Source organism: Quercus lobata, unplaced genomic scaffold (assembly GCF_001633185.2).
Source record: "Quercus lobata isolate SW786 unplaced genomic scaffold, ValleyOak3.0 Primary Assembly Scq3eQI_205, whole genome shotgun sequence".
NCBI classification, from domain to species: Eukaryota; Viridiplantae; Streptophyta; class Magnoliopsida; order Fagales; family Fagaceae; genus Quercus; species Quercus lobata.
This window is the reverse complement of record NW_022154710.1, coordinates 97,288-169,376: the sequence shown is the minus strand read 5'-3', so window position 1 is coordinate 169,376 and position 72,089 is coordinate 97,288. Positions and strand designations below refer to the sequence as shown.

At 34.4% G+C, this 72,089-nt stretch overlaps 6 protein-coding genes across 9 annotated transcripts; 2 read left to right on the top strand and 4 right to left on the bottom strand.

The window, feature by feature from the left end:
• Positions 1–1,892: 1,892 nt before the first annotated feature.
• LOC115973030 (peroxidase 31-like) lies at positions 1,893–3,226 on the top strand. The gene has a single exon (XM_031093272.1). The coding sequence runs from the start codon at positions 2,003–2,005 to the stop codon at positions 2,975–2,977; it is 975 nt and encodes a 324-aa protein (XP_030949132.1). The 5' UTR covers positions 1,893–2,002; the 3' UTR covers positions 2,978–3,226.
• Positions 3,227–9,267: 6,041 nt separating this feature from the next.
• On the bottom strand, positions 9,268–11,475 carry LOC115973025 (U-box domain-containing protein 40-like). The gene has a single exon (XM_031093264.1). The coding sequence runs from the start codon at positions 11,145–11,147 to the stop codon at positions 9,492–9,494; it is 1,656 nt and encodes a 551-aa protein (XP_030949124.1). The 5' UTR covers positions 11,148–11,475; the 3' UTR covers positions 9,268–9,491.
• Positions 11,476–16,975: 5,500 nt separating this feature from the next.
• Positions 16,976–17,958, top strand: LOC115973031 (zinc finger AN1 domain-containing stress-associated protein 12-like). Its single transcript, XM_031093273.1, has 2 exons — positions 16,976–17,261; positions 17,395–17,958. The coding sequence occupies exons 1-2, from the start codon at positions 17,157–17,159 to the stop codon at positions 17,863–17,865; spliced, it is 576 nt and encodes a 191-aa protein (XP_030949133.1). The 5' UTR covers positions 16,976–17,156; the 3' UTR covers positions 17,866–17,958.
• Positions 17,959–18,397: 439 nt separating this feature from the next.
• LOC115973032 lies at positions 18,398–22,007 on the bottom strand. The gene is made up of 7 exons (XM_031093274.1): positions 21,718–22,007; positions 20,913–21,037; positions 20,332–20,381; positions 19,790–20,238; positions 19,555–19,635; positions 19,236–19,298; positions 18,398–18,711 (listed from the first exon to the last, which is right to left on the bottom strand). Exons 1-7 carry the CDS (start codon positions 21,763–21,765, stop codon positions 18,652–18,654), a joined length of 876 nt encoding a protein of 291 aa, XP_030949134.1. The 5' UTR covers positions 21,766–22,007; the 3' UTR covers positions 18,398–18,651.
• A 2,006-nt stretch (positions 22,008–24,013) lies between these two features.
• On the bottom strand, positions 24,014–31,345 carry LOC115973023 (ferredoxin-thioredoxin reductase catalytic chain, chloroplastic-like). The gene is made up of 6 exons (XM_031093262.1): positions 31,129–31,345; positions 30,448–30,560; positions 27,052–27,101; positions 26,832–26,903; positions 24,606–24,666; positions 24,014–24,206 (listed from the first exon to the last, which is right to left on the bottom strand). Exons 1-6 carry the CDS (start codon positions 31,262–31,264, stop codon positions 24,162–24,164), a joined length of 477 nt encoding a protein of 158 aa, XP_030949122.1. The 5' UTR covers positions 31,265–31,345; the 3' UTR covers positions 24,014–24,161.
• A 14,040-nt stretch (positions 31,346–45,385) lies between these two features.
• LOC115973026 (CRM-domain containing factor CFM2, chloroplastic-like) lies at positions 45,386–56,069 on the bottom strand. Of its 4 annotated transcripts, none has more exons than XM_031093265.1 (14): positions 55,336–56,069; positions 53,666–54,194; positions 53,461–53,591; positions 51,585–51,899; positions 51,348–51,504; positions 50,894–51,186; positions 50,163–50,222; positions 49,983–50,039; positions 49,771–49,890; positions 47,316–47,573; positions 47,012–47,231; positions 46,359–46,489; positions 45,968–46,263; positions 45,386–45,856 (listed from the first exon to the last, which is right to left on the bottom strand). In XM_031093265.1, exons 1-13 carry the CDS (start codon positions 56,014–56,016, stop codon positions 46,045–46,047), a joined length of 3,171 nt encoding a protein of 1,056 aa, XP_030949125.1. In that variant the 5' UTR covers positions 56,017–56,069; the 3' UTR covers positions 45,386–45,856; positions 45,968–46,044. The 4 variants fall into 4 exon arrangements, with proteins under 4 accessions (XP_030949125.1, XP_030949126.1, XP_030949127.1 ...); XM_031093266.1 differs by having other exon boundaries at positions 45,386–45,829; positions 55,336–56,016; XM_031093267.1 differs by having other exon boundaries at positions 45,386–45,696; positions 55,336–56,016.
• Positions 56,070–72,089: the final 16,020 nt, after the last annotated feature.

Below are 72,089 nucleotides of genomic sequence, written 5' to 3'. Positions count from 1 at the left end.
GGTTAATAACTTCTTACATTTGTTTCAAATATATCAGTTTTGTTGTAGACGTAAAATGTTAATTCAATACACAAAAAGAAATTTTACGTCCACAACATTTTCAAAACACTTTCACAACAAATCATAAATAATAGATTATTATGGGAGCTGTTACTTGTGGATAATAAAGTAATTTAAGTAGTGAATTCAAATTAAAAACTTGTAACAACTTCCTAACTAAAATTTTTTGTGAAAATTTTATTAACCCAGCACTTCTCATAGACAAAATGGATGAAACTAAGATCACTTTGATGAAGTGAAACTTATAACATCGCATGAATTTCATTTATTAAGTGTCCATTTGGTTTGCTCACGTTTGCGTCTGCGTTTTCACTCTTCTACGTTTTTGGCATTTTTTTTTTTTTTTTAAGCCTAGCGTCTCTTACACTGTTCATGTCCCATGAATAGTACATTTAGGCATATTTACAATAACCTTTGTGTGAACAGTAATTCAAAAATTATTTTTTTTATTATTTTCAGTTTTCAATAAAATAAACAATATCCAACATTAAGTTAATATCTTTTTATCCATTGAATATTAAAATAAAACAGGGTAACGAGCCAAGAGGTTGAGTAACTTGAGTTTCCCTAGGCATAGTTTCCTAAATCGTAAATCCCCCTCCATCTAAAGCAGCCGCGTAATAAAGGGATAAAAATAATTAAAATGTAAAGCAAAACATGGGAACGAAAGTCATTGAGGTTGAGCTTCGAAAGCGCTTTTGTTTGTATAATTTGCGCGTCTCATAGGGACGAAATAGTGGCACAGCCAGCTATATATAATGAAGTAGTGGGCCCCCAATACTTTTCATTTTAATCCCCTATGGCTCCAAATTCATATACCCTCCAAGATCCACCAATACCACATCATCTCTCTCAGCATTATAGTAATTTCTTACCCTCACTAACACCATTTTAGTCTTTTGAAAGTAACCAAGCAAGAATCAACTTATGCGTGTCTTGCTCCGAGTCCCTGCATTTCCAACTCAAAATCCACCAAATCGCATCTCAAACAATTAAATCACCGTGGAGTCGTGGACCACCTCTACCCTTACAGCACGCATCCCGTGATTTGTGCTACGCAGACCAACGCGTGCACTCTTTTTATTTATTTACTTTTTTTTTTTTTATTATTATAAGAATCCAATTAAAGTATATTCTTAAGATCATTTATTTTTAAAAATATTTTATGAAAAATTGAAAAAAAGTTATAAAATATTTTATTTTTTCATAAATAAATTTTTAAAATGGTTTATTAATATATACCCTAAGAGCATATATTAGCAAAACCTATATAATAAAATTTAAACTTAGTAAATTTATTTTATTATGATTTCTTTTTATCAGCAAGTTAAGACATAAATATAAATGAACTCAGATCTCTTTATCAGTTGAGCTAACACACCACTTCTTACACATAAATTCACATAATATTTAATTTTAGCTTGTGATTAGACTTCAGCACATTCATATGAGTAAACGATCATGTTGTGTCAACTTATTTATCAATTAAGATTTAAGATTAGTTTAGATTTGGGTGTAAGAAGGGGTAGATGGGAGGGTTTTACTAATGAGTAATGACTAGGTGTCTAGATTTTTTCTTACAGAAATAACACACCACTTCTTACACATAAATTCACATAATATTTAAGTGTCAGCTAGTGATTAGACTTCAGCACATTCATATGAGTGAACGATCATGTTGTGTCAACTTATTTATCAATTAAGATTTAAGATTAGTTTAGATTTGGGTGTAAGAAGGGTTGTATTCCATAAACTTTTTTCTGTAAGAAAAAATCTAGACACCTAGTCATTACTCATTAGTAAAACCCTCCCATCTACCCCACTCCCCTAGTTCACTACTCCAGTCCACACACAGCTCACTTTCCACTCTAGCAATAGCTGATTTATTAGCTTCTTTTTTAGATAGAAAAACCGAAAGGGGTGTCAAAAACACAATCACAAAATGGCATTTCTTCAGATTCTCTTTCTAACATCTCTCTCACTCTTCTTCACACCCTCGCATTCCCAACTCTCTTTAGACTACTACAAGCAAAAATGCCCAGCATTCGAGCAAACCATCCGAGACACCATAACCAACAAGCAAATCACAAGCCCCAGCACCGCCGCCGCCACGCTCCGCCTCTTCTTCCACGACTGCTTAACAAACGGCTGCGATGCCTCCATTCTCATCTCCTCCACCCCCTTCAACTCCGCCGAGCGCGACGCCGATATCAACCTCTCTCTCCCCGGAGACGCCTTCGACGTGATCGTACGCGCCAAGACCGCGTTGGAGCTAGCCTGTCCGAACACCGTCTCTTGCGCCGACATCTTGGCTTTAGCCACTCGTGACCTCGTAACTATGGTCGGCGGTCCCTACTACAACGTTCTCTTGGGTCGAAGAGATGGGTTGGTCTCGAAATCTAACTATGTCGAAGGTAAACTCCCAAGACCCACGATGCCCATGTCTCAGATTATCAACGTTTTCAAATCTAATGGCTTTTCGATCCAAGAAATGGTGGCTTTGAGTGGCGCACACACAATTGGGTTCTCTCATTGTAAGGAATTCAGTTCTGGGATTTACAATTTTAGTAACCTTTCACAGTACGATAGGGAATATAATCCGAGATTCGCTCAAGGGTTGCAACAAGCGTGTAAGGATTTTACAAAGAATCCAACTTTGTCAGTGTTCAATGACATTATGACTCCAAACAAGTTCGATAACATGTACTTTCAGAATCTGCCAAAAGGGTTAGGATTGTTGAGGTCAGATCATGGGTTGTACAATGACCCAAATACCAAGCAGTTTGTTGAAATGTATGCGGCAGATCAGAACAAGTTCTTTCAGGCTTTTGCTAAGGCTATGGAGAAGCTGAGTGTGTATAAGGTCCAGACTGGGAGGCAAGGAGAGATTAGGCACAGGTGTGATGCGTTTAACTGAGGTGGAACATTTTGGAAAATTGAAACTTTTTTTTGGTGGGGGGTTTGGTTTTTTTTTTTTTTTTTTTTTTTTTTTTTTTTAATTATTGTTGTTGTTGTGACTGTGATCTGTGGTGAATTGATTGAGGATCATAAACAGGGTGATGAGGATTTCGCTGAGGATCTGGTAATATGTATACATGTTTTTGTATCAATGTCCTATTGTCATAATTTTAAGTTTAAATTAAATATAGATACTTATTTGTTAGTATTTTCTTTTCTCGGTTACAGCTTCTTTTGTCATTTTTTAGGCCTACAATACAAGTGGTGATCTGGGCAGAGGTTTTGTTTTTTTTACTATTTCCTAAACAAATTGTAATAAAATAATAATTTGAAATTTAAGAACATAGGATCTCTTTTCCTTGTCTGTCTCATGGATCTTATTTCGGTTTCTATATTTGTTACTTCTGATGCATTAGTTTTAGAAGTTTTAATATATTTTATTGTACTCATTAATTACAGACTTTTTTATTGATGAAATTGAAACTGGTAGTGAATATAGTCTATATTTTGTAAACACAGAAACCTAAGATAAATATGATAAAAAGGACTAATTAGTTAAATTGGTGGAGTTGGTAAGAACCTTTTGCCCTTGAAAACAAAAAATTAACAGTGTCATTATATTCAAATTCTCAAACATACCAAGGAATTCAAATGTGTTGAAGGGCCAAAAGATTGGAATTTTTTTTTTTTCCTTTTCTTTTTCTTTTGGTTTGAGTCAAAAGTCAGGATTAGGTCCGAGGCATAGAAGATGTGCTGTATATTGGTAAGTTGCACGTTGAGACTGCTTGCAATGATAAGGACCTTAGTAGTATCTCAGGTGAGAAGGAAAATGAGGGGGGTCAGGGATTTTAATACTCTGTCCCAAACTCATCAATTGGTCAAGCTTCATTTCAATAATTGATCCACATGACTGGTAGATAATTGATTATGAATATAGGCTTCTGAGTTCTGAGGGGTGGAGAAGCTGTAATACAGCATATTAACTAATGATTTGAAGTGTGCCATCTGCAGAAACGCCAAAATCTTGAGAAGACAGAGTCAAAGAGACAAAATTCAACTCAGTCAGTAATAATTTATCATTATCTTCCATTCAGAAAATCAAAAAGCATCTTCCCCTTTTACTATGCTTCATTATTATAATCCTGATTTCATTCAATCGATAAGTGTAAATGTGTAATTACCAAACTAGTTTAATCCGTCGCGTTTCCAAGCAGTCACCTTGACTCTTGAGAAGACACAAAGAAGAGACACAAAGCATCTCTTCCCTTTTACAGTGCTTATAATAGTATAATCAACTTTGTTGCTTGTATGAGTTCACTTGAGTTGAGTTTCAAACTCTAATAACTATGTTTTATTACTACACTAACTTTTTAGAATCAAAATATATTACTACACTAACTTTGTAGGCATTTTAAGTAGAGTTGAAAATATATTTTTACCAGATAGTCTTCAAATTTTTTCCCTGTTAAAACGTAAAGGTTTAGAGGTATTTTTAAACTACAAAAAAACCAGTATAAGAAAACCTCATTTTCTGTGCATACTAAGTAAAATATTGGCTGGAATCAGCCGATGCTAGGTATACTCATTAATTAGTCAAAATATTCACATCTTGCCAGAAGTGATAAGAGTGTGGTTGATGTAGTATCATTAGGTCCAAATCTATTAGCTTAAGTTTTTGGGATAAGAAAATGTTGCATCCCAACATGTATCACATAATGCTATTCCTTATCAGAGTGAAACAACTCCATTTTTCAAATTCTCTTCTTCGCAATTTTGTTGGCCTTCAAATATTTGTCACGGGCTCAAATCTCTAGAACTTTGGCGAATTTGTGAGATAATTCTACTTGACAATGTTATTCTAATTGAAATTATTATAGGGAAAGTGACTCTTTCTCCTACATTAGACTTCAACAAGAACCTTTTGTGGTTTTTTTAAAAATGAAATTACATCAAAAGCAGACAATCTAAATGTCTGTTTCTTTTTTACTTAAGTTTTCTGGAAGTCATCATGATGCAGGGAAAAATGATGTGTTGTAATATGATTTAGAATTAGATGGAAAGTGAGTTTCTTAGAACACATTGATAGGTGGTTAGACACATTTGCAAAGAACACAAAGTTCTCAAATAAAAGCTCCCAAGGCTTCTTTCAATCGCATATACAAACTGAATACAAATAAGAGCCTAATCAGCTATTTATAGAAGCTACACTACACTGGCAGCCACTGGATTGGCTCGATTAAAGACTTAATCTGACTGGTAATTGGCAATCTAATCAACTAATGTATTAACTGAGTACAAATGGATCTAAGTGACTGCTATTACAATAACAAGCTCTAACCTGCTGTTTGGACACAAGCAATAATTTCTACTAGTTCTCTTTTCAGCTACAAATGTAAAACAACTACTTAAATGCCCTGCATCACATTTTCTCCAATTTTTGAGATCCCTCGAAAGTAGGGACCTTTCCTTGCGGAGGATATTTGGCATTAGGGTTTCCGTGATCATAGGGTGTCTTTCCATATGAGAAAGATATGCAATGAAGCCTTGATACGTGATGCGCAAGACATTTCCATATATGAGCACCCGTGGAGACCATGCATTGCCATGCTGGGACCGTCAGCCTACCCAACCCGTCGGTCTTGCGGCCCGTCGTCACTTTATTTCCTCTCGTTTGTATGAGACAGTCGAGCCTCACCGTTGGTCACCTGGTAAGTGCCATCGGCTTATCAAGGGTCCCTTGTTACCTTAAAGCCGAAGACCTTAAAGAGCCCGTCTGCTTTATGTGTTGAAAACGTCCCCAGCATAAGATAACACACTGAAAACGTTTTTCTCCTCCCATTTTTATAGTGAAGTTGTTTTACTCTAATCTGCGTGTACTAAAAAGTGAAACACAAGACTGAAAATGAAGCCTTTTAAGTTTTAACTATTTCTTTTATCGGTTCTTTATAAAATAAGTCTAGAATGGAAACGCAATTTCTGGTTATATTGGACTTGGAACTCAGTTATTTCTCAAATGAAGATGAAACTCCTTTTTGATCAAATACAATAAGTTGACACAAGAACTAAAAGAAACGATAGACAATTTTTGATACCTAGAATTGATCATGACCGAGAATTTGATTTAAAGTTTTATAAACGTGTACATAAATCTTCCAGCATCTTGTCTTACCTTTGATTGCAATAAAAGCATCTAAACAAATATGCTATGGATTTCAAGGCTAATGGATTCATCAAATTAGGCCTCAAAAACCGCTAACTGCTAACATTAGAAAAGTCTATCACCATGCTTTATGGCCAACTATCTGAAGCAACAGGCAGGCATGCAAGTTTAAGCATTTATTATCAATAAATCTAGGAGACCAATAATTTTCTTCATATTTTTTTATTTTTATTTTTTATAGAACTGTTGATATGACTAATTATTAGTAGTACATAATAAAAATAATGTTAGTGATAAACCCAAGTGAAAGTGTTGTTACTTTCGTTCTTAGTTAAGTGCTAATGTGCTATGCACTACGTGAGGAATACTTAGGAGTTAGGACAGCCCGGATTCTAATTGAGGATAGGGTTGGAAGTATCTTCAAAAGATAACTCAGTAGCTATGATGCTACTGGTTTAGTAGGCTCGAAGCTGGTTCAGTAGCTCTAAAACTGTCTTTGGTTTTAACCATGCGAAATTGTAGATGATTTGTATCAAGGGAGTTTTGTTTGTTCTATTGGTTTGGGTGTATATGTTTCATCTTGTTCTGTTTAGAACTTGCGTTGTACTTTGTTTCATGCTTGTTGCCCTGATTTTGGGACTAGAAGATCCTTATTGTATCATTTGATTTGTGATGTAAATAATCATTTGAATTATCAAATATATATATATATAAATATATATATATATATATATATATATATTTTGATTCAATCACAGCAAACCATATCTACATTTGTGACAAAGGTTGCCTCCAACCTTGCTCTTTTTCTAAGTCCACAGAAAAAAGAATGATTTGAGGTTAGGCAAAGCTAGCACTTAAGTGGCCCAGATGCCAATCCCATCAATTTCTCTTCCTAAATGACCCCGGATCCAAGAGTCCATTGCATTCAACATCCAAACCTAATTGGCCAGGAACATTTCCTTTCGGCTTTTCAATCAAAGCTGAAGTGAAAAAAGGAAAGGTCTAGTCCAGTCATACAGTAATTAATGTTGAAGTAGATTAGATGGCTTTATCTCCAAATGAACCATTCAAAAAAGGTAGTGATTGGCATGAGTAACTTTAAGTTATTTCATTCTTTACATACGCGTTTTCATTTGGTATCGAGCATCTAACAAGAAGTTCTGTTAGATGTGGTGTGCCTTTATATTAGAATTCATTTTCCTCTCTCCTGTGTGTGTGTTTGTTTCTCAAAAAAAATAAATAAATAAATAACAAGTTGGTCTAGCCTAAGGGATATCCTAACCGCGTCAATCATGCGACACTTTTTAACCTATGTTCTCTTTTGGATGAACATTAGTTTGCTCAACTCTATGGTGGGTAGACCTTTTCTCCTTTATTAATGATATTGATTGAGTGAAGAGTTTTGTATTTTTAGTGATAATAGTCTGCTAAAATTTTAGTAGTCTTGCTTCCTTTTATTAGAATGTATTTTTAGTGCTAATAGTCAACTAAAATGTAGTCTTGCTTTCTTTTATTAGAAGAGTCAAAGTTTGAATCTTCATTCCGACAATTAAAACTATTGCATATTCTATTAAAAACTTATTGTGTTATTTTTTTAATAATTTTTTTACTTAATAAAATAGATTTCAATGTATTACCAAACAAGAAACAATTTGGAATCCTCCTTCTTTTTTTTCTTTTTTTTTTTTTAAGGGAAGATAGAGGAGGAGGGGGAGAAAAAACACACACACATTTGTGTTAAAAAAAAAAAACGATTAATATCTATCATGGAGTGAATATCATTTTAAAACACATGCAAAACATGAAAGTAGGGAAAGCTACCTGAAATTTCAAGCCCAAAGCATTCTTCAGTTGTCATGGGCTCTGCCACCTCTTGGGCCTTTCATCTTTCATCTATGCCCCCCCAAAGAAAATTTTGGAGATAAGAAAAGAAAATGAATAGTTAGATTTTATCCAAAATTATACTGGAATTGAATGTTTTTCTTTAAGCACGCTCAAGACGAAGACTTCAAATATCATTTAGATGTATAATATGAATGATTAACAGAATTTATTGTGTAGATTTAAAACAATAAACGATGAGTATCAAGGTATAAAGTGAATAATAGCACCAAAGCAAACTTTACACCAATGTCTGAAAACTTTTATTTACACCATCACCACCATCTATGATTCAGGTGAAAAAAAAAAAAAAATTGTTCACCAGAGAGCATGAGCATAAAAATAAATAAATAAATAACAAGTCGGTCTAGTTTAAGGGATATCCTAACCGCGTCAATCATGCGACACTTTTTAACCTATGTTCTGCTTTGGGTGAACATTAGTTTGCTCAACTCTATGGTGGGTAGACCTTTTCTCATTTATTAATGATATTGATTGAGTGAAGAGTTTTGTATTTTTAGTGATAATAGTCTGCTAAAATTTTAGTAGTCTTGCTTCCTTTTATTAGAATGTAGTTTTAGTGCTAATAGTCAACTAAAATGTAGTCTTGCTTTCTTTTATTAGAAGAGTCAAAGTTTGAATCTTCATTCCGACAATTAAAACTATTGCATATTCTATTAAAAACTTATTGTGTTATTTTTTTAATAATTTTTTTACTTAATAAAATAGATTTCAATGTATTACCAAACAAGAAACAATTTGGAATCCTCCTTCTTTTTTTTCTTTTTTTTTTTTTAAGGGAAGATAGAGGAGGAGGGGGAGAAAAAACACACACACATTTGTGTTAAAAAAAAAAAACGATTAATATCTATCATGGAGTGAATATCATTTTAAAACACATGCAAAACATGAAAGTAGGGAAAGCTACCTGAAATTTCAAGCCCAAAGCATTCTTCAGTTGTCATGGGCTCTGCCACCTCTTGGGCCTTTCATCTTTCATCTATGCCCCCACAAAGAAAATTTTGGAGATAAGAAAAGAAAATGAATAGTTAGATTTTATCCAAAATCATACTGGAATTGAATGTTTTTCTTTAAGCACGCTCAAGACGAAGACTTCAAATATCATTTAGATGTATAATATGAATGATTAACAGAATTTATTGTGCAGATTTAAAACTATAAACGATGAGTATCAAGGAATAAAGTGAATAATAGCACCAAAGCAAACTTTACACCAATGTCTGAAAACTTTTATTTACACCATCACCACCATCTATGATTCAGGTGAAAAAAAAAAAAAAAAAAAAATTGTTCACCAGAGAGCATGAGCATAAAAATAAATAAAAACATGTAACAAGGTCCAAATAATTACAACCCAACTAAAAAAAAAATTAATAAAATCAAAATACCAAAACACTGTACTCAAAACTCATTCAGATTGATACTGAGTGTGACTCAACTCAAGCAAATCTTCCCAATTCACCACCTCCTCCCCCATTTCCTCCTCCTCATATTCCTTACTTGTCATTTTCATCATCTCCAATATTGTCATTGCCTTCTCTCTCACACACTTGCTCCCTTCTTTCACCAACTTGCTCAACACCTCCTCCGTCTTAACTGCTTTTGCCAAAACCCTAAATCTCAATCCACCTTGACTCAATCCATACAATACACTCAAACAACTCTCTTTGGTTGACTCAGAGTTCAACTGGGTCCCACCCAAAAACTTGACCAAACATTCAACCGCACCCGCACCCAACATTGCAGCCCGCCCATCCGGGCACCAAGCCATGTTACCCAACACAAGCATTATTCGACCCGTCATATGACCCGGCTTAACCATACCCAATAGAACCGGGACCAACCCGAGTTTCACTAACCTGACCCTATTACTCTTAACGAGTGAGAGGTGATAAAGCGCAATCACCGAGTCATGCTGAGTCCGCTCATTCTCTGACCTCAGCAAGTGCATCAACGGCTCTAAAGCACCCAACACACCAATCGCAGTCTTGTTGTCATCATCAAGGGCCAAACTGAAGAGTGCACCAGAAGCATGTTCCTGCGCCTCAGGGAATCCCCCCTTCAAAACATCAATCAAGAGTGGGACCATTCCTGACCGTACGATCTTCACCTTGTTGATATCCTCCAAAGACAGATTCACCAACGCCGCGATTGTGTTCACTTGAATAGTTGAGTACCTGGACATGATCAAAGATCGGAGGGCTAAGAGTAACCGAGGGGTACATAAGCGGACCCTACTGCTCTCTGTGGACCGTGTGATCTGTCTCAACGAAATCACGGCACGTTCTATCTCAAACACCTGTGGGCTTTTGAGTTTCACCAACAACTGCTCCTCTTCTTCGTTGAAACCAGGGTTTAGGGTATCAGAGGAGGAGGACGAGGATGAGTTGTTGTTGTTGTAACTCGGGTGAATCACGAGTTGGAGAGATGGGGTCGACTCGGCGGTCTCAACTGAGTCGACTGAGCTCGAGCAGGAGTGAGTTAACTCGGGGTCGTTGAGATTCACTGTAGGGCTTTCTATAGCCCCTTGAACCAGGTTCTTCCCCGAGATTATGATCTGGGTATCTGGGCTTTTGACCTCGATCTCCATTAATGCACGGACGAGGTTTTTAGCGTTGATGGGGTCGATGGGTTTTGGTGGGTCTACACAGAGAGTCTTGCACCAGTTGAGAATGGCGGTTTTGAGAGCGAGGTTGGGAATTACAGAGGAGAAATCTGGTGTGGACGAGTCTTCTTCGAGAGTGGGAGTGAAGGATAGGGCTTTACAGGCTAAGACGCAAGCCTTTTCCAATGTGTGGCCTGAGGTGACGATAACTGGTTCGGCCATGAGAGACCCAGAGATGGGACAGAGAAACTCGTTTGGAGGCTCTTTTGATTTTGGGTTTCGAGGTGGTGAAGATGAGGACCTGTTGAAGAGATACATCAACTTCCATTTGCGCCTGGGAGTCATAGTAGGAGTAGGAGTCTCTTTGATTCTGCCTTTCTCTGTGTCTTTTTCGAATCCCCAGTTTACCTCTTTGGGCTTGTGAACCACATACCTCATCATGCCCTCTTGAAACTCCATTTTCTGTGTCTAATTTTTTTTACTATCCCACAAAGACCGAAAGGTTTCAGTTTTGTACGTGAATAAATGAAGAAGCAGCAGTACGGAATATCAAGAAATGTTGCAGATAATGAAAGTCCATTGGGTTTTTAGGAGAAGGGTGAGCTGGAAGAACAAATTAAGATTGTGGCAGTTTGCCCAAGTGTTGATCTCCTAAAGATGAGAGAAGGTACGCTGAAGAATATGGTTGTTTTGACTAGACTAGGTCTCTTTGAGAGTAAACAGAAACATAGAAAGAGAGAGAGATCAGAGAGTTTGTTAGGATATAGAGAGAGAGAGAGAGAGAGAATTAAAAGAGAATTTGATGGATTTTTTTTTTTTTTTTTTTGGAGAAACTATAGGGTTATTGTTGATTAATTCTTGCTTTTTTTAGTACTATAGTATTGTTTATCCACTTGGGTTTGTCTCTCAGGTATTTACGTTAAGTGAAAAAAGAGAATGCCACCTCAATGTGTGTCTGTTTGCTTTTTAGGCCAAAGTTATCAGGTTTCACTCAACTTGCAAAGCTATAATTCAGTCCCCAGCTTTAAACCTGCAATAATGCTAATTATACGGAAAGATAGATAGAAACGTTTAACGGCAAATATTGAATAGAGATACTATCACTTTGATTAATGTATATATTTGGATTTGGATTTGAGGTGATGTTGACTCATTATACATTTCTGTATTTCTGTTTTTATCGTTTAAACCCAATTACATAGTTTGATTTAACCATTTGTTTTGATCTGATATAAATCTTCTAGAATTCTTAGGTACTTTACCAATACATTTCTTTAAATTTTAACTATTCTTTTATGATTTAAAGATCTAAATTTTATCATGTCATAAAAGAATTGTTAAAATTTAAAGAAATCTATTTATAGAGTACATTAGAGACTAGAGAATCTAAATCATGTTGTAACTTAGTCTATTTGCCATATGGTCTAACTTTTAACTTATTCTGTTTATGTTTAGTCAAACCTCAAATTTTCAAATATAAGAATATTTTAGTCTATTTTCAACAAAAATACATTAAACAAAAAACGAAATAAACTACCGTCTAACCTCAATATATTCATTACCATATTGAGAGTAAATTTTTTGAACAGATACAGTACTATATTGAGAGTTTGGAATATCATAGTCTTTATAACTAAATGGAAAGCTATGAAAACAGTAGCAGGAAAATGATGATTGGATGGATGATAAACGATTTTGGTTCATGTGAATCTCAAGATTTCTCTTGGGGAACTTATCAGGGTCATTATTCATGTTCATATGGGGGGCTTATTTGCTAAAATAAATTAAACAAGGTTACTCTAATACTTTATTTCTCTTTCTAAATTAACAAGCATGTTTTCTCTAATCTAACCTACAAAATAGAAAGGTATATATAAAGAAGCAATATTATCAATATATATTAAGAGTGTGGGGCCCGGCCCAATATGATGGGCCATTCCAAATTCAGGCCCGTCCGAGGAGTGTCCTGTCCGAAGAGAAACCACGTATGAAGCATTACTCAATCCCAATAAACGCCAAGGAAACCTGTCCGAGGAGTAACTCTTCCTCGGACCTCACGAAGCCCATACGAGGAGCTCTCCCCAGCCACTTCAGTTCATCCTCCCAACATATAAAATGAATAAAATCCAAAATATCCCATGGAGAGCTACCACCACATTAATTGCGCCCCAACCACCCTCTTGGCCGCATTAATGAGGAAATGACCCCTGAACAGTACCGCCTTGGCCTCTGCAACTCACATGGGGAGAGATGAAGGCGTCTGATGGGACAGCCACTCAAGTAGGTGCTTAGATAGTCAACAAGTGTAGGGTTGAGATGAGAGAAGGGAACTATATAATGTAGTGGAGTCCCTTAGAGAAGGGGACGAAATTTTCTGTATAAGGAACTAAAGAAATAAACTTATACGCGAGAGATCCATTTTCATGTCTTTATTTTCTGCAACCATATTGCCCATGCATCAGACTGAATAGACACGCTGAGGCCAAGTTCTTTGACCTATCCTCTACAAATATTTATTGTGGGTTGCGCTTTGGGCCAGGACCTGATCAATCGAATTTGGGCCAGGAAAATCGTGCAACTACAAAGAGGATTCAGAAAGTTAGCTATTATTTTTTTCCCTGTGAAAAATACCCCTAAACATGGAGTTAAAATAGTAAATTGGCAAAAGAAAGTTAGTTATTGTTTTTTTTATTGTCAAAAATACCTCTAACTAAAACTTAAAAATGAGGTTAAAATAGTAAATTGACAAAAACAATAAATTCCTACTTCTATGTTGAAATGTCTTTATACTTCTAATAAACTCCTACTTTTACGTTAATTTAAATTCTTACTTCTACTCGCCAAAGGCCTTGTAACTGAATTGACACCTCCTCATGCACAAAGTGCTTGGGAGTTTAGGAGGAAAAGGGTTCGAGCTGCAGGGTTAGCAGCATGTTGTAATTATTTCTCAAACAAAAAAAATTTCCTACTTTTACTCACCAACTCCCTACAAAATAGGATCACTCTTTTGTTAGTTTTAAAACTCCTCAAATCTTCTATCTTTCCCTCAAAAAAAAAAAAAAAAAATCATCCAATCTACAAAACTCATCTTACATTTTTTTTTTTATATATGATTAGAAGAAGTAGAAATCCCAAATTATAATAAATGCAAATTATTAATTTTTATCTAAAAAATAGAAAAGCCTCTAAGCACGCGCGTGCTCAGAGGCTAGTATCTATTATATTTTTCACAATTGTTGAAAAACTTAATAACAATTGAGTTATTAAGTTGTTATTGGTTCTTATTTATGCCTATTTTGAGTTATCAAGTTATTATTAATTCTTCTCTTTTCCCTCTCTCTTGTGTGTATGTTTGTTTTTTTTTTAAAAGAAGTTATTATTAATTCTTATTTAGATTTATAATTGATATCACTTTATTATTTACCATTTACAACTTATTATTTCAACATTTATGAAATCAATAATGGTAAGTCTAGACTTATTGATTAAAATTTTCTAGATGCTTGCATGATAGGAGTTTACTCTGTGCTCAACAGTGGTTTGAGTGAATGCTGATGTGTCATTCTCTCGACCCTTCATTTGATACAAAGATCTTTGCAATGGGCCATCGTATGACAACCCTCTATGCTTTAGCTCACTATTAACCCGAAAGTTACAGAAAAGGAGCTCTTACTTCGCAGAACACACTTTTCTGTCCAATAAATTATGTTTTTGTGGGCTATTCCCATATTTGTTCTGACCACTTTGCATGGAGATATTCCAACTAATAAGTCACCAAGAATACCATACCACTACATTTTTTTAAATTAATTATCGAATCCTTAATAACTAAGTTTTTGAAGCTGATATGCATTGTACTAGTGTTCTAGGCTGGATTATGTCTCCTTTTCTTTTTCTTTTTGGTTTTCTAATTTTCTCTTGGTTCAGAATAATTCCCTTTCTTTACCAAAGTGATTGATTCCATTTTGTTTCTCCACAGATGGCCCACCCATTCAAATTAAATGACAAAATAGGTAGATTCTCTTATTATATTTGGGGAGAAGTCCAAATTGTGTTGTACAAAATTGTTCAATTTTGCTGTGAGCCTTTAGAACCATGAGAGAGTCCCATTCCATAAGCACTTTTGGCCCTCAAAACGACCTATCGTTTCTGCTAAAACCTTCATTTATTTTCTAAGAGCAATGATATAGTTTTTTTTTAATCCTATTTTTCACTGCTAAATTGTGTTTAGTGCAATATTTCTTTCATATGACATATTTTCACTACCACTTTTATTATATATCAATCACATCATAAAATTTATTGATTTTTCTAAAAGATAAAGTCACACTTAAAATGCAATTTATAGCCTTATATATATAACACAGTACCAGTGTACCACAGGTCCACAGTAACAGAGAGCTAAAAACAAAGCTCAGAAAATCTTCAAAATGGCAATTCCTCTTAAATAAATACTGAAAAAAATTATCAAATTCTCTCCAATTCTTGGGAAGAAATCCATAATATTTTAACACAAATTATTATTTTTCTGCTTTGGTTTGGCTTAGAAAAATAAAAATTATCTGAACATTTCACGTGCAGCTAGTGATAATATAAAAAAATCATAGCAAATACAGGGGCCAGTGTGATTTAGCACTTTCAGGCCGTAAAAGCAATAAAAAGGGACGTACCAATTTTTATATGCATGAGACTGAGATCTAGGATGTCGCTGGCAGTCTGGCGTGGAACCCAATAAAGGCCCACTTCACAACAAGTCATACACCAGGAATTATTCTTCTTCTTTTTCTTTTTAGGCTGAACCTTGAATTATGCTTTTTAATTCTTTAGTAAAAGTGTCCAAAAATAGCATCTGGAAAGATCCTGGAAGCAATCTATTTCTACAATATTAATTTAATATTTTTGGCTATATAAATATATATATATATATATATATTTTTTTTTTTGGAGATAGGCTATATATTGTTAAAGGTAATAGATATTGATGTCGGCCTTGTGGGCCATTTTGGACATGAGTCAGGTCAGGTGTCTCTCACCTATTTTCCTAGCAGTGTTGGTTACTTATTGGGCCACATTAAACTAAACAAATATGGACAGATTGGGCCTTGAAGTGTTCAAAGTGCCCTCCAAATTATCTCTGTTTTTTTTTCTTTTTTTTAATAATGGTCGATGTTTTGTGCTTGGGCCAGTTTGACCCGGCTCATAACTTATGATCCATGAAGCATCCACATGGGTTCTCTGAAAAGATTTTGGGTGAATGGTTTTGGCAAGATTGAAAGAGTTTTTACCATCAATATAAAAATATACACTCATGGCTGAAGAAGAAGAATCGGCTGGAGAAGAAAGGCCAAAGGGAAGGAGATATTTTCTCTCTCTGATGAGAATGTGAAAAATGAATGGTGGAGGAAGTAAAATTACGAAGTTCTAAATCGTGGTTTGGCCTTTAAATTAAGTTTTTATTTTATTAAAATTTAATGATAAGATTTTACTAAAGAAACTGACAAGTATGTTTTTAAGGAAAATTAATTATAATTTATGACTAATAATTTCTTAGATTAAGATTAGATTTTTTTTTTTAAAGAAAAAATAGAAAAGGATAATAATAAGTTAATGAATATTAATAATTAAAAATAAATAAAAACTAGACAACAATTAAGAATTTTTTAGGAAAAATTAATGAATAAATTCATTCCAAATTACATAGATGTGATCGATTTTAAATTACATATAATTTTTAAATGACTTGTACAAGACTAACATAGATTTAATAAAGACCAACAAATAAATAATGCAAATGTTAAAATTAAGATTAGAATTTAATATATAAAAAAAAAAGTTGAAAATTTTAAAAATATTACTGTTGGAAGATTTAAAAAATATAGTGGTTGGGAATGAATAAATGAAAATTGAAAATTAATAAAAGAGAATTTTTTGAGAAAAAAAGATAGAATAAAAGAAATTTAAAAAATGAATGAAGAAATAATATGTAAATTAGTAAGTAAAAGTTAAAAGTAACTATTTGTTAGAGATACTCTAAATTAGTTAATTAAAAAAATAAAGGGGTCTTTGTACAACCTCAAAGTTTAGAAGTCAAAATAAGCTTTTATTTTTTTAAACTATTATTTTTCTACTATTATATAAAGACAAAAATACAGATTAAATATATACCATACGAATTACGATATACATACACCACCCTGTGACGACACGGCATACCCTCGTATTTAAGGCTGCTGCTAATTCCGCGTAGACACGTTGGACCAACCGACCAAGGTTTTCAAATCCCGTAAACAACTGGAATCCCAAGTCAGGTTGGAGTTGTCTTTCTACCCAAGCCAACTCCATACCTATAAAAACAGCCCCGCTCTCCTTGTTTTGTTCAAACATCTTTAAAAGTTTAAACAAAGCAAAGGAGAATTCCACAGCCAGAAAGAAAAATTCAGAGGAGAAACAAATAATAACACAGGAAGCATGGGAGGAGGAACAGAAGCTTTTCCTGATTTGGGTCAACATTGCCAAAACCCAGATTGCAATCAACTCGATTTTCTACCTTTCAAATGCGACGGTTGTCAAAAGGTATACACTTTTTCATCCATAGCTCCCTCTATTTCATGATTTTTCGTTATAGAGTTGTGGCCTTTTTTGGGTTTGGTCTTAAATAATATATAGAATCATTGTTGTTGATGTGTATGTTTTTGTGAATATGTAGGTGTTTTGTGTGGAACATAGATCTTATAAGGCCCACGAGTGTCCAAAATCCGACCATAATAGCAGAAAGGTTGTTGTTTGTGAGACTTGTTCGATGTCTATTGAGACAACAGGACGAGATGGTGAGGACGAGAAGGCTATGTTGGAGAAGCATGAGAAGTCTGGTAATTGTGACCCCAAGAAGAAGAAGAAACCAACGTGTCCTGTTAGGCGGTGCAAGGAGATACTGACCTTTTCGAATACAAGTACGTGCAAGACTTGCCAATTGAAGGTGTGCTTGAAGCATCGATTCCCGGCTGACCATGTGTGCAAAAAGGCAGCGTCAGCGGCTACTGTGGTGGAGGGTAAGGGAAGATGGAATGATAGGTTTTTGGCTGCTATGGCTTCGAGGAATGGAAAAGATTGTGGAAGCAAGAGTGGACATGGTTCTGCGTCTACTCCCAGTACATCTTCATCTGTTAAAGCATATTGATAAAGATCGTATACATGTGTTTTAGATTTAGTTTTACAATTCATTGTAGGAAAATTATTTTAATAAAGATTATCTGACAGAATGTTGGCAATTGATTGTGTGCTTTCAATGATCTTAATCATCTCTCCAATCCAGCTAGTTAATTAAGCATCACATTCACCAATCAATATCACAATTGCATAGAACTCATGTTTTTTGCTATGTTTACAGCATAGTGGAGTTGTATTGGGTGAATTTATACTCCAAAAAGTCTCAACAAATTTTAACAAAATTTGCACCAGTGAACCTATGTTTCCAGTCAAGCATGCAGATATTATCATATTGACCTTCTCACCTATGCAATATCCTATAGATTGAATATGCTTTCGGGTTGGTTTGGATTAGCTCTTAGCTTTCAGCCTTTTAAACTATTTGTTTGTGTACAGTTTTTTTTTTTTTTTTTTTTAATCTCACTCATAAAGGTACAATTATACTTTTGCCAAGTTTCAATAAAAAGATAATCCAAACACAAACGAATCATTCCAAATCAATATGCAAAATGAGAATAAAAATTAACTTGATTAAACAAATAGTTAGATGTTTCACTAGCACAACCGTCCATATCCCATTACATATATAAACCGTTCCATTTTTTTCTCCAAGACAGATTTCGGTTCTTGAAAAGCAACACACTCATATCTCCACCTAAAAAATACTTACACTCCCCATGCTTGTCTATATTTACTCGAGCTATAAGTAATAGATGTAACAAATAAACTCCAAAGTGCAGCCAATAAAAGTTTGCAGCTATGGTTGTTCTCGTCTGGAATGAGGCCACAGAGCAAGAAGAATCTTCTTCCTCGGTCCCTGCATGTCAAACAGCTTTTGTGAGAACAGATTAATTGTTTTCCATTGGACATCTATACATGAAATGAAGATGATATACAAGTCAGTTCAAGGTGATTGGCCCGTAAAGGGGCCTTTCAGCTGCAGTCAGAAGTCCGTATTTACACTGAGCTGAACTTATTTCCATACAATTTATTGGGCTCACATTAGACTAAAAGAATTTTGATCAGCCCCTACATGATAATGTTTCTTTTAGCTGCAGTCAGTAATCAGTATTTACACCAAGCTGAACTTATTTCCATACGTATCATCGGGCTCAAAGTAGACTGCAAGAATTGTGAACATCCAACATGAACCGTGAAAAAAAAAACCCCTCAAGGTAGAATAAGAAAATCATGATAACATAAATAAGCAACACAGAGGGGGTTCAAGCCTGTAGCTTATTTGATGCTTTGATATTATTGAAAGGTACCAATAAAGAAACTTTTTCACAGCAAAACAAAATTAAACAGTTGTCAAATTTCAAGAGAGTGAAAGCACGGTACCATTGGTATCCCCATATCTTTGAGGTCCTTATCACCCATCTGCTTCAATGCAGTCATGTCCACCTATGATCAGATGAACCAAGTATTAAATGATTTTTGTTTATGCATATCCCAGTCACCACTCTGTACAGGCTACAGACTGATATTGCTATTGCTCGAAACATAAACCATCACAAAAAATCTATCTTGCTCTCTCAGAAATCACATCACTGGCTTATACTTTCCATTCAAAATATGGAAAGGTCAAACATTCACCACAGAAAAACTTATCCTCAGGAAATTTTTCTTTCAAAAGATTGGATAGATGCAGGTTACTTACCTCTTCAGCCCGGAAATGAATGCTATATTTCCCCAAACCAAGCGATTGCAACAGGCTAGGGACAGTGTGAGATTCCTCCACCTTTTAAAATTCCATTCAACAGAGCATGATTAATACATAACATTAGATGACCAAAAGCAATTATACACAACCATTAATCTAGATAACCTTGCAAACACAAACCAAATCCTCTTAAATTTAGCTAAAACAGTGCAGCAGGGGGAAAAAATCATACTGAATGAAAACTTTTCTGCCCAATGCCACCTATTGGTGTAAGCTGCATAACTAGCTCTGAAGTATCAGGACCTTTGACAGTTAGAGGTCCTGTTGGCCTAGAAGCACCATCATTGCTTAAAAACCATCTAGTTCTTGAATTATCAGCTGCCCTTAGCGATGGTACTTGGTGCAGCTCATTGAAATTTCTTTGTGGTGAGAGTCCCCTAGAAGGTTTCAGATTTCTATTTGGGGATCTAGGTCGTTCTGTGGCTGGCGTTCGCCACAAAAAAGCACGTCCTTTTAATTCAGACCTTTGCTGCTGCATGTTATGCCTTGCAGGCTGAATAGTTTTTGACAACCTTTGACTTTGGTCCATCTTTCTTCTCTCTTCAAAAACCCTTGGAATTCGCTTCATCTTTCTTTTGTTTATCAGTTTCAAACGCAGATCATTTGGATTCATCTGGGAATCTTCAAATGAATCAGGGCATCAGAGTTAGGGCAGTGAAACATATAAAGAACTAGAAATATAAAAAGCTTATGTAATAAAAGATAAGTAGTCACCATGCACTCCAATGTCACCGCGACCCCGATTGATACCATTACTTTGCTGCCTGTAAATGACATACACCCATCAATATTAAACTAAAAACATTTTTTGTAACAACTGAATCAGAAACATGGACAACTAATTCTCTGAATACCATAAACCAATCCATGAGACCCTGTTTTAAATGAAATTAGGTTTCCATGAACAATAAGACAGGAATCAAAATGTTCAAAGAATTTTCATCACTTTAAAACGCATTAGAATTTCAAAGAAAACACTGCCCTAGACCACCTTGACCCTGGTGATGCTTTTGGAAAAGAAGCTGGGAAGAATGCCACTAAACTCACCCCCTGCTATAACCAAGGTTTAAACTCCTGTCTCTTCTCTCTAATTTTGCAGCAACTGAATAAAGCATAAAGCTTCTCCTATTTTTCCTCAGTAATCATGAAAGGTATTTAATTGTCTCAACAGCCTATATGGTCCTAGCATAATGGTAACCTGAAATCCCTAAAACCATCAATCTAGACCATCATAAAATACTGACAAATTATACTCAAATCAGTTTAAATTCACAAAGCAACTAAACAACACGCACCGCTTGTTTGGGGACCAAAAACCATTGGCGTTACTCCTATATCTCTCTTCCCTGGACCATTTGCTTCCATTAGCTCTAGGATGTGCGTGGGCATAGCCTGATCTATTTCCTTCCCCCTTTACTACCTGCAAAAGAATTGAAGCACACAAACATTGAATCAACAAAACAACACACACAACGCAAATACAAATGAACTAAACTCAATCTAATCATCAAAACAAGTTACTTCTCTAAAACCCAAATCCAATAACTCGCCCACCAATTCACACAAGCAACAAAATTAATCTCAATTTAACCAACAAAATTAGTTACTTCCCCAAAAACTGTATCCGAAAACTCAAACCAATCAGTTCACATGGTCCGACAAGCTAAGCTCAACTTAACCAACAAAATTAGTTACTTATAAAACAAACCGAGTCCCAAATTCACCAAATCAATTCACATATTCAATGAGTTAAACTCAAATTAACCAAAAAAAAAAAAACCCAGTTCCTTCTCCAAAACCCAAATCCGAAAACTAGTCAATAAATACAAGCACAAGCAGGCACAAAAAAGGGTATGCAGAATTAGGATCACGCAACAAAACAAACAACTCAAACAAACCCAACAAGGTCCAAGTTAAATAATCACCAAAATAACCAACCCCACAGCTTTAGCTTATCAAATCACCCACTTATTATTCTTAAATTGCCAACCCCAAAAGCAAAAAAGTCAGCTTTCTTGTTTTCCCAGCAACCAAACAGACAGAAAATCATTAAACTAACTCAGAAAAAACCAAAAAACAAAAGAACATGTGTGTGTGTACCTGACCACCAGAGCGGCCGAGAGTGATGGTGACACGTGGCTTGGACATTGTAGGAGACTTGAGAAGTGAGCGAGGAAGATGGAAGCTTTGAAGATATTTAAGATAGAGGTAAGTAGGTGACTGACATTTTCAATGATTTTTTTTGGTTGGGGGAACCCTAATTGCCGTGATATTTCCAAGCAAAGAAGAAGAAGAAGATGCGAAAGAGAATGGTGGGAACGGAAGAAGTTTTCTTTGTGAAGAAGTTCTAAAAAGAATGTTAGTCGAGAGGGTGACGTGGGTCAATCAGACAAGTCAATGTAATGTGTCGCGACGCTCTCGCATCTCCAATGTATGTATTAATAAATCAACAAAATTGTTATAGTTAATTAGTTACATTTACATGTATCATATATATTGTTGTATTCAATTCTTTCCATTAGAAAATATAGGGTTAAGCAGTAGGTTTCAGTTAGTTCAAATAGTAAAGTCTCTGACAATTGAATAAGATATCTGATATTTAATTTCCGCCTACACCAAAAAACCAGTTAATAGTATTCAATTACTGTTTTGATTTTTTTTTTAAATGATTTTTAATATTTTTTTAATAAATACTTTCTAAAAAAAAAAAAAAAAATTGAACTATTTATATTTTTTTAAGGAAAATTATTTGTTTACATTGTACTTGTAATATAAGATTTACATTGTAAGCTAAACAAATGTGTACAATCTTATATTATAAACTTATTACCATTCTTTAAAATATAAATAGAATTAATTTAATTACAGCACTTTCCAAAATTATTATTGAAAATTTGTTGTTATAGAACCAAGTCAAATTGTGAAGAGTATATATATATATATATAAACCAGTTGATAGTATTCAATTACTGTTTTGATTTTTTTTTTAAATGATTTTTAATATTTTTTTAATAAATACTTTCTAAAAAAAAAAAAAAAAATTGAACTATTTATATTTTTTTAAGGAAAATTATTTGTTTACATTGTACTTGTAATATAAGATTTACATTGTAAGCTAAACAAATGTGTACAATCTTATATTATAAACTTATTACCATTCTTTAAAATATAAATAGAATTAATTTAATTACAGCACTTTCCAAAATTATTATTGAAAATTTGTTGTTATAGAACCAAGTCAAATTGTGAAGAGTATATATATATATATATAGCACTCAAAATAATCATTAAATGGTTCAAAATGTACAACTTTCTTATTCAAAATATGGCACTCAAATTAGTTACTAAATTTTGTTTCTTTCAAATATAAAATAAACCTAAACTAGCTCTTGATGTGGGTTAAACCATAGTTTGATTTCAGCCCCACTTAAGGATCTAATGGTTGCATACACCAAAACACGTGGATTTGAAATGTAAATTTTGAGGAGTCAAAGAGGATTTATGGCCACTGCCTAATTTGGATTAAACAATAACCTGATTTAAACTGCACCTAAGGATCTAGTGGTTGCACGCACTAGAATACAATAATCCTTGAATTGAATGAATTTATGTCATTGCTCTTGGTGAGTTCGAATTTGTGACATACCCTACAACCTACGCCATAGAAAAAAGATAAAGTTTAATAGACATTTGTAATGCCTCCAACCCCATGTGACAAGGGTGTTACATATGCTTATTGCACCACATACCCCCTCTGCACCAAGACTCTAATAATTAAGCCACAGACCATAATGTTATTTGTGTTCTAATTTGATCATGGCATTACTGTTTACCCATAATATAGTTCAAAGTCAATTGTTCATTTGTTGGATTAATTGCTCAATTTCTACTTTGTTAGCCAATTATGATATGTTGCCTTTTCCTTTTGAGAACCCTCCAATGAGAAGAGATCCAATTGATGTGCTATACCCATGCATATATTATGGCCAAAAATGATTGATACTATGTTCTTATTTAAGAAAAGTTCGTAAATACGTTTTGAGGATTGTCATTGCATTCACATAGAACAAAAGTCTTTAGTGGAGTATAACAGACAGGCACCAGGGCCCCCTAAATAATTCATTATTGCTGTGGTAATACCAATAAGATAAGAATATGATATGCCTAATGCAAGTCAAGGTCCTAGCTATAGTGAAGAAAGTGTCCCAAGGAGCAGAAAGAAATTAGTATTTATCTTTTGTTATGAACCCAACTATTCTTTTCTTGCGGAGGTCATGATAGAGAACCAGCGATTACCTTGTTGGTGGGGTTGACGTTAAATGTCTACACTTCGGGGCCCCCAGCATTCCATTTTAAGTTCTCTCTCACATTTGTGGCACTGAGAACTATAGAGAACTATGCAAATTAAAAGTACATAATAGGAAATAGGAAAAGCCAGATATGGATCCTGATTAGGATACAAATATACATACAATGATGATTATTTTTTGCCTAATACAGGTAATTCACTGCTTAAACAAGTAATTATGATACACTAAACCATGTTATATATTTGCTGTTGTTGCTCTGATCTCGTCCAAGGAGATAGCCTGCAATGGCAAAACAAAGTTGGATTTGTACCAAAGAAAAACAATTCTAATTAGAACATGTATAACTATAACCATGATAATTAGAAGAAATTTAGTAGTAGTACTAGTTGCAGTTATTGCAAGATGATGATGATGATGGCGGTGAAATAAGCAAAAAAAAAAAAAAAAATGTCTGTCTGTGAGTGCAGGTGCACCAGTGAATGCATGTCAAAAAATGAGGCTACTGTCTAATATTGGAGTCTTGTTTTTGAAAATTTTGATGGCAATCCAGCATCATAAACAAGCTTCAACATGTTAAGTCCAACCTTTGAAAAGAGCTTAGTATCCTCCACCTTTTGATATGATGAGTATCATATCAAAGTAAATCTAGTGAAACAAAAAAACCGTGTAAACAATTACCTGTTCCTTGCCAGCAAAATCATTGTCAGGAGTAAGAAAGAGCATGCAGTGGCATTCCTTCCTGCCAAGGGCAACTTAAGATTAATTTGAAAGGCCAAATTTACACATACAAAAATAACTAAATAAGTAATTGAAGAAAATGATGATCTGCAATTGCTTGCAAGTTCACATATTAGACTTCCTGCCAAGGGCAATCTTATGATTAATTTGAAAGACCAAATTTACAAATATGAAAATTAGTAAGTGAAGAAAATGATGATCTGCAATTGCTTGCAAGTTCACATTTTAAAGATTTAGATGGGTAGATAAGCTTACAATTCTCAAGCCATGTTCAAGAAAAAGTAACTTCTACCTCTAATAGCATAATATTTTAACAATACACACACACACACACATATATTTTGGGGGGAATAAGTTAAACAAATACCTATTCCTTAGATTACAGAATGCAAATTTTCAAGCAATCATCCGATTTCTTGAAGAATATATTATAGAGATCAATATAGAGTTCAAAATGTTTATAAACATCATATGAGCCATGGCTTAGACAAAATATATATTCTGACATTAACAAATCTTGATGCCATCAATATACTTTTATCATTTTGACAAAGAGAACCAAGATACAAATTATTGTATGACTTCCATAATGCAATACTGATATCTCACCCATGCATAACGTTAAAATGACATTAAAATTAGTCAGTATTAAATTTTACTTGAAGCAAATCTACATTTCAATAAGATTTAACAAAGTCCCAATACATGCTGCCACCCATATCCTGAATTGGAACAGCTAATTAATACTCTCAATGGATATCCTTGTGGCCTCTAAATAGAATTACAACAACAACAATTTTTTTTACTTGAAACTTTGTCCCTTTCTCTCACGTAACTCTTCCAACTAATTTACTGTGCCCAACCTTGCACTGGCTATGAGCTGTTACAGATACCAATAGAATTTAAACTGGTAGGACTTTTGCAAAGGATTCAACTGAAATTAACATCTGCTCCAAACTCATATTATCTATGTACTGTCTTGCTATTTAATCTAAGGGTCTGTAAGATAATTGGAGGACATTATCTTCCATTGTTAGCTCAATTGGCATCCATATTCTGTTTCTTAACAGTGCAAATGGTTTCTTTTTTTGGCACAAAAGGAAACAACCCTAGCCAACTTTTTGTTATATAGCATTACCTACCTACCTCTAACTCCATGCAATTGGATTTCTATAGAATCTAACCATTCTTGTAGCTAGAATAATCTAAACTCCACACCATAAGGCAGGGGAGACTTTGAGCCAAACTAAGGTGAATCATCTGAACTTATAAACAAAAAAAAAAGTTGAATCTTCTGTACTTGTAAATCTTATGCCCTCTCTAATGGTTTTATATCAAGTTAGTGTGTGCGTGTTTATATACACATACAATATCAATCTCTTTTCTTAAATTTTAAATCCTATAATATGCTTTATATTAGTTAAAAAAGAAAACACAAAAAAGATTTCTACTTCTCTTGGAACTATATCATCATTTACCAAAACTAAATGGTCCCTCTATCTCAAAATAATATTCCAACTTAAAAATATATAACTTTTAAGGAAAAGTAATAAAAAAACCCTCTTACCTACCCCAGTATTTTAATTTTCCAACATTATCCCTTACATTTATTTTGAAAGTGAAAAGGCTATCATTTTTTTTTTTGTTGGTAATAAATACAATTGAAAAAGGCAATTATTTATAGGGAGTGTAAAAAATTATTCTGCACCTTTTTGACAATGAACTATTACTTAGATACAGCCAAAAAACAGGAAGTATAGACTATTATTGAGAGACAAAGGGAGAAATTTTTCTGCCATCACTGACTAAAAGTTCAAGTTTGACTTATGACTGAACCAAGAAACTAATTCAATTTCATAATTCCAATGATGAAAAGACTAAAATATATCAACATAAATCCTACATAGCCATTAAGTGCTTATATTTCATAACAAGCACGGTCAAGACATTGCAAAGCATGATTTTGATTTCCTTGATAGAAGCTTAGCAACAACAAGCAATCATCCTTGAAAACACAGGACATTTACCTTTAAGTTCATCAACTTGAGTACCAACAATCTTAAGCTTATAAGGATTACAACTATGATAAAATCCAACTACAACATTCAAATGCATGCATCTGTCAATTTGTTGCATATCATCTTGAAATAATAAATATATATTTACCTTTCTCTCATAGGAACACATGGACAATTCCAAAACCCCTGACCAACCTCTGCAGGTTTGTCATCATAATGTCTGAAACAGAATAGGTGCATACTTGGATTATGAAATGAATGAATATAAATTAATATTGACCTTAAAAACCAGTTAGAGATCCACTGGAAGTATAGCACATACAGAAAAATATCTGGTTAAAAACAAGGTTCAAAGAGAAAATATTTACCGACAAGGGCATAGTGGTGCACCCAATGAATCTTTATGGTCAGCCAATCCCTGTTCAAATTTGAAGATAAGTTTCTTTTAAATATGTTACTACTAAATGGTTTTCAACAAATAAAGGAAGATGCAATGGAAAGACTGAAATAAAGAAAAGTAACCAACAACAAAATGAGTTCAACATTTAAAAATCAGATTGGAAATGACATTTTTCATATTTAATCATCTGCATTCTTATCAAGTGCATCCCTAAATTTAAGAAAGATCTGGTTTCACTATCCATGAGAACAGTTTGCAACAGTGCATCCATGTCTATTACTTGTATCTTTCTGATCTTTTGAGAGAAAGTCAATTTCTAGATTTTGCACAAAATTTACATTGAATGGTACAAACAGCTAAATTTGAAATAGAACATCATTTCAGTGATAGATATGATGTTGATAAGTAAATAATTTCATTGCAAAAACTTAGATAGTGCTACAAAACTCAGACTGTATACAAAATTAGGAAGCACAAAAAGAAACGAAAAATAAAAACAAATAAACAAAGTGAAAAACAAACAGCAGCAGCTAAGAGAAGCTCAAGGAGTCTGAAATTCTAGAAGCCCCTCAATAGAAAGGAAAAAAGGACATAGTCCCCTCATATAAGGATTTTAGAAGTAAGTATTTCAACTTCATCATGCTGACTTCCTGACCCTTAATCAAAGCACCAGGATCCCATTCTCTCTATAGACACCACATGAGACACAAAGGAACAACTGACCATATCCCCCCAATCCATCTCACCAATGATGTTATGCTTGTGTGTTTAAGAAGTCACCACGCCTACATTATCATTCAAAATTATTTGATAGAATTCACAAGTTGGAATGTGAAAGGCCTTCAGATTATAAGGGAAACCAATTTAAAACAGAAGGAAAACACACTAAACTCCCAAGAATGGGAGGATCACCCTTACCAACAAGCAAAAAATAATTCAGTGCTCTAACATGAATATGTTACACCAAATAATTAAAGAACATATTCAGGGATGGGCCATAAGAAGTTGCAACAAGTCATCCAAGCAAAATACTAGAACAAGCTATGTTTTAGAACCCTCTTACCAATGTGGTGCAGACACAAGATACAAGGTTACAATCACACATGCTTATGGACCACAATGCAAGAAGAAGACGGCCCCACTATTGACCTCATGGATGGAGCCTGCTAGCAGTTGGGCCTAAGACCTAATCATTTACTTTCTAGGATTGAAAGTAATTGGTTAACATTTTCTCTTTTTCTCCTTGGTTTAGGAATTTCATTCATTTTCTTACCTGGGTAGCAGAATGATAAATACATTTATTCCACAAAGGTTACTGAAGGCTGGATCTCTTGAATGCCATCAAGAAGCAGATTATTCAAGGTAAAATCCATATATAGAGTGCTATATGCTGGAGGTGTGCAGTCTTTTCCACAAAAAGGTATTTGGAGGGTTAAGTAGCTTGTTTCTTACATGGACAGCAGCCTTAGGGAAAATTCTAACGATAGACAACTATCAAAGAAGAAACATACTTGTTGTGGAATCATACTGTATGTGCAAGAAGATGGAGAATCATTTGAACATTGCTTCTAAATTGCGATATTGCAAGAGAATTACGGTCTCTAGTGCTATGTTTATTTGGGGTGCAGTGGATCATGCCTAGTGGGGTAATTGATTTGTTGGATTGTTGGAAGGGAGGCTTTCTAGAGTCTAGACATTGGAATGGTAATGTTTGGAATGTGATCCACTTGTGGCTTGTGCTTAATGTGGACCATTTGGATAGAAAGCAATAGCCATACATTTGAAGGAAAAGAACGAGCCACAATGGATCTTAATATGATCTTATTACATGCCTTCTATGATAGGATGGCCACTTTATGTGGTCATCCAATCTATAATTTACTAAAGTTTCTTGATTTTTGTAAGTTTAGTTGATTTGTGTTGCCTTCCAAGTACACAACCTATGTACTTGGATATGCTTTTTCTATACTTCTAATAAAATTTCTTACTTATATTAAGAGGTTAGTAGAATTAATATAATTGGTTACAATTGTTCCCTTGCTAGGATAAAAAGTTTGGAACAACAAAAAGACTTATTACCAATTGACGGGATATTGGAGGTAAGTTGGCCCAGGGAGGAGAAAATAGAATACAATGCCCTCATTTGCATAAGTCTAAAAGACAGAACACAAAATATAAAAGAATTCTTGGATAAAGGTTTGAAACCAAATGGGTATATGAGAGGCTATCCATTTTTGGACCTTGGTAGACATTTGGTACCTCACTTCTTAAAGATCAACTCAGCCTGATAACCAGTTCTTACTATAAAGAACCTTGGTTATGTGCATAAGTGCACTACGTTCATAAAAATAAATATGCACAGTAATAAAGCAACTTGACATGATAGACATCCAGGTGTAATCATCTTGCTTATTTTACATGAGAGGATATTATACCTTAGTCTTGGCTCTACCCTGAGATTTAATTAGGTAGGACAGAAAGACAGAACCTCTATTCTAAAGCTCAGAAGACAAAATTGAACATTAAAGAAAAACCAGATTTGACACTCAATGGCCAGTGGTAAGGTAACTAGAAAACAAATGTTAATGACCAACAGGATATCAGAATTCACAAAGCTAAGGAAAATCCTTCTCTCATAAATTTTTGATGCTATTCATCAGATGTAATATGCTTTAATCTAAAGTATAAAGTAAATCTTATTGCAGTTCGCACTATAATTCAAAATTGCAAAGCCCTTAAATCATATTCTGATTGGCTGAATTTGACACTCAACCCACACTGGCGCAAGATGATTCTATGCCCAAAACCATGTCATGTCATATAACACAGGGGTGCAGTTACAAAGCTGAAACAAGTATCATAGTGTTGTAGGATGCTGTCACAGTTTCATTTTAGAATATTTTTGCCCCAGCATGGAACATTTCTGGTGCTTAAAAAAATAAATATGAAGGAAGAATGTAGCTGCAATGGGGGTGAAACTCACAAACTGCATTGGGGAGAAACTCATAAGCACTAGAGCAGTATTTTATCAAGACCACACAACTGTGCTCATGGGGTGTCAAATTAGAAAATAAACAAATGTTTACTAACCAACAAAACACTATTATTACGACATGGGTACAATACCTTAAATGAAGTGTTTGTGCTTCTTGGTTAAAATACCTACCCAAGTTCCCCACTTAATATAGCTCATTAACCCAAGACACTCAAACAAATTATTATTATTGTTATTATATACTGATGAGGAATGTCAAATATTATATTTAAGCGAAGAATTCCAATATGCAAAAGAGAAAACAAATACATGAATTCAATATTCATCATCAAAATACTGTAGCAAATACAATCCACTGACAATATGTACCTTGATAACAACAGAAGTCACTCCCTTGTCCACACAGAAGTATGTTCCCGATTTACGAGCATACTGCTCGGAGAACTTCCTCATTATCTCAATAGACTTCTCTGAAGGGTCCACTGAAAGAACAACCAATTCAAATCAAATTTAAAATTAAAAGTAAAATTAAAAATTAAAAAAAAAAAAAGATATTTTATTTTATTTGTCAAATTAAAGGAAAACATTTTCCATAGTTAATGGCCTAGAAAACCTTTGCCAATGATAACTTCTTCTTTTTTTGCCCAAATCAATTGTTTTCCTACTTAATATTTTGCATAGATTCTGAATTTAGACCCTACTCTCCCATTTGAGGTTTTTTTTTTTTTTTTTTCATATGATTATATGGAGTTAGCGCTAACGAAACAACAAAAAAAAAATGTTTTCTAACTCATTTTGAGAGTCACAACCAAACAAACAGGAAAATTAATAAGTAACCAAACTAAGTCATTTTCCGGATAACATTTTCTTCCGAAACAAAAAGGTAGAACTATAACTTCAACAGTTAAATTCAATTACAGCATATCTCACACACACACACACTGTCGAAGCTTCCAGAAACTAATGTTTGAAACAAAATTACTTAAAAAGTTAAACAACAAAGAAGAAAATAAAGAAAATGTTGATTTTTTTGTATTGTTTTTGGGTTACCTGCGGCTCGAACGACAAAGCGGTGAGGGGAGCGAGTGAGAGGAGAAGTGAATGAGGAGGGAGGAATGCGAATGGCGAAGGAAGAAGAAGCTTGAGCTTGAACTTGAACTTGAAGAGTAGTAGTAGTAGTCATCATCGCCAAAACTGGACTAACACAGATAAAAACTGAGCGCTTTGTGATTTTTATTTATATTTTTGGGTGGATTTTTAATTTCTTAATCTTTTGCTTTTAATTTAGATTTGGGGATTATTTTATTTGTTTAATTTTATTTATGGTTTCTTTTTTTTTTAAGCTGTGCTCGCCACACCCACAGCCACTCATTGTTATATCGGTCTAGAAATTACATCAACCACTCGGTCCGAGACCGCGTCACCAACCTTTTCTGGGCCTTGGGCCTCAAGCTTCAGTTAGTTTTTTTTTTTGGGGATAAATGACGTATTTAGTCATTTAGCCCAAAATATATATATATATATATATATATTTGTTTAGTCTTTATCCTTTACACAATATTTTATTTGGTTCTTAATTTTTTAATTTTGTCAATTTAGTCTCTAACTTTACATTGTAGAGTTAATTTAGTCATTGTCGTTAACTCTTCAAATGAAAATTGTTAACATGATTAACGACCAAAATATAAAATTAATTTATCACTGCATGACAGAAACTAATTTTTTATTTTATCTATTAGTCACATTAGCAATTTTTATCTAAGAGATAACAATAGAGACTAAATTGTCATGACACTGAAAGATTAGGTACTAAATTGACACAAATGAAATATTAGAGACTAAATTAAAATATGATGTAAACAATAAAGACCAAATTTATAGTTTACCCAAATTATTTTTTATAATTTCTTAGTTTTGAATTTAACCTAGATGTTTGAATTAGTATCAATTTTAATCCTAAATTTCTCAAATTTGATTAGGGATTTCAAATAATTGATGCAATTTGAAACAAATGAAATTATAGAACTTTAATACTAAGTGTTCGTTTGGCAAAAATAATTTTTGCCAACTTATTTTACAATTCAGCTTATTTTTTGTTATTATTCATAGGTCTCATTGCACTTTTTGGTACTATTCATGGGTCCCACTATAATATTTCAACTAATTTTTATTTTTATCTACAGTACTTTTAGCAAAAAGTTTTCAATTTCAGTAAAATAAGCAGATCCTAATTATCATCCTAAAGGTCCGTTTGGGATCTGTTTATTTTGCTGAAACTGAAAAATTTTTACTGAAAGTACTGTAGATAAATGTAAAGGTTAGCTGAAATAGTACAGTGAGACTTATGAATAGTACCAAAAAGTAAAATGCAATAAAACCCATGAATAGTAGCAAAAATAAGCTGAATAGTAAAATAAGTTGGTAAAATTAATCATGTCAAATAGGCACTAAAATTATAGAATTTAATTTGTTTTTGGTTTGAACTGCCACGTATCACATTAAACTTGGACCCCACCAAATGCATCTTATTGTCCTAAGCATGTGGGATATCCTTAAAATAATCAAAATCATGTTCTCAATCTACGCGCATCAAGATATTTTATAGTTTATTTGACAAGCTGTATATCTAATACAATCTTCTTCTGAATTTTTTAGGATAAAATTATATCAATTTTAATTTTAATTACTTTATTTTATAATCGAAAGTTCAATTAAACTAGTTTTGAGTTCTGATTTTTATGCAATTTATAAATAAAAAACTACATTCCTGATCCATTCATAGCCAATCCAATTTCATGATTTTTCAACAATTTTTAAACATACTAATAAGCGTAAAAAGGTATTCTAAGTACACTTATAACACAGACAATTATAGTGTGGTGAATTCAATCTTTTATCTTATTAGACTGTATTTTAAGGATTAAGAGTTCAAATTTTTCTGTCTTCGAGCTTGAATTTGATAAAGCTACAAGCTTGATTCCTGATGAAGTTGGTCTTACCTAATAGCCGAGGGCCGGAGAGTGCAAGAATGTCTTTGAGAATTGAGCCCAATTACGTTGCTTCTATTCTTAAATCAGTGAGAGCCTCCACCTTTTGGTACAAAATGGCCTTCAAGGAGACCCCAGATGAAGAGTTTGGTAGCAAAACCTTCACAGTTATGGAAGGTTGTTTGTAATCCAGCTCCTGGAATTGCAAAATATAAGACTTAGACATGCATGTACCTATAGAGATCTCTTGCAAATGATACAGCTCCAATTTATAGAGTTATACACATCAGCCATTCAGCATTGTTAATAGGGAAGTGAATGACTTTTAGTTATAACCACTTAGTTGGATTGGTAATTATACCAAGTTTTCAGAGCTGTAGGAATCAATAGAAGGGCTAAGAATCACATGGGATATCATTTTCTAGTTAAAGGACTAGCAAGTAGCAACTATACTTTGTCTCAGAAAAGGTGTTTAACTAGTAAATAATTCAAAGATCTTACTGCAAATCCCATAACTTTCTCAATCTTGGAATTCAATGGTCAAACGCAGCCCTTACTCAAAAATTTCAACATCTGGGAACAAGAACTTATTCAACAATCTAATCATGTTGCAAGCCTTAGATCGACTTTTCAAATAAGTTTATACATTCATGGACAATATATTTCGAAGGGGTAATGAAATTTACCAACAATCCAAATAATATAAATAAGTGTGCAGCCGTGCAGGGAACGTTTAGCTTGAGATTTTTTTTTTTTTTTTTTTTTCCATTTTATTTATTATTTATTTTTTTCATAGATATGATAAGATTTATATTTATATATGATTGCTCTTTATTATTAGGTCGAAATATCAATAAGGATTTTAGTTGGCAAGATTCAAACTCAAGTCTTTTATTCAATAAACAAAATTTAACCAATTAGTGTTTGTTTAGGAAAGCTTATTCAACTTTTTTCTAAAAGTGTGCTAAACTATACTTATATTTCAAAAAAGTAAATAAAATAAAATAAAATAAAATAAAACTTTAAAAAATTGTACATAAAAACTAAAAACTGAACTTATAAAGTAAAACTAAAGGGACACAACCATTTTCTGAATTTTGTAATTGCTTTATGTAGTACTCCTCCACACCTTCTCGTTTTTTTACTTTCCCACACACATTACAAACACACACAAAAAAAAATGGTGTTTAGGGGGTCGGTCAATAAGTCAATTAAAACTCACTATTTCCCTCTCTTTTTTGTTATATTGTTTTCTCTTTGGTTAGAAGTTAAACTCCAATGCTTTTAAGTAGAGTTTATGGTATTTTTTATGTAAAAATTTGATTCCTCTTGTTGTGTGTGTTTGTTTTTGGAAAAAAAAAAGTATATATTTCCTTTAAGGAAACAAAAATTAATAGATGCCCTAAAAACATTAATTTATAAAATATTAAAAAAAAAACTAATTTTTTAACAATTTTTATATTTCTCATGAAAATAATATAAAAAGTTTTCTTTAAAAAATGGTAAAAGAACAAATTATTTTACAAATTTTTTTTTATAAAATGTTGATGTGATTGATATAGTGAGTAGTTATTAACAAGTAAAAAAAATGATGTCAATAGTCAACCCAAATGAAATTCAATAAAAATTTACTACATTAACGACTTATAAAAATATTGTAAAATAGTTTGTATTATTATTCTTTCTAAAATATCTCATTTACAAACGTGAGAACATTGAACAGAACCTCTTTAATGCGTTCGGGCTTTTGGTGAAGCTAGACCATGTTCAATACCTCTGCTGCTTACAATTAAAGCTTGTTCTGAGGCTAGTCAAGCCCAATAAATATTAACATTATTGAGTCGCCTATGGATTCACTGACAAGTGCTATGGATACACCCTGGTAAGTGGTAATAATAACTTCCCAAGCAATGTAGTAATAACTAATTATGGTAAACCTGCCCAGTAGAACAACCCGTGAATCTATTCGCTACCAATCAAAATAGCGTGAGATCACAACCAACAGTTTAATTAGGAACAAAAACAAAAGAGCCTAAGGTTAATCTGTTATTTAATTGAAATGGTAAATGGGAATATATATAAGTATTTGGTTTTTCTTTTATTTTTTGTAAAAAAATAAAAATAAAAGAAAAAGAGCACAAGTCCCAGGCTCTCAAATCCATAAAAAAAAAAAAATAGTACTTAGTTAATCACGCCGCTTAGTTTTCCCTCCAATGCTAAACAACTCACATGGAAGAAAATCATGTGCCAAAAGCCCCAAAGTCTTCCATTTTATTATGTTTCAGTGTCACCATAGCCATAGGTCGAGAAAAAGTATTGAATTATGTACGGTTCACCAAATGGAAATGTTCACAGTTCATCAATCTGTCCTAGCTAGGGGATATGAAAGAGTTTGAATATAGCAAAAGCCCATTCACAATAGTCAAAATAATAGGGGATTTTATACTTACTGAGTTTGACATTACCTATTTTAGTGATATTAAAATAATTTGAATTTGACCAAGTATTTTTAGTTTTTAACTAAAACAAGTAGGGAAGGAAGATTTGAATGAGGTCTTTCTTCTCGTTTGTGGAAGAATTACACTGTTAGTATTATGGAATTAATCAAGAATCAGCATATTGGGCTAAACCTTTTTCCCCATTGGGGTTAATTGGAATTTCGGAATCAAACCATAAGTGTGAATATATTAATTAAGTTTTTAACAACAAACCATCACTTTCTCTAAAAACAATTAGGTTACCACCCTTCCAAATCGGTAGAGAACTTTCTGTTGATTCCTTCACCTTATCCAATCATCATATAGAACATTTGCCATTTTCTCCATGACTATGTGCATCAACTAGTAAGATTTTAAAATTCAGACGAAGATCCCAATGTTGACTGGCCAAAAAGAAAAAGATATAGATATGTAATATATGCAGATAAACTAATCAACTCAGTTTATAAATTCTGTAAATTTCCCTAATAATTTAGAGACAAAACATGCACCTTGGAGGATATTCGGGCAAACTGGTAAGTTAAAAGTTTCCAAACATAAAACCATCATTAGTGAGAAACTTCACAGAGGTAAAAACAATAATTATTAACATTGACAAGCAAAATGGATCCATTAATTCTAAAGGTAATGTATGTTTTAGCCACACACCATTAGCCATTTGGTATTTCCAACGAAAAAATCTAACTAATTCCCTCCATTTTAACTTTGAATTATCCATATATATATATATATATATATTTGGCCCTTTGAGATCAATCTCATAATCAAGTTAAAAAAGTCTATACTTCAAATACTCAAAAAGCGTGCAAAAACTTACATTCTCATAATAACTGGGGTGGCCAAAACTACTACCAAAAAGAAAAAAATCTCTCTCAAATTCTCATCCACCTACAATAACTTTATTCTTTAGCAAAGGCATGGGTACTTGTAAAATCTCCATGACACAGTGACACTGTACAATTCTAATACCCAATGAATATGTATCAGTTAACAAAATCTGGTCCTGTCATTGTTCATAAAAGATGGGCAAAATAACAGATAACATTCATGTGTATGGCCTTAAAATATAGGATTACCATGTGGTTTGACACTTATCATGCGTGATTTACTTTATGAGGCATTTATGCTAAATTTAATGAAATTTAATGATGTGGCAAGTGCCAACAACACACAATGAGAGAATTAAAGAGAAATATTGTTATACCTTAAAGCTTACATCTTATAGATAGATACAAATCAAAATAATGATTGAAAGAGAAAATTAGAGTGAGAACCAGAGATGTGAGGTAGGTAGAACAATCCTCTTTTTCAATTCTTTTCCAATAAATGTTACTGTCATGTGTTGTTGAAATATTCACGTGTGAGTAGTGTAGTTAATTGAGTAGTGCATTTTCATATTGGATACTAATGAGAAAAATGAGTGGTTAAATAAAACATAATTTGGCTTATACTCTTATACTCAAGCTTCAAGTAGTATCTCTATATATTGTATTAGTCTTTTTATTAGAGTCTCCTCAAGGTTTTATCTTCCCAACAAGTAATATCAAGAGTTGATAGTCCGAGAGCAAGTGTTTGTTATTGGATCCAACTAAGTAGAACTAGCAAGACTCATGTGTTGATTCACTCATGATTGAGTAAAGGGTGCTATTTTCATGATGGTAATGCATGCCACTTGGATTGTGAAGAAAAAAGACTTTCGTTTGAGGGGGAAACTAACCAAAGTGTCAAAAGTAATTTGGTATAAAGCTTGCACAAGACAACATAAATTTGTTAAAATATTCACATGTGAGTAGTTGAGTTAACAAATGCCACACCACCAAATTCTATTAAAGCTAACAAAAATGCCTAATAAAACTAATCACAAGAAAGGTAAACATTACAAAATGTACCACAGGATAACCACATGTTGTAGGGGTATACCACTTGGATGATATCCTTAATTAATTTACCCTAAAAATGAAAGCCCAAAATTTAGCTCTTACCTCAAAAAATCACCGCTCAATTTGACATCTTAAAAAAGATAAATTTAGTACTTGAAAAGACACTTTATGCTCCAAGAAGATATATAAATTTAAAAAAAAAAACAAAAAAACAAAAAAGCAACCATAATTCATATGGCAACAGAACAAAGGAGAGAAAAGGAATCATTAATACTTTCAACGTATAAAAACTGAGCTCTAGTTTCTATGCAATCCCTTCTCCTAAAACTAAAATATGATATGCCTTTCCCATTAATCAACAAGATTGATTATATATATAAAATGTCTTTCAGGAATATATGAATGCAGACCATTCAAACCGGAACAAAAAATCAAATTGTATATTACACAGCATTTACACCGTAAATTGCATATAATAGGGTTATATATTCCCCTTTGTATTATCAAATGGCTCATTTTTCTTACTGCAAAAAATTCCTCAACCAACTAAGATGGCCCCATGGAAAAAGCTTATCTTGAATTAAATCATAGAAATAAAATCAAAAACTTCTTTAAGTAATCATATTTCTTTCCAAAGTACGTTTCTTATGTATTCCTATCTGCGTATATATACGACTATATGCTTGTATGCATATAACAATAGGTTCAGAACACAGTAATATTAGAAGAGGATGGCTCATTAAACACGGGTAGTTTGCATGGCAGCAAGCTTTATAGCATTGAAGAGGAAAAAAGGTTAAAGCTGAATAATTAAACATCAAACCATAATACGTTATAAGGTAGATCTGCTTGAAAAAATTATAGCTAAAATCTCTCATCAAACAAAGACCAAAGACAGTTTCTATTAGAATCAGAATATTCTTGAAGGTAAACTATGTTTCATTCCATAAGCACAAAACATAGATTTATATCTCCAAAAATCAAGTTTGCACCAAAACAGTTCCACACAAACAAGTATAAAAACTAAAACCACACAAAGTAGGTCAAAACTCAAAACATGAAGGAGATCTAGAAAAAGAGAGAAAACAAAAATACCCTTATTATAACTTCTTAGTTGTCTTCAATAACCTAAAATCAACCAAAAAAAGTTGAAAACCACAAACCCTAACTGAGTTACAAGATCTAAGAAGTTCACCTAAGCAAAAGTGAAGAACACATATAAGTAAGAGCTTGAGTAATTAATTTGCTTGAAACAAGCAAATAATCGGACCAGGATGCTTGATTCCCCAAAAGCAATAGACTTTCAAGTTTCAGCGAAAGTCTTAAAAAGGAGGAGACCACCCTTCACTCAAAACCAAGAAGCAAGTAAGCAAGCAGCTGAAGAAAGCTAAATCTTCTGCTAATACCTCTTCTTTTGCAAACACATGTACAGCATGTTTGTGATCTTTTTCTCTCTCCTTTTTGTTCCTTCTCTTTCTTGCACCTGGAAATGATGATAATGATGATGCTTTGAGGTTTGTGGTGGGGGTGGTTGAGAGCAAAAGAGAGGATGGTGTGGGAACAATGATGGCGATAGAGAAGATAGGCAGAGGACATGATGATTGCTGTTGGGTCTGGGCGTTGAAAGAAAGGCAGGAGATAGTCAAGGTATTTTGTGCCCTCTCTCTCTCTCTCTCTCTCATTCTTTCCTTCTCTCTGTGTCAGAGAGAGAGAGAGAGAGACAGTGATGATAATCATGAAACCCAACACTATATTAATAGTACTTATATATACAATTGGTGGAAAGCTAGCCCCAACCTACATGAGCAGTGCGCGCGTGAAATGAAGTTCAGTACTAAAGCTGGTTATACGATAACTGTGTTATGAAATTCATCAGAAATAATACTATGTGATACGAATGAATGAAATGATGAAAGTCTTGCTTTTTACTTTTGGTAATATATGAAATAGAGAAGAGAAAAGTTGTGACAAAGTAATTTAGTCCGATGTTCATTTTCATTTGCATAAAAATATGGCTAATTAAGCACAATATGTTTGATATCCAAATGGTTGGTTTTTACATTTTTTTTTTTAAGGTTAAATACGGCTTTCTCCCTCCAATTTTGATGTTACTATCACTTTGGCCTAACTTCTAAAACTGTAATCAATTAGTCGCCTAAACTTTTGAATGGATGTCAATTAGACCATGAAATTTTGACAGCGTTTTGATTGTTGTTACAACGACTTGATCTATCAAAAATCGTGAAATTGAGGTCTAACGTGTTTGATTAAAGTCAACTATTGCTTAGGTTTTTGTAGCCTACATGCAAACATATATAAAAGACATCTCATGAACACCACTTCACAAAAGTTTTAAAAAGACTACTACCAAGTACTACGTCAAGAGAAAATATAAACTTAAATTGATTAACGCGTGAGTTTAGAAGTCGGGATTCAAAAAGGAGTTGCTACCTTTTAGCAAGGCTTTCAAACCTAGACCGTTCATTGAACCGTAAAAGAGAAAGATTCAAAGTTTTTGAGATCGAACCGAGGTTGAACTGGAGTCGAACCATGATGACGTCACAATTAATTTAATAATTAATTAAAGCCTAAATATAGATATTAAATTTATGAAACTAGCAAAATTGACAATATATCTATATATGTGAGGGAAATTTAATAATTTTCAAGCATATATTTAATAATTAAATAAGAAAGTTAATAAAAATAATAACCATGAAAACATTAAAATTTATGATTGAAGTAAAGTTGAATATCTTTAAAGGATTTTAATTATAATTTTTTTTTTAATTTCTTGTAAGAGATGGATAATTTAATTAAGTAGAATAAAATTGTGTTAAGTTGTTTTTATAAATAAATAAAAAAAATGCTAAGGGGTTCACAGTTCTTGCCACCGGTTCGTGCGATCCAACCCCGATTTTAGGGGTTCACGAAATTAACAAAAAATTCGGTTCTTTATGCTTAAAAAACCGATTTTCACGATTCGACCTCCCGGTCTGGTCCGAGTCCAAAAACCTTGCCTTTTAGTGTTAAAGAGATGAATCTATAGAATTAGTGGTTTGCATGGTCCGGTTGAGGGGATGTTTTCGACCCAACCCACTGTGGTGGATTAAAAAAAAAAATTTAATCTAATCCAACCCATCATAGGAGTTCAACCCAATCCACATGGATTGGGTTGGGTCAGGTTGAACTCATAGGTTAGACAGTTTTTTATTTATTACTATTATTATTAAATTGAGTAGAAAAAAATATATCCCACTTGCCACCTGAATTGATAAATAAAATATACATAAACTAGTATTCCAACTCAATTATAAACAAAATATATCCAACTGAGTTAGTAAAAAAAATGTACATGAACTAGTATCCCAGTTTAGTTATAAACAAATAGGAGTAGAGTGGAAGACTAGGAGTAGGAGGTGACAAAGAGAGATATAAGATTGTTAGGATTTGTGAGGTAATTGAGTTTTATATAGAAGAGCCAAATAGGGGAAAAAATTAAATAAAAAAATGATTAATTATATAATATTTTTTTAAATATATATAATTTAAATTTTAAATATATAGGTGGGTCAGTTCAGGTTAGGCAAGTTTGTAATTGTTATGACCCAAACCCAACCCAACCCACTATTAAATTTTTTTTTTTTTTTTTTTTTAATAACTGAACCCATCCCCCCAACCCCTAAAAACCGACCCAACCCGATGGATTGGGTTGGGTCGGGTCGGTTTTGACGAGTTAGTAGGTTGGCTATACACCCCTATACAGAATCATCAATCCTAATGTGCTCTTGTGGAGCTCAAATCCTCAACTATTGTCTTTGAGTTTGTCAAAGTTGGTTAGAGGGTTTGATCGTGATCATAGATGAGGTTTTTGAAACAGATTCATGTATGAAAAGTTCAGAAATTCAAGAGCTGGTGTGAGGTTGCATGAGTAAATTAAACTATAAAGCGATGTCTAGGTTCAAGGATTTGAACTAAATTGTAATGCTTCTCTTCTACAGTGAATTGCTTTATTAAGGTACAGGTACCCTTGTAGCTAGTAGTTTTTCCTTTGGAGTGTTTATCAATTTTTTCCACTTTATTATCACCAAATCTATGTGTTTCTTGTGTTTTGTTATTTGATTTTTAGATTTAGTATTCAGTGTGGCTGTGATTAATTAATCTAAGTTGTAATCATCTAATTGACTTAAGTTAATTAATCATTAATTAATTCGCATAATTAATCAATGAAGAGGTCTAAAATTTCTTTTTCACTAACCATTAAGGTATTAACTATTTTGAAATGACATTGTTTTGTTTGAAGCATTAGGGGGGGGGGGGTTGGGGAGTGAACTAAATGAAGTTATAGAGGGGTAATTAACGACCAACATTCATCAAAATATAACAGAAGGACCATATCAAGATCAAGTTAAACATTAGGATTTTAAATTGTTAATTGAAAGTTTTAAATGTTAGAAAGCAAATGTAAGTTCTGAAACTTAAGAGATCAAAATGAATTAATAACAGTTAAAGAGTAAAATGTATTTTAGTCCAATATGTTATTATTATAAATGGTAATTTCGAAAAGGAGTGGCATGGTGATTCTTCACGAAAAGATTGTGAAAGTAAATAATGAATGTATATAAGCTGATGAGCGAGACTTGCATGTTTCAAATTAAGGGATCACGTGTTTGACTTTTGTGCAAAATACTCTTAACTTATTTCGTATGAGGAGGCGTATTGAGAAAGGATTCTCTCTCACTTAAATCCTTAAATTTTCTTCAATTTTAAACAAATTAACAAATCCATACTAGCTTATTTAAATGTATGAATATTAAAATTTTTGTTTTTATTGTTATATTGTCTTGTTAAACAATTGAATAATATTATTAAGTTTTTACTAAAAATTAGTTTGATTAGTTGTAATTTCAAATATATTTATATTAATGAAATATGTTTTTTTTTTTTTAATTATAATAGTTGTGGAGTAAATTAACATGAAGTAGAATTTTACAGGATGGGACAAGACCCCATGGGAATGGGGTAAAGAATTTTCCCCATCATAATTCATATGACGTGGGACAGAAATGTGTCAAGACAAAAACATATAGAACAAGGAAAAAATCTCCTCCTTTGACCTCACCCCTCCTTATTACCATCCCTAAATTTAAGGATTTCAATGGGAGAGAATCTTATCCGATAAGCCATTACCTTCCCGTAATTTTCTCTCATTTTTATTTGACACATGGAGATGATAGGTTGTTGGTGGCAGCTTCTTCAAATTTCTCATGCTCCTTTCAACGCTAGAACCCTTTGGTTAAAACGTAAAAGAAAAAAAGTAGAGCAACATTCTAGACCTCAAAGATAATAATCATTCTCTTTCACCCAAGAAATTGCTGATAGAAACTAATTAAGTGGTCCACAGTCCACACTTGAGGAGTGAGTCTAAAGAGGACACGCCCTCTCAAGCAATTGACTAAGGAATGATATAGTATGTTATGTTTTTCTCTTGAGACTTGTGAAAATCCGTGGAAAGTTTTTTACTACATAAGAAAGTGTTTAATTAGATTTCGAGCATCTTAAATTTAGGGGTAGCATATATTCCAATCGAGATGATTAGAAATCTTCTTCCCAGTGATCTGCTTTTTAATTTTAATTCTACCAAATATAATACAACTTGGAGATCATAAATAAATAACTTGTCATGAGTTTGGTTTTTTTTTTTTTTTTTTTTTTTTTTTTTTTTTTTTTTTTTTTTTTTTTACTTTGGTTGTTTCGCAGGAGAAAAAAGGAGGGAAAAAGATAGAGAGAGAATATATGACAATTTGTAATTGATAGAACATAAAGTGTAACATACAAAATGGGATAAGATTTTTTTTTTTTTTTTTTCTCATTAGACACTAAAGTCTTATGATCATTAATTTAAAAATCTTCCTTTTCTCCATAGTCCATACTTCTTCCCCCCCCCCCCCCCCATACATTTTTTAGTGGGGATGTTTCTGTTAGAAACATTAGACAATGTTATTAAGCTACAAACCTCTTCGCCTCTATTATTTTTCCCTTGAAGCAAACTTACTGACGAAAAAAAAAAAAAAAAAACCCACCGTTTCTAGTGTATTATTTTAGCAAATATATAAATAATTCTTAAAGTAATAATCTAGAGTCACAATATTTTTATAAGTCAGATGAAATGCATCAATAATGTTGTTCAAAATTCAAATAGAGAGTGGAGCAAATATCCTGAAGGGGATTAACTTTTGAAGGTAATTTTGAGGGAGAGAGAGAGAGAGCTAACAATTAATTAACCTCCCATAACAAATTACTTACTTAAAAGAGGATCAAAGATGTACAACTTAAAATAATCAAAGAAAATTTTTTTAAAAAATATACTGTAATAATTATGTGGTCATTTTAATAAACTAACATGACTCAAATTCAACCCATGTTTTATATAACAATAAATTCAATAAACAATTTTGGTAGAAGTATACAAAACTCTCTTGTGGTTTTTTCTAAAATGTGAAACCCCCTCTAAAGTATTGAAAGTGGGGTTTGGTTTGCATCCAATGCTCTATGCACTAGAAACAAAACTTGTCCTATAAAGGCCACATGTCACTCAAGATCTTGTTTAGGAGGATTGAACAAAAATTGCATCTTTGAATGAAACACTTAATCACCTCCTGAGATATATTATTTTATGCATAATTTTTTTTTTCTTTTTTTTTTTGGAGACGATTTATGCATAAAATGTTAATTGTATAACATGTAATGGTCTTGAGATATTTTAACGTAACACAAAATTCTAATGTGATGTTATTTTATTTTTCACATATGCTTAATGATTTACATATAAGTAAGAGTTTCCAAGTCTCCATATTTTCTCTCTCTCTCTCAACTAAATAATTTCTCATATCTATTCACACACAGCCTCTTATTATGATACAATTACACTGGATCTATTATTAAATAATTTTTTTCTTTTTATATTTCAAAAATATCCATTAAATAGGATCCATCGAGATTCAAGGTGTGTGGTTCGAGTAGTTATCCTAGCATAGTGATGGAGCTTTTTAGGTTATTTCACCCTACAAGAGAGATTAGCCTTTCGACAGATAGTGGGTCTGGAATCTCGACTTTTAGATTGAAACAAATTTAGACTTGGTCCCACTTAAAGTCACCAGTTCGATTAGCTTTTCTGTGTGGTACCATAATATGTTATCTTTTAGGCCAACAAAAAGCTAGCACTGTAATTTGAAGAGTAAACTAAAGTGTGAAAGAAGAAAAGTTTACTTTCATATTGACCCGGGTATATTTTAAAAGAGAGAGCTTTTAGTCATTGTGATGTGTCTCACTCTCATCACTCATGATGGCACTTTCTTTTGCTAAGACAAAATAGGATATAATGGGAAAATAAATTTAAAGATTTTCATGAATTGTACCCGAAAGTAAAAAAAAATCAATGTTTTAAGCTGTCTTTTACACATTTTATTATTGTTCTTACTAGATTAAAAAGAGGTTTTTTTTTTTTTTTTTTTCCTTGGTGACAATTCCTAGACAAGCAAATTAATATCTGAGCATGTCTACAAAACATGTCGGCAACGAAGGCTCAGCTAATGTGGGACCAATTGGAAAGAGCTCATTTCATGAGAATCATGACTCATGAGTCAAGACACACTACAGACTCTAAAGGCTACCTATAACTCCAGCCCAGTACAATACAAGCATCACAGGTGGGGTGAGAATCTCACCGTGAGATCCCGAATTTTGTGATTCTTACAACATTCAGAATAATTAAAAGCTAAAGTATTCGCCATCTTTAGCAAAGGATCTCTCCTTCATACAAGTTTAGGGTTAGTTTATGGTGGAGCAAAATAACATTCATCCAACTCAATTTTTATTCTAATACAAACAATTGGATGTTAGTTTTATTGAAACCACATAATAATTTGATTTTGAGACTCAATTGGAACCAATTCTAGGTATGCCCCAAGAATTTATTATTGTTATTTAAAACTAGTAAATACATACGGATCCTATGGGCCTTGAATCCATCATCATGTTGCTTTTGCAAGAAAAGAGCCATTAAAGCCAGAGGTCATTGGCTATTGCTGAAGAATTTCTTATATTACAATATCGACTGAGATGTCACTAGAGTATTTCCCTCCTTGCAGCAGAAGACCAGTATACATACGGAGGGCACACTCAAATACAGCAAATAACTAATAAAGACCTTGCTTTCGAAGATGTCACCTCTCCATCTTGTTTCTAGATTTACTGTACCAAAAGAGGAAAGCAGACAGAAGCATACAGTGGAAATCAGGCCAACATACCTTAGGATTGTAACTGCTGTTCAGAGATATGGAAAGTATATATGTGCATGTCCCTCCTAGTTAAAATGTGCTGAAAACTGAATATATGATGAGTTGGTATGATCCTGAAAATGTTGATTTAAGCACTTTATCCAACACCAGAGTAGGAGGAACTTTTACCACAATTATAGCTCAGAAACAGAAAGTAATTCACAGTGCCGGCAATAATTACTTACCCAAAATTAAATAATATGGACAAGAATCATGGGACAGCGGATGGCAGGCTACCATGGATACAAGCTTCAATTCCAAGTTATAGAGTTGTCTCTTCCTTTACGTGACCCTGCAACCCACACTCCATTCTGATTGCTGCCAAGAGTTCAGGAGAGACAGTTGGCCGAGTTCCACCCTCTTTCCCAACATCAATGACATTCTTCTTTTCGGTGTGCCCAGGTATATCTCTCACCCCCCAACCCCTGTAAAGTATGACTTTGCTAGGCTCTTGAGAGACAAGAACTGCACCTGTTGCTTGCTGTGAGGGTATAAGAGAGAGAGAGAGAGAGAGAAACTATCAGCCAATCTGGTTAATCTATATGTAAAAACAAAGAGGGCCTCAGGTGTGCATACCTCCAGCTTAAAAACCACCTCCTGGACTGACGTTCCTTTTGCTCTACCTTTGACATTCACAATAGCAAGAGGATGCTTCTTGAAATGAACCATGATTGCTTTTGCAACACCAGAGACAATGTTGTTTCTCCCTAGTATCAGTACCCAAAAATGATCAAGTTGTTCAAAATACATCAGTTGCTAGCAAATAGATAGGAAACATAACCAAAAAAGTTGGGGGGGGGGGGGTGTGGAAGAAGCAAATATGCAAAGGCCTAAAGAAGAAAATGTATAATTCTTCACCATAAGTTATCTTAGGATATTGAACATAATTCAAAAGTTTCCAATTACTACAAAATCTATACGAACTTTTAAACAGTTGAAAAAAGTTTCTGAAGTTTTTATCACTTATTTTTTGTCTTATTAAGCAAGTAAACTTATAAATTCTGAATACAGCTCCATTCTGTTGAACACATTTCAAATAAAAATCCAGCAGTTTATACCATAAAGAAACAATTCCGGATGAACAAAAAACTGAGGGAGAATGCAGCTAAGATGATAATTATGACCAACCAAGACCCGTATGAAGTTAGAAAAGGCAAATGTTGTAATTACTAAAACCTTAACAACAATGAGGGAAAACTGAAAGCTGTGAAAGAGGATTAAAAAATTACCTACTGCCAGTACAGGGCGAGTTTTCATCTTCAGGGCTTGCTTTCGTAAAAGAAGCCTCTCTTTATTGGAAAGAAGTACAGCTTTGTGGGGCATCTCTGATCCATTTTCCACTGCTATTGGAACCAGTTTCAAATCAATTTTTGCCGACTTAGCTGGTTCTATTGCATTGTTATCATAAACACAATGCTGAACTACCGCAGAAGAGCCTGTTTCTTCTGACTGAAAGTACACAAACCATACAGCTTTAGCCATTAGAAGAAAAACATGAATATAAATAAACACAGAAAGGATTCTTTACATTACCATAAAATTATCAGGGCAAGGTGTAGAGACAGCAGTTTCAACTTCACCATTCATATCCTTGCACAATTTTGCATGGAGTTCTTTATTAACTAATTCAGATGAAAATCCAGCTTCAATTTTACCAGTCCCATCCCCCTTAAAAGTTGATGAGAGGCCAAGCACTTTATCTTGTTGAGTGGCTTGTGGATTGTATATTGAAGCATCCGTGCCATCATTTAAGTTCATGAGAGTTAATTGAGCTCCATGTTTGTCCTCAGCCTTAAGTATTCACACAAAGCACTATTTCAGATATCAGTTTGAATAGATTTATTATTTTTGTATTACATGTTGCATGAAACATCCTCTCTCATGGGGTGGACCCCACACTGGTTACACATAGTACCACCTCGTTTGGGAAGGAGGTGGTACCATATGTATTAGACACACGTAGCATCTCTGTCATAGTGTATGGGTCCCACACGTAAATGGGGCCCACGCATTCTGAGGGAGATGCTACATGCATCTAATACATAAAATACTTTTTCGTTTGAAAGAGCATCTCAAGTTACAATATATCAATAGTTAATATATATGTGTATGCGCGCGTGTGCGGTGGGTAGGGGGAGGGCTTAATTTTGTGCTAATGTCTCTCCCGCATTAAAGTTCAGTGAGGTATCCTGGTGTTCCACATTTCCCCTTCCAAATTGACTGTGAGTGATTGTGCCACACTGGTGGAGAAAATCTCTGCTCGGGCCAACTCTTGGGCCTCTAAGAAATCATCATTTGCAGGCAGAATACAATTTATATTCTCTGTTTTGTTTAGCATTAAGGTGTATTGAGCTAGCATTTTCATCTTGCCCAAAAACGAGATTAAAACTAAAAAGCAGAAATTTTGTAGCTTCTTGCAGAGTGGTGGAGATAACCATCCAAAGGGGCCAAGGAAGCTTGGGAGCAAGTCTGTGGTCCAAAGAACGAGGGGAACTTGGGTTTAACAGAATTGATGATTAGAATCGTGCAGCTATAACAAAGCATATAAAGGTCAGCCTTGGTTCGATGGCAAGTGCCTTCCACCAAAAGTGATAGATGGCGGGTTCAAGTTTGAGAATTAGCCTCTCCAATAAAATAGGACCAAAGCTGCCTAACATGACCTCTCCCAAGCCCCACAAAAGTGGAGCTTTTTGCATTGGGTACAACTTTTTAGCTATATAATGAAGCACATCTGGAATTTGTTTGCAAGGGCTGGATCAATTTGGGTAGCTTGGGTCAAGGAAAATCTCCTAAGAGAAAGAAGCTTCTAGTTGATCAAAGTCTCATAGGTATCTTCATGGAGATGGAGGAAAATGCTCAAGTTTAGAAAGGTGGTTAAATCTCTTCTGAAATTTATAATTGGTGAAGGAAGGTCTATCTTTTTATGGCTAGACCATTAGCATCCAGATGGGGTCCTCCATACCAAGTATAGTTCTAGGGTGATATATGATGCTGCTAGTAAGTTAGATGCAAAGGTTTCTAGTGTGCTGGGGGATGGAAGGGATTTGGTGTTGGAAAATCCTTCTACATTTGATGCTCTGGCTGCCATCCAAAGTAAGTTGCCTTTAATTGAATTTGGTGACTATGACAAACCTGTCTGGCTCCCTTCCAACTCTGGTACATTTAGTAATGCTAGAGCTTAAAACGTTGTTAAACATAAACTCCCAGACGCAGTATGGACTAAACTTGTATGGATCTTAATGGCAGTCCCCAGACATGCTTTCTTTTTGTGGTTAGCCCCCAAAAACAGGTCGGCCACAAGGGATATGCTAAAATGGGGTTATCCAGGTGATACAACATGTGTCCTTTGTCGAAATTGTCTTGGAAGCCGTTATCATCTGTTCTTCAGTTGCCCTTTCACTGATAGAATTTGGGCTCACATCATAAGATTATGTTTGCTTTTTAATCCTGTAACCAGTTGGAATGAGATAGTAGATTGGGGTTTGGAAAAACTGGAAGGGTAAGAGTTTGAGTTTTGTGTAAATTAGCTTGGGGAGCTGCTCTTTACCATCTATGGGTCCAAAGAAACAACTATATTCCGGGAGGCCCCATCTCAAACAGAGGAAAGTTTATTATAGGGCATTGAATTGGAAGTTAGACTTCGTGTTGCTGGCGGAGCTCATTTTAAGAATTCTATCTTGAACAGGGCCCTTTGCTGTTCTTGGGGGGTTTCTAAATCGAGTCTTGTTTAAAAGATCAAGTGGTATTGATATTTGGTGTATTTCCCAGTTGAAATGTGGTTTTATTGTAAGTTCTCACTTGCTCATCAAAAAAAAATGCCTCATAAGGTTTTGAATGCAACTATATCAATTCAAATGGTAAGCACACATGTTGGATTTTTATTTTGAAAATGAGAACCCCATATATGCATAGACCTAGAAATACAAATAAAAAATATAAACCACATTGTTTTAGCACATAGCTTCTGAATCCAAGATCAATAACTTACCTCTACATTATTCTCTTCATGGCAAGCAGGAATTACCGAGTGAGAGAGAGGACTGGAATTATGTTCCACATGTGATCTCAAGCATTCAGTTGCCTGCATATTGTTCATATCCTCTTTCACCTAATTTAACTCAAACTGTAAACTTCACCACAAATTTATAGCTTTACTTGGGTGAAAGAACACAGAATGAACAGATATGTAAGATGGCTCACCAATTTATAATTCAATGCATCAGCTGGCAGAACATTGTTTGCCTCCTTGTCTTTATCCTGAATCAAGAAAATAACACATAATTTTCCTCAATATGATTGGGTAAATCAGCATAAAATAACAAAGCAAAAATTATCGGTGAAAAAAAGAATACAATGAAACACAGACAAAAGATAACTTACCAACTGAAGTTTCAAGTCATCTATGTTTTTGGTAAGGCTCAAAACATGGAGTTTCAGAGACTGCATGACAAAGCAGGAAAAAAGAATGCTGAAGTAAATATCAAGGTAAAATATTAGCTGATATAAATTAAACAAGCCAGCAGTCTCCCCATGGATAAACCATCCTGGACAGAGTCAAGGTCCATATCATAATGTATTTATGCCTGCAACTAAGTCCCTTAACTTGACAGGTTCCACATGGAACACAATTCTGACCAAATCAATCAATTCTAACCATATCTTTATAGGGCTTGCCTTGTACCTTTGATGCTTTAACAGGGATAGATCACTTGGTCATCAATTCAATCTCCTTTTTCTTTTTTTCTTTTTTTTGCGTGAAAGTATGGAAGGTGCCTTTTCTATTATTATTTTAAGTTCAAGAAGAGAGTGAGAATTAACCACCCGCCTGTTAGGTGGGATGGTACCTCCCCAAACCTTAGAGATTGGGGTTTCAAGGGGGGGGTGGGGGGGGGGGAACGGGTTCAAGCAGTAGAGTAGGATTACAAACTATTATCAAAAGAAGAGAGTGAGAATTAAAACTAGTTGACATATATGTGTGTGTATGTGTGTGGGGGGTGGGGGGAACAGGTTCAAGTAGTAGTGTAGGATTACTAACTATTATCAAAAGAAGAGAGTGATAATTAAAACTAGTTGACATGTATGTGTGTGCACAGATAGACAAGCCAATTTACCTTGCGGCGTTGTGCCTCTATAGAGCGTTTCAATGCTTCTCTTTTATTTAGGAGCGTCTGAGGCCTTAGGCTAGCAGGCCGTGTATAATTCTTCCCACGATACACAATGATTGCATAACCCTTGCTCACTCTCTCAACCGCCACTAATATTCCACCACTTTCTGCCTCTAATGTCCGTGCTTCTTCGTGAACAGCTTCAATGCTTCTGGTTTTAGATATTATCTTCACAAGTTCCCTGTACTTCCAGTGAAGATGCATGTTTTCAACTGTTCCATCAAAAACCCCTCGCCTACCTGAATATGGAAAGATAATATGCTCATTAGTGCCCACTTCTGTGTGACATTTTTATCAGTCTTCAACTGCCATTCTGTTTACTCTTAGGAGAGGAAAAAACTGCATGCCCACTGTGCCAGGTTCAGCGTACAAAAAATGTATGCTAGATGGCAAAACTCACCCATTAGTAGGAAAGGCTTCATTCTCAGGGCAACCTTCCTTAGCATATATCTTTCTTCTTTAGTTATACCTTCTTTATCTATTTCAGATTGTTGGGGGATCTCTTCTTTCTCAAGCTCTGCTAGGAGTTTCTCAGCCCTTGCTTTCTTTTCTAGTGCCTATTCATGAGAAAGATGCTGAGTGCAAGATAAAAAACAATTCGACAAGAAATTAGCCACAGCGCCTTAGTAAATCATACCATCGACAATTTGATGCTAGTTCTTTTGATAGCTGCCTCAGTGGACCTTAGCTTTCTTTGTTCTAAAAGGAGACCCCTTTCCACATTATTGCCCCCATCAGGTTCACTTTCAGAACTACACTCTGCAGTATCAAGTTTAGGCTCCTGTACAGTTGTCACTGATGTACTACATCTTGTCCTTTCTTTCTCTCCATGAATTCCATACTTCCTCCGCACTTCTATTGCAGAAGAAACTGCAGGTGGCAGAAAATCTTTCCCTCGATATAGGGCAAAAAATTCGGAATCCCGGGAAAGTAATATTCCTCCAGTCAGCCGCTGCAACATTTTTTAATTATTATTTAAAAGATGTCTGAATTTTTTTATAAGTAAGGAATTTACTAAAAGCACAGAAAAGGTGCAACCCAAGTACATGGAAAGCATACAATAGGAATAGCTACACCAACAATTATGCACAAAAATTACAATGGTCGAGCATCTCAATGAAATTTGAAAATGAATATAGGCCTAAAGCTGTCATCCTCTCAAATGAGGATTTGAGGAATGAAAGTTTCAGGTCCACAACTGATTTTTTCACACCCTTCAAAGCGCCTGACATTTTTCTCTCTCCAAATGAACCACGTGAGTCAATGAGGGATTGCCTTTCAGAGTTCAATATATCTCCAGATAAAGTTGTTGCAAAGAATAAAAGTTCCCTAAAAAATTTTCAAATGACTAGCTTAAATATTATCTTTACATAAAAATGGAAATACATATCTGTTTTATTTTTTTATATAATAAATAAAAGTCAAATTCCCCACCATTTAATTCTTCATCAGTTAGGAAGAGATAATATATAAGAGAGAGAGAAGTTAGCAGATATTAGAAACATAGTTGAATTATTTGTGCTTTGTTAAGATTATTTGGGTGCACAGGCATTGAGAAGAGTCAGAAATCTAGGAATTGCAAAACAAAGAACCTTCTACATCCGCAAAGTACAATCAACAAAACAACCAAGCCTTAGTCCCAACATTTTGGGGCCAACTACGGATCCTCAAATGGACTAGTCAAAGTCGGTCACATGAACTCTTTTCCACCATTCTATTTTATTACTTTTACTAATGTTTTTTCTTTCTTTTGTCTTCCTCTTCATTTTTTCATTCCCTCGAGTTGAATAAATTTATTCTTTCTCAAGGTTCATTAATCTCACTCCTTTGTACATGACCAAACCATCTTAAGAGACTCTTCCACATCTTTTCCTCAATAGAGGTCACCCCTATCTTTAAGGGGATTTCCTCATTTCAAATCCTATCTTTTCTTGTATTTCCACTTATCCATCTTAACATTCTCATTTCAACTATATTCATTTTACAAACATGTCCTCTCAACATCCCAACATTCATCACCTTAGAGCATGGCTAGTCTAATAGAAATCTTGATCAAGTTTTTCATTTAACTTACCTATCCCTTTTTTTTGGGCTGAGGAAGTAAAGCCCTACTTATAATTACCACCAAAAAAAATTCCACCTTGACCGTAAACTGCAAATCTATTGTACTTTCTCCTGTTAACCTTAGTGATCAAGGACACAAAGGTAGGGGGGATTTAGTAAAGTGCTTCACCCATTTAAATATATGTAGAAACACAGGAAATTTATGACAAATTCTATCTTTTATAGTGGCCAGATAAAACATGCTCACATCACTCATCTACCAACAGTTTTCTTGCAGTCTAAAAAGTAGGGAATTACATCTCCTTATCCCTTCACATGAAAGAACTATGAATCTATGAATCATAAATATATTTTAGTTTAGAGGAAAAAGATCATGCGTCAAACATAATTGAGGTGGTAGGAACTTAAAATACATATATGTTCTAAATTATTGTCACATTATTACTAACCTTCAGCTCTTCAGCCATCATTTCACTATTAGTGTTCTGTACCCCTCTCTTAACAGCAATTTTGGCAATCTCACATTTCTCCCAGAGCTTGACAATGGAAGCAGCCAATCCTTGAAGATTCCTATTTCTGCCTGTTTAAAGGTATAAAGCAAGTAAATTTGGGTTGACCAGATTGTAACAGTTGTGTATCAAAAGCCATACTCACCTAATGCAAAATGGCATGGCAAGGGTCGACCAAGTCTTTTTAATGTAGTCATTTCATCATTTGTTAATACAGACTTCACACCATAGGGAAGAAGGCGGAAAGGCTTCCGGTATCCAGGAACAATGGCTGGCAGAAGATCAGCATCAACAGGGAGAGGGTCATAACCCCACCAATCAGTAAATCGTGGGCCCAACCCCTCTAATAAGCGATCCGCTTCTTCTGCAAGCTCTGCCTCACCTGGCAATTGAAATCGTACTCTGTTTGGCATACCAACACCTTGGATTAATTTTGGTTGAGATATTTCTTTGCTTGGACTAGTTGCAGCAGCTTTTACACCAATTATGCTGGATGAGCAGCTATCCGTTTCATTTTGTTCACCATCATCAATGTGTGGATCCAGTATATCATCAGTCATGGTTTCATTTGTCAAAATTTTATCAGACAAAAAGTAAGGGTACTTATAATTGGCCCCCCTATACAAGACAATCTTACTTCCAGACCTCCAAACAACCAGACCTCCAGTTTTCCTCTGAAGATGTTTAAACAAAATTAAAATTAGAAAGCTATACAAGATGGATAATTATATATAAATTCCAAACCTCATCCTCTAACGACTAATTGTGGATATCAGGAATCTAAGTTAAGTGATTATCACAAATCAAGCTCAGTAAGGCACACTATAAAATTTTTTAATGACCAAAACAAAACCTCAACGACTATCAGAGAAAAGACATTCAAATAGGTAAATCAAAACATTACCTAAGGTTTGCAATTTGAGATAGTGCTAAAAGTGTGGTCAAGGTTAGGCATGTTTGTAAAAATTTATTGACTGGGTTTCACATAATCTGTTTAATGACAAATAAAATCAAGCAAAATTAACAGGAAAGCCTGACGCTTTCTGGGAAGAAAAATATCTAGCAAGATAACTCCGAAGGGTCGGTCTAGTGGTTTCTAATGACTCATGAAATCCCTGAGGTCTTGGGTTGAAAACTCCTAACAAGCATCTTGGGGCCAACCCCAAAGGATCCTCTTTATAATTACCAGGTGTGTGCAGAACAGGGGCAACCTACACCAGGGGAAATAGTCAAGTGCTTGAAAAGCTTGTGGGTTGTGCACTTAATGAATATAAGATTAAATTTATCATGATTGCCAATCACAGGTAAGTTTTTGAAGCAAAGTTATAGTACTTAGCAGAGATGAAGGAATATAAAGATCATTCCTTGGCTTTTAGGTTTGTCCTTGTTATGCTCATGTTCCTGAATACCAAACAACCTTAACATCCAATACAATGAGAGCGCCATTATAATTACTCACAAAGGTACTCCCGCCACAGGTGCACAAGGCTCCTGCATAATACGACATTTGGAAGAAACTGATTCTCAAATCAAATTCAGAACACATTGAATGGTCGGAAGACACTTACCATTGCACCAAGGTTTAACCTTTAAATTCTTAGGAGAAGTACCTATACATAACACAACTCTACCCCACTCTCATTTCCTTTCCACTTACAATCTCCAATTTCCACTAACACACTACTTCACGAATTCGATTGTAATTCAAGCATTATAACAACACAAACATTAATAACTACACATAAACTATCCAATACAGCACATTGCTCAATTTACAATTCAAAAGCAACAGAATTGGGAAAGCTTTAAGCTAACCTCCAATAATTCATGAGTCCTCTTCATGTTCATCCTACACAGATCCTCGCACTCGATTTTCACGACCTCATAGCGCCTCCACCGCTCATGAATACCATTAACAATCCCTTCAGTAATCCCCGCCTTCCCAACTTTTAGCTTCTTCCTCGTCTCAATCCCAAGTCTCCTCAGCCTCCTCAGCTCCGCCTCGCTCAAGCTCAGCTCCGCCAATGTCGGAGCTTTCTTCTCCTCTCTCTTCTCCTTCTTATGCATCACCTTCTGCTTAATCACCTCGCGCCTCAGCTGGTGGTATTTGGTTATGGCGGAACCCGTGCCCGGAACCGGAACCGGGTTCTCGGGAGTGGACCAGCTCGCATCGAGAGTGTGCCCGACCCGGTGTTTGGGTAATTGATGGGGCAGAGGGATGAAGATTTCTCCGGCATTTGGGCTCGGATTCGGGTTCGGGTTTTGGGGGTCTTCGGCGAAGCCGAGAGAGCGGAGCTTGTGGGCAATGCGTTGGATAGCGGAATTTGGGAGGGTATGGGTATCTGAGGTGGAGCTCCGAATGAGGAAACGGGTTTTGGAGAGTGGTGAGTGTGAGGGGAAGAAGGTGAAGGGGAAGGGTGATTGGTCAGTGACAGTGAGGGGGTTTGAAGGGAGTGAGGAAGGGTGAATGTGAATGTGTGTTAAAGGAAGCAACATGAAGAATACGGATAGATATGATAATTAGAATCAGATAGAGAGAGAGTGGGAGTAGTGTAGAGGATGAAGATGAGGAGAGGGTAAGCCTTTTCTCTTTCTGCGAGGGAAAGCTGATTTTTTCTATTTTTACAATTTCGGAATTATTTAATTACATTTGCAACAAGAATTTTTGTCAAAATCAATTTTCATAATATTCACCATATCACAGAAAGATTAAAGCTAAATTATATTTAAAACTTTTGTTGCAAAAAATTAATGAAAAATACTAATGAGTATTCTTAGGATAATGATTAATAGCACTTTTTCACCCATATGTATTTCAAAAAATTACAAACAACATTTTTCAAACTACTCTATCAAACACCCCCTTGGTAATTAGTAATATCCATAATAGCAGTTGTATTGCACGACAAACCATGGACAGTAAGGTTGACTGCAGGAAAAAGAGCTAGAGGGAGGGATGTGACAGTTGACATCAATTCTGTTGTATCATCTCTACCTAAGTTTCTCTCTTCTTTTCATACTAGTTTAGAGACTTAGGCCCCGTTTGGTTTAGAGTTGACTCAATTCTCAATTCTCAGTTTTCAATTCCTATAACTCAAACCCAAAACTCATAACTCAATTCTCAAACTCAGTTTCACTCAAAAATTGCAAAACACATGTTTATGTTGAGTTCTCAGTCACATATCTCTACCATTTTTCCCCAAACTCGTGGACCCCACCACTGACACTACCTAGTGCAACACTGTTGCTACCCACGGCTTATTAACAAAAAAATCTTCCACTCTTCCACTCACCTTTCATTTCCCTGACTTTCCCTCTTTTCTATCAAATTTTTTTGTTTATCAAATTTTTCCACTTTTCTCTGTTTCTTTCTTAGCTTTCTCTATCTTTCCCCTCTTTAATCTGTATTTGGGTGTTGACTGGGTTTCACGGTGGAGATCGGGTTTGAGATTGGGTTTTTAGGGTTGGGTTACGGTGGAGATCGGGTTATGGGTCACGATGTGGCTTGAATTGTTTGGGGCTAGGTTACGGTGGAGATCGAGTTATGGGTCACGACATGGCTTGAATCGGTTTGTTGTGGATCGGCTCTGGGTTGGTGTTTCGGTGGTGTGGATCAGCGCTGCGTTGGTGGGTTGGTGTTTCGGTGGTGTGGATCAGCGCTGCGTTGGTGGGTTGGTGTTTCGGTGGTGTGGATCGGTGCTGGGTTTGTTGTGGTGGTGCTGAGAAAGAGAAATGGGCGAATTTGCAATGGTAATATCAAGCTGATATGACAATACACAACTGTGGGCTCCACGAGGTCTTCCATTTTACGGAAGTTGCCACTGAGTTTGAGTTTGAGAAATAGAAAACAACAAATCCTTGTTTTCGGTTTTCATCACTCTCACTCAACCCAAACTGAGTTTGAGTGATGAAAACAGGGAAAGGAAATCAAGCCAAACACTCAGTTCTCAATGGGTCCCACGCAATTCTCAGTTTGAGTGATGAAAATTGAGTCATATGACTTAAAACAGGGCCGAATGTTCAATTAGTGTATAAAACACCTTGAATGTTTAGACTTTCAATTTATAAATTATCAATTCAAACTTATTATCAAACAATTAATGTGCGGAATATGAACATAAGCATATAACAAAATTGATAAACAATCTTAGACCAAATAAAATAACATTTACAACAGAAATTAAATGGCAAAATTTAAGAAAAGAGAGATGCAAACACAAGGACAACACACGATGTGTTATCAAAGAGGAAACCGAAACTCTTGACGTAAAACCTCTTCACCGCCCTCCAAGCGATAAATAATCCACTAAAAAATATAGTTGGGATACATGAACAGTAGAAGACCTTCCAAGCCTAATTTACCCAGTGTACCTAAGTCCTCCAAGCTCGTACTCCAACGAGGTTACGCCGAACCTATTTCTTCTTTAGTTTACCGGATTCCACTATAGCTCATAGCATCAACCAATATGAAATTGGTCCCTTCCTAACCGCTTGCCAAGCACCAAATGGTCTTCTCATAGATGTAGGTATCGTGAGAAAAGGTTTTGATAATGAACCTCCCAAGGATGTAACAATGGAGAGGAAGAAAATAGAGGAATTTGAAGAGTCTCTATGTGAAGATTGTGGATGAATCAATCTTGTTTTTCTCTAGGGTTTCTCTCTCAAAATTCTCTTTGGAAACTTTCATATTTCATGGGTATAAGGGTCTATATGTAGTGGGGTGAGAAAGGAATGCGAAGAGTCAGTTTTTCCCAAATAGGATGGTCTGGCAATTTGGTCTCGCGACTTGATTGAGTTGTGAGTTCAAGTTGCGAGCTAATGGCCTGGCCAACTTAGGACCTTTGTCCTGTAATGCAACAACTGGCATGACTCTTCAACTCCCCTGCATGCTTCACACGTGTGCTAGCTTTGGCAGTTTGCCAGTCGCGAGTCAGCCACGAGTCCCAGTCGTGAGTCTTTGCATCTTTGCACAATCTTGAGTGTTTATTCACACTCTCTCACTCACCACCCTTACATGATTTCCACCTAAATACAAAGTTACTAATTACTAAAATACAAACAAATTTGGCACAGAATAAAGCCAACAAGATGGTTGATAAAATTCAACCTTACAATCTCCCCCTTTGGCTATTCCGTAACAAAACCCTAAAATAAACTCTAGACTTAACATGTGAGTTGGGAACAGTTGAACAAAACTCACTCACACCTAACTCTAGAATCTGATAAGCTTTTGAATCATATGAACAAGAATCTTCTGAAACACAATAACACAATATAATCATTGTATGTAGAAAAACTTGTAATGCATATGAGGCAAGCACAATGCAATCAAGCAAAATGGAATGAGAAATAAACCATGGCTTGACCAAATAAGCAATCACTATAAAATAGTGACCACGATGCTCATTCACACTTGGAATGAACATCCGGACATACAAGCCAATAAGCACAATGCAAATCACTTGCATGCCCAACACTTAACCAATGCACAATACATAAAATATATGCATCTAGGAACAAGATCCTACTAGGGCACAAGAGTGAGAGTACTTAAAGAAAATGCATAACATTTAGTTAGAAGTACTAGGCAACAAAATAAAAATGTTGCATAAGAATGGTACAAACCATAAAAGCCTACAAATTTCATGGAAACAAACCCTAAAAACTTATAAAAGCAACATGGACACAAAACAAAGAATACTGAATATAAACTTAAACAATATAAACTAAAAGTGCTTAAAGTTTCTCTCCTTCAAAATGATGAGAAACTGTGATGCACTTGGAACATATATACTTGTAACTTGAAACACTTGCACAAAACACATTAGACCCTCAAAGTAAAGTAAGTAATAAACTGACAAGTATAATGTAACAAGTAAATTGCGATCAAGTAAACATGATGTGAAACATGTGAGCAACTTGATCATATACCAAAAAAAATCATTTAGAAATTACTACAATGATCACATAACAAAGCAATTGATCATCCGAGTATGCATTCAATGAAGCACAATAGCATAAGGAAGTAAGCATGTCCAATACACAAACACGATGCAGTACAAGAAAATAAACATAAAGAGAAACGAACAAAATAAAGTTTTCTTATTAACTCAATGTCTTCTCCCCCTTAGTATATGCATCTCCCCTATGGAATATCTCTTCCCCTACAAATGTGCATAAGAAACAGAATTTCTCCCCTTAAGGATGTACACAAGAGTCATATAGAAATGACAAAAACACTCCGGTATATTCTCTCGAGTATACTCTCCCCCTTTTTGTCAAGAATAGACAAAGGGTCAAGGAGAAAAGAGGGGAAGAGATGAAGGTATGAACAATGATAATGATGCATGAATGGTGCGAGATGAATGAGAAAATGAAGCTCAAACCTAAGACAAAGTAAAATGCTACAAAGCATAAGGTAAATATGACATGCTATGATGAAGAAGCAAGGTAAAGTCCAATGCATGACAATGATAGCAAAGGTGTGTGCAAGAGGTGGCTAAGTGCAATGCATGACCAATGCATGAAAAATGCACATGTGGGATAAGGTATGTTAACTACACAACCAATAAATCAAACATGTTCCTAATGAGGAAACATGAGAAACCCCAATGTTTGGTACTCATCAGAGTCCAAACAAGTGAGAAAATGCATAAAATGCATTTTATCAAACATCTAACGTGCACACTATGAACAATAATGTGGGACAATGCATGACCATTATGAAATCTACCCTTAATACATGTTCTTTTTGCTACAAGGGGCCAACATCCAATGCAAATCAATAAAAGAAACCAATCCTATTAAAAAATTTGACAAAAATTAAGTTTTTCCAACCTCTATGATGAAAATCCTAACCAAGAGAACAAAACTCTCCAAAACATAATCTAAGAATCAACATTAATTAAAAGAGTTTATAATTACCTTAGAGATGTTAATGGAATGAAAAACCATTTAAATTGATTGAGTTTTGATGTAAAAATATTGAAAGAGGGGTTTAAAAGAGGATGGGAGAGGTTTAAAACAGGTTTCCCACGAAAAAAAACTCTTTAAAAAGCTGATTCTGGGCATTTCACAACTGGCGAGTCACAAGTGAGTCGCCAAGACATTCTGTGTAAACTCGCGGCTTGGACTCGCGACTTGCAAGTCACCAAAACTTGCAACTTGCTCGCTACTCACGCAAGTATCCAGAATGAGTAGCCAAAAATTCTGACACTTATTTTTCAACACAGAACATGTTTAAACAATGAAAAACAAAGTAAGTACTAAACATGAACACAAAGAGTGATAAAAATCACTTCCAAAAACATATAAAATAATCAAAAATATTTTTAGATTAATCCATATATGGTTGAGCACATACACATTACATTTAGACAAGTACAATCTAACAAATGAATAAGACATTTATTGAACATTAGGCATGTTTGTTTTGTGTGTGTATCAAATGTGAAATAGTCCTTAGTCTAGAATAAAACTTCAATGATCAATTCAATCAAGTCATACACAACTAGTACTAAGTCAAGTGATCTATCTCAATTATAGAAATGAGCATATATGATCTCCCACAAGAAAATGATTACATACGATGAAACTTTTCATTTGGCTTTTTTACAATTCATAACATTTGATCATTTTGAATCAATACATCTCATTTTGAGATCGATGCTTGAAATTTTTTATATTTCAATTTGATGAACAAGCCTTTGGCTTTTTTGGCATCATATATTTTCACATAAGTCATTTTCTCTTTTTTCTAGTCAAATACTAGTATGTGCGACGACTTTTACAGCTCATTATCTCTTTCATTTTGAGATTTACATTTATTGAGCTCTTTAAGCAATAAAAATAAAATAGTGGGAAGAGATATAGGCACAAGTCTACGCATGTATCAAAATCAACATGACTATTTACTAATCATTCATGACAAGCTTGAAAATCGATTTACAACAATCACACAAAGATGTCAAGATTTTTCTACAAAAATATAAGTGCAAAAAGAACAAGATAAGCTCGTAAATGCACAAACCCATTTGTATAAAGGTACAAGACCAAACTCACATGTGATATGTGCTCAAACATATACGATCAAACTTTTTGAATTTTTCATTTTTTATATGGTTTTGGATTTTTACTCACACAAAACTAAAACAAAAAAAATAAGATCAAATGCAAAAACAATCAAAACAATGCATATAAAGAGATGCATGATGCACAAATGCATGACAATGAAGCATCTAATGCATGAAGAGTCCTACAAAGACCAAAAGAATTAGATCAAAGACCAAAAGAGTAAAAGCTTAACCATAGGAACCCTTTCTCATCCAAACACAACGATTGTTTGGAATAAGCGTCTTATGAGAAGTGAGACAAGGGTTGAAAGAATGAGAACCGGAGATGCACATAGACAAGGAATTAAGAGCATTAAATATTTTCTTTAACAACATGTTATTTGTTAGGTTTTGAGTTTGTAATGTTGGCAAACCATGACAAAACATGACAAAAACTAAGTCTCATTAGTTTAGAATGATCTACATTGAAGCCCAAGACAAAAAAACTCAAATTCCAAAAAAAAACAAATGAGTTACAAGCTGGTTGGTTCAATTGATGCTAGGGATTTTCGATTGATTGAAAATCGCATATCAGCAAAATCAGCAAAACGTAAAAAGGCCATAACTTATTCGTTTGAAATCCAAATCGCGAGCTGTTTTTTTTCAGTATTTAAAGGACATTATAAGCTAACCCTAGGTGGGGTTTTGATTTTAGAGAGATTAGAGTGCATCTTGTGCCTCTTTTGTAGATCTAGGGTTTTGTACCCAAAAGCTCTCTTATGTCTTCTACTGGTGTTATTCCTTGTTGACTCTCAAGATCTGGTATTGTAGAAGTTGCTGCCTTCTCTTGTCATCAAAGGTGTTGATGATCTAAACCTTTAAGGGTGGTCTTAGAGTTACAAACAGGAGAGTTTGTGTTGTAAAACCTTTGAGTGGGATCTCAAAGTCACGAACGGGGGTGTTTGTGTTTTGCAAAGGCCAAAGAAAGAAGGAGTCCGTGAATTCGGAGCTTGCATGTGGTCGTGTCAGTAAGTTCTACTAGTGGATAACAATAAGAAGTCGAGCGTGGGGGCTTGTAAGTCTTATTGTATGAACTTCGATTCTTTCAAGATAGTGGATTCAAGTTTACCTTGAGGATAGTTAGGTCAAATCCTCCCCAAGTTTTTACCGGTTTGGTTTCCTGGGTGATCATATCTTGTATTATTTATTTTCTGCTGCTTTGCATGATTTGATCTTTTATATTATGATAACCTAGACTTATTTAATTGGACTAAGTAACAGTTTAGCTAATTACCTAGGTTTAATCAATTGTTTAAGGGATCTAAAAACTATCATTATTTTCACTCAAATCCGGTTTATCGTTTTTAGCATAGCTTCCAAGAAGCTTAAGTTTTTCTTTTCTTTTGATCCTTTTAAAAACATGAAACTTAGAGTATTGGGATCTTAGATGACCAAAGGCACCACAATTGTGACAAATAATGTGTTTAGGTTCACTAGAATTTTTGGAAAGGGATCTAGCAACATGGTTTTGTTCCCTCTTCAACTTATGACATTGAGGTCTTATATGACCAATCACACCACAATGGTGGCAAGTTGGAACAAACTTAGATCCATCCAAAACCTTAGGTTGAGACCTAAACGGAGGTTTTGACTTAACAACCTTTCTCTTCACCTTTTGATTTCTTTTATGTGGAGGAATGTACACCGATTTGTCCTTAGAGGTAGAACCCACAATAAACACAAAATTGGGTATCACAACATGATTACAACATATATTATCATCCTTTTTAGCAATAGGTTCAGCAATCAAACACTTGGCATGCATCTTAAGAGATTCATTTTCACATTTTAGCTCATCAACAAGTTTGTTAGACAAAACAAGTTTAGCATCCAAGTCCATATTCAAACATTCAAACTCTTTCAGCTTTTCAAGAGAATTTTCAGCAAGTTTCTTATATTTTTCAACTAATTTGTTTGCTTCATTGAGCTTAGCAATCAAATCATCATTTTCACAAAATAACTTGCTCAAATCCTTATTAAACTTCCTAGCCTTTTTCTTCAAGAGTTTGATATTAGGAATATCAACAACATCCAAATATTCATGTAACATAGCATCATAGTCATGAGAATTATCACTCATAGAGGCATTTTCACAAACACATAGCATGTTATATTCATCACCAACCAAATCATACAAAGAGGCATACAAGGCACTATCCATGGCAAATAAACACAAGGGGTCGAGGATCACACTTAGGTATTTAAACCACAACAAGTGTACCCACTCTGATACCAATTGAATCTTCAATTAGTGTATAAAAGACTTTGAACGTTTAGACCTCCAATTTACAAATTATCAATTCAAGTTTATTATCAAACAATTAATGTGCGGAATATGAACATAAGCATATAATAGAATTGATAAACAATCTTAGACCAAATAAAATCACATTCAAAGTAGAAATTAAATGGCAAAGATTAAGGGAAGAGAGATGCAAACACGAGGACAACACACGATGTGTTATCGAAGAGGAAACCGAAGCCCTTGACATAAAACCTCTCCACCGCCCTCCAAGCGGTAAATAATCCACTAAAGAATGTAATTGGGATACATGAACAGCAAAAGACCCTTCAAGCCCAATTTACCCAGTGTACCTAAACCCTCTAAACTCCTACTCCAACGAGGTTACGCCGAACCTATTTCTTCTTTAACTTAACGGATTCCACTATAGCCCATAGCATCAACCAATATAAAATTGGTCCTTTCTTAACTGCTTTCCAAGTACCAAATGGCCTTCTCATAGATGTGGGTATGGTGAGAAAAGGTTTTGGTAATGAACCTCTCAAGGATATAACAATGGAGAGGAAGAGAGTAGAGGTATTTGAAGAGTCTCTATGTGAAGATTGTGGATGAATCAATTTTATTTTTCTCTAGGGTTTCTCTCTCAAAATTTTCTCTGGAAGCTCTCATATTTCGTGGGTATAAGGGTCTATATATAGTGGGGTGAGAAAGGAATGCGAAAAGTCAGTTTTTCCTAAACAGGGTGGTCTGGCGACTTGGCCTCGCGACTTGACTGAGTCACGAGTTTAAGTCGCGAGCTAACAACCTGGGACCTTTCTCCTGTAGTGCAACAACTGGCATGACTCTTCAGCTCTCTTGCATGCTTCACACGTGTGCCAACTTTGACGGCTTGCTAGTTGTGAGTTAGCCACGAGTCTCTGCATCTTTGCACAATCTTGAGCATTTCTTCACACTCTCTTATTCACTATTCTTACATGATTCCCACCTAAATACAAGGTTACTAATTGCTAAAATACAAGCAAATTTGGCATGAAATAAAGCCAACAAGATGGTTGATAAAATTCAACCTTACAAGGGCTAATCCAAATAGGGCCTTAATAATTTAACATTGGTATTTTAAACTTCACATGTGTCTCACATGTGTTTTATGTGGTGTAGTAACATTAGGCAAGGTTGTCAAAATTAGAATCCTACGTAGGATCGTAGGAGGTAGGTAAGATCGTGGATTGTAGGATCGGATTGTGAATCGTAAAATTCTACCTATTTTCTGATTTGAAGCAAAAAACACATTGATAGTGACTTTGTATATTGAATAATCACGTAAATTATGAATCTTCCTTAAAAAATAAAGATTTTGATTATATGATGTAATTTGCATGTACTACATCACTGCGTCTATACCAATGAAACAAAAAAGTTCAATGAATGTTTAATTAGAAACCAACCAAATACCAAAATACTAGCACACTTTTTCCTTAGTAGGAACTCTTGAACCTTCATCATTACCTAACATTGATAACCAAATGATACAATAGTGATCACACATTCACACCATATACATGTAACTTTTTTTTTTTAATCTATAAAGGAAGGCATTAGAATTGTTACTTCATTATTTTCGTCAAAATTTGTACCATCATCTTCTGGTCAAAACCTTTTGCTAACCACTTATCATTTGAAGACTAGTTCTTCAAACCAATTTTTTCTTTTGCACTTGATGGTTTAGGTATTTTCTCTTTTATTTTCAAGTTTTACATAATAAATACTAATTCATTCATTTTTTTTTTTTTTTTTTTTGGTTTAAACAATTTTCTCCTTTTTTTAGTGTACTTAAAGTTGTACCAATTTTAATAGAGAATTCTCATTTGCAGGATAATATACCAAAGTCATTTGGTCTTACTATTCCAAAGGTATTCCAATTACTTTCACAACCTGAAGAGCTATATGTTAAGCTTAATATTCTTATAGCAAAAATTTTCAATTCAAGAATGTCATCTCCATATGAGTCCCACCACTTAGTTGATACATTTATGAAGTACAATGTTTTAGTCTTGAGATTACAAATTACAACTTATAAAGATGAACTTAAAAAAAAAAAAAAATGATTTTTACGTTTTGGTAGGATCGGTAGGATCCCATACAATCCTACGATCCTATACGATTCTACATGCGATCCTACAATTTTTACGATCCTTGTGCAATTCTAAACATTTTGGTGAGATGGGATCGTAAGATCGTGCAATTCTACAATCCAGATCGCGATTTTGACAACCATGACAATAGGCCAACTGAGGTATTAATTTGACAAGTGTATAAAGTTTGAGTAGTAAATTGGTCAAAATAAAAGTTCAGGAGGTGTAATAACCACTACTCTAAAGTTTAGGGAGGTGTATGAGCACTTTTTTTGAATAATTTTAAGAAAGTTGTCTCCTTTGTATTTTATATATAGCTTAGACCTACAGTAAGCATGAAAGTGCAAGGAAAAGAAAGTGAAGCAGGAGCATGTGTAAGGAAATACCACGGAAAGAGTAAAATAGTAAAAAGTATGTGTGGAGCAAAGCATGCATTATGTTTTAAGTATTAATCAAATTATTCTTTTATTGATAACTTTTTTTTTATTCTACTTGAGTGTTGTGAGATTTAAACTTTAAAGTATCTGAAGTATCTGATAAGATATTTTCTTTCTGAGTATTATTTATTATTCTAACAAAAAATTTTGCACCAAAAAATCTCAACAAATCTTTGATTTTCAAACTTCCACAGTTTTTTGCAAAATCTCCAATGGACGGCTTCAATTTTTTGTTTCCCTTTGTGGGCAGATGCATATTATTCTCCACCTTGGGTTTTGAGCCCAAAAGACTTCCTCTAGAGCTTATACTTGTTGGTTGAATTCATTCAGGCTTAAAATTCCAAAGCCTTGTTTTGGAGATCAACCAATTTGTTAGTGGTTTCCTTGATTTTGTAGTGGAGGTTACCGAACACAATTTTGTTGCGTTCCATAAAATTATTTTGGAGCACTTTTAGTTTAATGGATATAAGCAGCAAAACAAGATATATAATACATTGATATTCAAACCGAAATGGTCCACGAGACTACGAGTCTACGTCTATATCTCGGTACGAAACCAAGTATCCAGAACTGGCGGAGCATGATCTGATGATACTACTATTGGCCATTGCCCAAGCATCCAAGTTACAAAATTCAAAATCCTTTAACCATTCCTCGCTAACAAAAGCTCGATCAATGCGTTTAGGTACAAGATCACTGCCTTGTCTATTATTTGTCTTAGGTGTAATGGGCGCCTTTAGCTTCATGGAGTGGAGCCATTGCTTCCTGCTGCACACAGAGATGAAAAGCCATAGCCCCTTGTGGACAGTATGGATGTTTTAAGGAGCTCTACATAGATAACCAAGTGTTTGCTAGTAACAACATAATTATCAATTTTTGGCGATAACAAATGCATAATTCTCTTCTTCACAAAACTGTGACCCCACACTTCAGGTGCCCAGATAACAGATGCATAATTCCCTTCTTCACAAGACTGCAACCCCACACTTTAGGTGCCCGAAACCCAACAGAAAAATCCTTAGAACTACAAGCAGTCGACTATTGTCCCTACTGTGAAGAATTCAAACCAACAGAACATGAATGCCAACCCAGGTACATTGACATAGAAGCAGATAACTCCGACCCCCTTAATTATGACAATTATGTAAATACAGACTGACTCCCACCAACAGGCATTGCAGGAAAACACTGTTCATTAGCACACTCAAGACATACATTTAGGTGAAAGAATCTCGACATTTCATCATTGCAAGATAGACAACTGAAGATGCCACATTTCATCATTACAGGGCAGAAAGAAGATAGAAAGAAGAAAGGGTAAACTACTTAATGGTTTCCCTATTCTATATACCGTATTTTAATTTGGTCCCTACCTTTTCAATTGTGTCAATTTGGTCCCTATCCTTTCAGTACCGTATCAATTTAGTCCTTACTATTATTTTTTGGATGAAAATTGATAACGCGTCTAATGGTCAAAATAAAAAATTAGCTTTCGTTGATGTGACAATACGCTATAATTTTATTTTGACCGTTTTACATGTCATCAATTTTCATCCAAAATATAACAATAAAAACTAAATTGATACAATTGAAAGGTTAGAGACCAAATATATAGTTTACCCAATAAAAAATGATAGGAAGGAACCATCTACGACAAAGCCTACATGATAAAACAAAAATGTCACTATTTATGAAAAGTTTAAACTATTCATTGAATAGCATCCTCTATTGATAGATTAACTAGGGTTCACTTTTCGCAACTAAAATTACTTTTCAAGACATATCATGGTTTACTATTTGATAGATAGGCTCTTGATGAAAGCAGACGTGTCCTAATTCACTACTCACTCAGAAGGTCTAGTGTTAAGGTCCATAGCCACATTCCACACCTCTTGCCATTTATTGAGACACGGTTGGTTGCCTATAAACAAAAGAGATATAAACATTGATCCACTGCGTAAATTTGTACGTGCTACATGGACCTAAACCTCTACAGATCCAAGAGATGATCCTCACGGTTCCATTGGAGGCTCATTTGAGCCAACCTTTTAAAAGCCCCATAATCTCAGTTTGCAGATCAGGTATGCCCCATAATTCTTCTTTTGTAACACCTTTTGTGTACTACTATGCTCAGCATTATCTCGCCTTGTAAATAGGGTTGACATTGAGTCAAACTGGTTAAATGGGTCTAGTCACCAGTGTAATTACTTGTGAGTATGGGCAAGGATCAGGTGGGTTATTCTAATGGAGTGGGCTTTCACCTTTTGGGCTCACCATGGCAAAATTATAGAGCCAGGTATCTGGGTCAAGTCCTTTTATAGGGATCGCACGCAGCCCCAAATTCAATAAAGTGGACCTGGATTAGAGTGTGCATATTGTGCGAGGAGCTTGATAAATGTTTCACAAATTACATCATTTAAGTTGGGATCATTTTAATTTTGATTTTGATCCTTACCGTTTCAAATTTTGGATTTAGTGTCTAACATTTGACAGAGTTTTGAATTATTTCCTTCTGTCCATGCTTATTAATGATGTGTTTATTAAATGATAACTAAACTCAAAACATCGTAGTATTAATATGCAAAACTATGTACTTTTGAACATGCTAGAAAAAAAAATTATTTTTCCTATTTTTTATTCACATTATGTATAAAAATGTGTTTCTTTCACGTGTTTTATCCTCTTAAAGCAACCCTCTCATACTTCGATTAAGGATCCTCCATTTCAATTAAAAAATACTCTCCATTTTAAGTGACATGGAGTGGATCATTTTTTGCAAAAATAACACTCGACATAGCAAAGAATTGAGAGAGTTCATAGCATGATAATGATATTATATGAATGGTGAAACACCCAAAAATGACAAAATACATTAATTTTAGAGTTTCATGATAGGTGAAGCTAAATCTAATGTCATGTCCTTTAAAATTTTAAATGACATGACACTTTGTACTCTATTAGATTCAAGAAATAAAATCTCAATTGTGAATAGATTCTCCATTTTAAGTTAATTGAAGAGGATCATGTTCTTATTTCCACTCTAGTTTATCAAATCCACTCAATGAGAAAGTCGCCATGAATGAGGCTTAAGCTAGTTGAAGCTCAAAACTAAACATTGCCATCTTTGATTTTTCTCGGGACCAGGACAAAAGGACAAGCATGGTACCTCAACTGTGAGCATAGCCACCGAGTACAAACCAAGTCATAAATGATGGTCAGCCTCCTATTACAACTCTTTAAATCTCTCAAGCTTTTATCCTCAAGTCACAAACCAAGTCATAAATGATGGTCAGCCTCCTATTACAACTCTTTAAATCTCTCAAGCTTTTATCCTCTCTTTCTCTCTCCTTCATATTTTTCTTTTTCTAGATAGTAACATTCTATAGCCTTTTTTTGGTTGCTCATAAAATGAGGCGAGGGATATGAAATTTTAGGGTTGTTTGGTTTTAAAAAGTGGTGTATTTACTTTTCGTTTTCTTTATTCTATAGAAAAAAAAAAACACTTATTTTCACATTTAGTAGTGTTTGGTAAGTTGTTTTGAATTCATAATTTAAGACTGAAATAAATGAAAGTAGAGTTAGAGGACTGAAATAATTTCTGATAAAACATAGAGCATGAGTCTTATATTTTGACCTATTTTATTTCTTTATTTGGGACGTGATTAGGGCTTAACTGTATGCGGTGAGAGAATTTGATTAAAATCTCCCATCCCTAGCCACATTTCAAAGCTCTAGGCTCTTGCCTTTCATTGAGACATGGCTGCCCATATAAACATAAACAAAAGAGATATAACATAAATTTGTACTTGTTTCATGGATTACATTTGTTTTGTTTTAGTTTTTTTTTTTTTTTTGGTTACTTCTAAGACCTGAAGTTGGATACCCCAACAACACAGCAGAAAAGCCCCCCAGGCCCCACCGCCCCAGCATAGCCCTCCCATCCCTTGCTTCTTCCAAAAACTTCCATTTGTGAGCCTAGTATTTCCCTTTCCCTTTCCTTTCTTGTTACTTTGGTTTCCATAAGAAATAAGATGGGTTATGGTTTTACCTCTCGGACAATTCCCATAGAGGAAATTGACTAAACCCCTACAGTTCAAACTTCAAAGAGATGATCCTCATAGGCATCTCGATCGGCAAATACCCATTGGGATTATAGAGGGTTGAGGTTAACGAGTCAAACTGGTTAATTGGGTCTAAGGGTAACTAGTGGTAAGTATGGGCAAAGATCAGGTGGTTTATTTTCATGGAGTGGCCTATCTCTTGTTGGGCTCATCATGGCAAAATCAGATAGCCAGGTTCAATAAAGTGGACCAGATTAGAGTGTGGAGACCTCTGTTGAACTCAGCAAAAAAGATTGTAGGCTCATGGGCTTGGTGGAGATTTCCTTTCTAACATTTAAAACAATACTGTTTTTCTCTCTCTTTTTTTTTTTTTTTTTTTTTTGGTGTGTGTGTGTTTCGGGGCGGCGGCCGCGGGGGGGTGGTGTTTCTGTTGCTAAAGGTAGGATTTGAAACTTTTGAATAAATCATTGAAATATCAAATATGTATGTATATATCATGTGGTACTGAATCTTAATGGTGTATTTTATTTATATAAAGTTATGAACTACTTGTATTTGAAATTCTTTTAATTTTTTAATGTTTTGGAATGTTTGACACTCATTTATTTTTAATTTTTCTAAGCTGTTTGGAATAAGATTGTTTTATCTTAGTTTTATTTTTCTTATTAACCCAAATAATTAAAAAAAAAACCTTTAATTTTATGGTAGATCATTTCTTTAATTTTAATTTTAATTTTTTTTGAGGGATTTTTATTATTTTCCCCCCTTTTATCCTCAGACTTGATTTTAAATCATGTTATTTATTTATTTACTAATTTTCCAGCCATACACCCCAACACCCTCATAATTATCTCAAGTGGTAAAATATTTAAACCACTACAGAAGTTAAAAAAAAAAATCAAGATACACTACATTAACTACAAAGTCTTCCCCCCATGCCAAAGGCCTTATAGCTGAATTGGCACCTCCCCAATCCCCATACACAAAGTGCTTGGGGGTCTAGGGGGGGGGAAAAGGTTCGAGATGCAGGATTAGCAGCATGTTGTAACTATCTCTAAAAAAAAAAAAAAAAAGTCTTCCCCCCACCTAGTTGGACTAGAAATAGGATAAAGAAATTATTTAAAAAATTCCTTGTAAAATAGCATGAAAATGTTCATTGAAATTGTGGTAGGAGATTGATAAATATTTTACTAAAACCCCTCTCTCTCTCTCTCTCTCTCTCTCTCTCTCTCTCTCTCTCTCTCTCTCTCATTTTTCTTTTTCTGGACAGTATTAATTTTCTAGTCTTTGTTTGGTCTTTCAAAAAATGAGGCAAGGGATAAGGAAATTTCAGGTTTTGTGTCTAAACATTTGATTTCATACGTTTTCTCAGTAACCAAATAGAGGACTTAACAATTTTAAATTGAATTTGGAGAAAATGATTTTTATTTTTTTAGATAACATCTGTTTTTATTTTTTGCGTATAAATTTTTGTAAAAAAATTATATTTACTTATGTGTACTTTTTAAATGATATGAAACATTTTAATTTGACTAATATATTGTCATAATTGTAGGATTATCAAACATTTAACAATAGTTTCATTA

Bases quoted from the DNA above. Each gene is read 5' to 3' on its own strand.
- LOC115973030 (XM_031093272.1), top strand. From the start codon at position 2,003: ATGGCATTTCTTCAGATTCTCTTTCTAACATCTCTCTCACTCTTCTTC.
- LOC115973025 (XM_031093264.1), bottom strand. From the start codon at position 11,147: ATGGAGTTTCAAGAGGGCATGATGAGGTATGTGGTTCACAAGCCCAAA.
- LOC115973031 (XM_031093273.1), top strand. From the start codon at position 17,157: ATGGGAGGAGGAACAGAAGCTTTTCCTGATTTGGGTCAACATTGCCAA. The intron at 17,262-17,394 runs GTATACACTTTT...GTGAATATGTAG, and splicing joins AATGCGACGGTTGTCAAAAG to GTGTTTTGTGTGGAACATAG.
- LOC115973032 (XM_031093274.1), bottom strand. From the start codon at position 21,765: ATGTCCAAGCCACGTGTCACCATCACTCTCGGCCGCTCTGGTGGTCAG. The intron at 21,038-21,717 runs GTACACACACAC...ATTCTTTTGCAG, and splicing joins TCGGCCGCTCTGGTGGTCAG to GTAGTAAAGGGGGAAGGAAA. The intron at 20,382-20,912 runs GTGCGTGTTGTT...TGTCATTTACAG, and splicing joins TTTTGGTCCCCAAACAAGCG to GCAGCAAAGTAATGGTATCA.
- LOC115973023 (XM_031093262.1), bottom strand. From the start codon at position 31,264: ATGATGACTACTACTACTACTCTTCAAGTTCAAGTTCAAGCTCAAGCT. The intron at 27,102-30,447 runs GTACATATTGTC...AAATTTGAACAG, and splicing joins TGACTTCTGTTGTTATCAAG to GGATTGGCTGACCATAAAGA. The intron at 26,904-27,051 runs GTAAATATTTTC...ATTCTGTTTCAG, and splicing joins GCACCACTATGCCCTTGTCG to ACATTATGATGACAAACCTG.
- LOC115973026 (XM_031093265.1), bottom strand. From the start codon at position 56,016: ATGTTGCTTCCTTTAACACACATTCACATTCACCCTTCCTCACTCCCT. The intron at 54,195-55,335 runs GTTAGCTTAAAG...AAACATCTTCAG, and splicing joins GGACTCATGAATTATTGGAG to AGGAAAACTGGAGGTCTGGT. The intron at 51,900-53,460 runs GTTAGTAATAAT...AAAATGTTGCAG, and splicing joins TGATGGCTGAAGAGCTGAAG to CGGCTGACTGGAGGAATATT.